Source organism: Ursus americanus, chromosome 22 (assembly GCF_024610735.1).
Source record: "Ursus americanus isolate L20-20 chromosome 22, mUrsAme1.1.p, whole genome shotgun sequence".
NCBI lineage: Eukaryota > Metazoa > Chordata > Mammalia > Carnivora > Ursidae > Ursus > Ursus americanus.
In genome coordinates, this window is record NC_142148.1 from 11,063,735 (window position 1) to 11,135,309 (window position 71,575).

At 52.1% G+C, this 71,575-nt stretch overlaps 1 long non-coding RNA gene across 2 annotated transcripts; it reads left to right on the forward strand.

Annotated features, from left to right (window-relative positions):
* The first annotated feature begins 28,458 nt into the window (after positions 1–28,458).
* On the forward strand, positions 28,459–49,014 carry LOC148108017 (uncharacterized). Of its 2 annotated transcripts, XR_015720888.1 has the most exons (4): positions 28,459–28,567; positions 30,578–30,729; positions 40,516–40,640; positions 44,918–49,014. It is a non-coding gene; the product is annotated as an uncharacterized LOC148108017 (long non-coding RNA). The 2 variants fall into 2 exon arrangements; XR_015720889.1 differs by lacking the exon at positions 40,516–40,640.
* The last annotated feature ends 22,561 nt before the right edge of the window (positions 49,015–71,575 follow it).

The window sequence follows — 71,575 nt, forward strand, 5'->3', positions numbered from 1 at the left end:
TTTTAGTATCTTCACAGAGTGGTGCAACCATTACCACAATCCATTCCCCTCCCCAAATACCCTGGGTCCATTTACAGTCACTTCCCCCTTCCCCTCACTCCTGCCCCGGGTGACTTCTGATCCACTTTCTGTTTCTATAGAGTTGCCTCTTCTAACATTTTCTCTACGTGGGAGCATACATTATCCGGCTCTCCTGCCTGCTTTCTCATAGCAGAATGCTTCCAAGGCTCAGCCACACTTCGACTCCTTTTGGTTACCGAACACTATTCCGTCGTACGGCGACGCACGTTTTATCCTTCATCGGATGACAGACATTTGGGTTGTTGTCGCCGACGGGCTATTGTGACTAGTGCTGCTGAGGACATCCCCATGTACGTGTTTGTGCGGATGGAGGTGCTTAATTCTGGGTACACACCTGCAAGTGGAATTCTGGATCACGTGGTAACTGTGCTTAACCTTCCGGGAACCAGTCAGACTGTTTTTCCAAAGCAACCGCTCCGTTGTAGCCTCTCACCAGCGGCCTGTGCACCTTCCAGTCGGTCCACAGGCTCGCCAACACTTCCTACTGTCCATCTCTTTGATTATAGCCATTCCAGAAGGTGTAGGGGATAGGCCAGTGCTGTTTCTCAATTAGCCAGAAACGTTTAAAAACTGGGAGAGCTGAGGGGCGCCTGGGTGGCGCAGTCAGTTAAGCAACCGACTCCTGGTTTCAGCTCAGGTTGTGGTCTCAGGGTCGTGAGATCGAGCCCCACATGCGGCTCCGCACTCCGTGGCGAGTCTGCTTCTCTCCCTTCGCTGTGCCCCTCCTCCCACTTGCACTCTCTCTCTCTTCTCTCAAATAAATAAATAAATAAATCTTCAAAAAAAATTGGTAGAGCTGATATAAAGATCTGGATTTCTGGCTTCTCTTGAGGGCAACGGCTCCTGGTGTGAGTGAGGCCCGTTCGCAGAAGGAGCTGGGTCACAGCCACCCCTAGGTCACCGTAGTCCTCACCCAGCTGCCCGCCTTGTTGAGAGGGCCGTGGGCGTCTCTGCCAGTGAGGTCTGTAACACTTTGTGAGCCCCGCTGAGGTTTGCAAAGATGATGAACTGTCAACATTTGGCCTTTCTGGAATCATCTTCCCTCAAGCCAACCAGGAGGTTAACCGTGAGTGCGGGTCATGGTATTCCACCCGGACGGGCTGTATGGATTGGATTCATTGTCCAATGGCTCGGGAAGGATTCATTGTCCCTGTTTCCAGATGCGGAGACAGGCTGCCAGAGGAGAGGGGACATGACTGGCCTGGGTCACATGCTGGTGGGGACCAAGGCTGGGATCTGGGGCCAGAGGTCTGACCCATAGCCCTTTGTCTCCTGCGACATCACAAGCTCCCTTGAAGTCCACTGGCCCTTCTCCTCACACCCAACACCCTACCTTTACCTTTGCAGGGGAGTGAAGGCCTCTTTCTTGAAAGAATTACATTAAAAAGCCTAGAAAGGCCACAGTGTTCCCAGCTCAGAGTCTCACCAGTTCTATCTCACAGGTACAAATGGTCTCGGTTTCACGTGTCATGCCCTTGACTGACTGACTATCCTCATGGGACCATGGGCTCCGGGCGGCAGGGCCCTTCCCTGTGCACTGAGTTCCACATGCCCGGTACAGAGTGCCAGCTGACACACAGTATCAGCTACGGAAATACCTGTTTGGTATGAACGAGTGAACCGATGATAACTTTTAAAAAGGAATTCCCCATTTTTTGCTTCCTATTTTTCTACAAAGGTGTTTTGCTGAATATTTAACTAAACATGGTTGAATTTCTATACCAGACAGCTTGGGTTCAAATCATGACTCCTTCGCTTATTAGCTAGCTCGCCTCTCTGGCTCTCATTTTCTTCATCCAGAAAATGGGGAGCAGCACCGTACCTATCTCAACATTAGTACACGTAGGTGCTCAGGGTGCCATTAGATTTGGTAACCCCCATCACCATCGTCATCATCAGTATTTCTGTTTTCATCTGTGAACCAGGCTAGGGGCTTACAGGACCAAGGTCAAGGGAGGTGCGATCTCAGGGTGACTCAGGTTCCAGGCTGCATCACGGAGGGTTCACAGGAAGGGTCATGGTGAAATGACCAAGAACCAAGTGTTCCATGGGCGTGAGGGGAAGTGAATGAATGGCGGTTAGCGTGAACTGGGAAACGCACACTCACCTGAGTTGCTCAATCCATCTGGTGACCGAAAGGCCCCCTGCCACCCTGGGGAAGTCGGGTGTGGGACCTGGGACCAGAAGGTGCTCAGGGCACAGTGTGGAGGTGCTGGGGAATCTGGCTAGGTGAGGAAGGAGGCCCAGGTCTGAACACTAGAGGCTCGGGAGAGTGTGGGAAGACCCCCAAAGCCTCCAGGGGTAGGTCCCTAAGCTGCGGTGACACCGTGGGGTCTTTGGACGAAGGAATGAATGCTGCCTCCATTGTTCATGACTTCATGCCAGGGTGTTCCTCAGCCTCCTGCCTTCCCAGAACTCCTCTCCTTCCACCTTCAAGGGGAAAGTCACTTTCCTCTCAAGATGGGGACCCCGGAGTCTCCCCAACCTCAGGAGCAGAGGAGGCTCATGATTCTTGCAGCTTCATTACCTGCTTTAGTTGAATCCTTTCTTTCCACCTTAGTCTCCCCTCTGGAGGCTGCCAGTCTCGTCCTGCACCTGCCACCCACACTGGGTCAGCAGAGGTCCTCTGTCCCTTTCCCCAAGGAATAACAACAACAGCAGTAATAGTAATAGCTCATGTTTGTTGAGTATCATTATGCACCTGTTACTGTAATGGAAATAATTCATTTAATCTTCATAACACCCTGTGAAACAGGTGGTCCCATGACCATGCCCAGTTCACAGATGGGAAACTGAGGCCCAGAGAGGCAGAGTTTGAGTGTTACGGAGGAGCTGGCAGGTGGTCTCCTGGGAGTCCTCCTGCCTGAGCCCTGCGTACATTGCCAGGCCACAGAATATGTCTGACAGCCAGATGGGGGTCTGTGTGTCCGACCTCCTGGCAGTGAAAGCGACTCTCTCCGCATTACTTGGGAGGCAGGTGGGAAATGTCAAGAGCAATTTGGAAGCAACAGCTTATCTACAGGATTTGGCACATTGGTGCAATGCTTTCGGCTGTAAGGAATAAAAACCCAACGTAAAGAGGCTTGAAGAATAAGGAAACTTATCATCTCATAGACTGTTGGAAGTGATGGGGAATCAGGGACTGGTTAATTCATCAGCTTAGTGACATCAGCAAAGACCCAGGTCCCGGAACTTGGGCTTTGCCCTCCAACTGGTTTTCTCCATTCACTCAAGATGGATGCCATTGCTCCAAACTTCATGACCTCTTCTCCACCCCTAATGCTAGAGAGAGAAGAGCCAGTTTCTCTTTTTCCCTTTATAAGAACCTTCTTATTTTATTTATTTATTTATTTATTTATTTATTTATTTATTTATTTATTTAGAGACAGAGAAAATACGCGCAAGCAAGGGGCGGACAGAAGGAGAGGGACAAGCATACTCCGTGATGAGTGCCAGCCCCACACTGGGCTTGATCTCACAACCCCAAGATCATGACCTGAGCCAAAATGAAGAGTCAGATGCTTAACAGATTGAGCCACCCGGGCACCCCTAAGATTTTTTTTTAATGTTGGTATCACTGGAAACTCCACAAATATTATTTTTATAAATGCTCTTTTTTATTGTAGTGAGAGCATTTAACATGAGATCTTTTTCGCAGATTTTTAAGTGTGCAACACAATATTGTTAACTATAGACACCATGTACAATAGATCTCCAGAACTTAATTCATGACCAAAACTTTATACCTATTGAATAGCAACTCCCGTTTCCCCCTCCCCCCAGCCCCTGTGAACCACCATTCTACTCTCTGCTTCTGTGAGTTTCACTATTTGAGATACTTCATAAAGTGGAATTGTGCAATAATTGTCCTTCTGTGACTGGCTTATTTCACTTAACATAATGATCCAGCAATCCCACTTCTGGGTATTTATCCAAAAGAATTGAAATCAGGATCTTGAAGAGATATCTGCCCTCCCCTGTTCACTGCAGCCAAGATGTAGAAACAACCTAAGTGTCCGTCGGCAGATGAATGGATAAAGAAAATGTGGTCTTTACATAAAATGGAGTATCTTTCAACCCAAAAAGGAAGGAAATCCCACATGACAGTTAAAGAAATAAGCCCCTATCTCTTCTGAAGAGCAAGGAACCCTTTCCTAGGAGCCCCCAGTGGATTTCCCAGCAGGTATCACTAGCCAGAATTTCATTCCACGTGCAGCCTAAGCCGATCACCGGCAAGGGCAAAGGGGCCAATGTGATGGGCTTAAAACAACTGGGACCTCTCCCCTCCTCCCCCAAACACGGCAGAAGCCCACCTTCCCTGAGTCTATGAGATGGTAGGTGGGGAGGGCCTGAGCAAAATGCATCCATTAGGAAAGAGGCTTTGGGAGGAATGATGGAGACAAGGAGTAGCTCATTAGAGCATCAGCACATCTACCTCGTGCTATCTGGACCCTCGACACAGCCTTTGTTTCTGCGCTTTTTTCGACCTGATTCTCCCTCTCCCTCATAAATCCTGTAAGCTCCCCTGTTCCTCCAATAAATTCCCCTCCCAGTTAAGTTGACCGGATCTTATCCTCCCTGATCATTCTCAGCGCGTTATCACCACCTTATGATTGCCGGTATACATGGAGTGCTTGCCACGTGCCAGGCCTGGTGCAAAGCTTTCCTTACACCAGACGATCTCAACCAGCAGTGAGTGTACCCCCCAGGGGACGTGTGTCAATGTCTGAAGACATCTGTGCTTGTCACAGCTCCGGGCACAGGGCATTACTTGCATCTAGTGGGTAAAGAAACGAGGGTTCTGCTCAACTATCCTGCAGGGCACAGGGTGGCCCCGCAGCAAAGAATGATCCGCCCCCAAATGCCAGTAGTGCGGAGACTGAGAACCCTTCTCCTAACCAATTCTGGAGGAAGGACTTCTGATTAGGGTACTTTACAGAGAAATTCTGCTCCAGAATGCCCTTTATGTCCAGGTTGAAAAACCTTGCCTGACATTATCAAGCAAAGAATGGTCAAAAGAAGCATCCTCTGTGTGCCAAGTCCATGCTGAGCAGCCATGGGTCTGACGGCCAGGCCTTAGCCCTCAGGAGCTGGAGCCCATTTTACTTCCTTAGGTTATTCTATTTGCACCCCCCTCCCCCGCCTTGTTTCAGAAGTTGCTCAAGGCGGTTAGAACCAGTGATCATTACTCGTATCATCCTAGAGTGAGGAAAGAAACAAGCATATCAGCTCCATGGAGAGATAGTCAGAACAGTTCCTCGAGAGGAAATTTCACACAGGGCCGTGCACAGAGGGATAGGCCATAAGACAGCAAGAGATAGATTCTGGAGAAAGCTCATGTATTTGTCAGGAATTCTTGCAAATCGAGCAATGGAAACCCAACCCAAAGAGGGTTTTAAAAGAAAGAATGAGAGAGAAAAATATCTTGGCTTATATAACTAAGAGGTTCAGGGCGATGTCTGCTTCAGATATAGCTGGATCCAGGAGCACCAATGATATTTTTGGTACTTGAGCTGTCTCCGTCTCTCAGCTCTGCTTTGCCTTCTGTTGGCTGTATTTTCAGACACTCTTTGCTATCATGGTGCCACAGGAGCCACTGCCGCTTCAGGCTGATACCACATTAGCTCAGCCACCTCAAGGCAACAACGTCTTCTCTTCATTCTAGAGAATTCAGTTCTGTTGGCTTTGATTGGATCATGTGTCCATCCCTGAACGAATCACTGTGGCCAGGAGCCTGGGAAGTTCTGACTGGCCAGGACTGGGTCATGAGTCTACCCCTGGGGATGGGGTCAGCTCACCTGCTGCATGCAGACAAAGAGGGTAGTGATACCCCAGGGAAAATCGGAGCCTATTCTCCAGCAGAAGGCAAATGGGTGCTGGGTGGGCCCAGCACACTGCAAATGCAGCATCTAACAGTTCGCTCACCGAGTCTAACAAGGATCCGCTCTGAGCCTGGCATCAAGCCCAGAAATGAATCTGGCACCTTTCTGCCCTCTGGGAGGAGGGCAAGATATAAATAAGTGTAATTCAAAGCGCTGTGTGATATGTCCTGGGAGAAAGAAACAAACAAAAGGCTATAGACATTGGAGGCACGGCCTTTAAACTCATCCCTGAGGTGGGATGGGAAAGGGCACCAGCTGGCAGGAATGGCTTGAGTAAGGCTGAGGAGGTGGGGAAGGACAGGGCGGGTTAGAGGAATCAAGGGTGGTCTGTTTCATTGGCCAGAAGGGGGATGAGGCTGCAGAGGTCGGGGGAGATGGTGCAGGGCCAGGCTAACCCAGCCCAGGTGTTTGGACTTTATCCAGGTGGCAGCAAGGAGCCATCAGTGGTTCTAGAGCAGAACAGAGGCAGGAGCTAGAGTTGTACCTTCTGAGAATGAACTCGACGGATGTAGAAGAGGAAGGGCTGGAACAGGGACAGGCTGGGAAGACAATTGAGCAGCTGCTGCAGTTTTCCTGGGGCAGGTGCCCGACATCTGGACCAGGACAAAGGCAGTGGGGACGTGCAGGCAGTGGTTTTCCTTTCCCACCGCCAAAACACCCCAACTCAGCACCCCCTGCACTGAGCACAGCCTCTGCTCCCCATGGCTGCGCCTTTCCCCACATTCCCATTACAGAAAATGGTCCCACTAGCCTCCCGGTTATGTGACCAGAAACCCCGGAGTAGTCCCAGACTCCTCTCCCCTCCTCACACCCCCCACCCCCCGCCCCGGACAGTGCCCCCAGCAGGCAACACTGACTCCAACTTTCAAAATACACCCTGGATGCCATTTCTCACCATTTCCCTGCCACCACTCTGGGCCCAGTCGCTCCTCCCTGGTCCCCATCCCCACCCTCACTGCCCCCCCCAACCAGTGTATTCTCCCCAGAGCAGCCAGAGGGATCCTCTAAAAGGACAATGCTCCTTTTGTGACATGAATTGAAAAGGCAGTTCCCGCACTGTCCTGCTCAGAGCCCTCCAGTGGGTCTTCATCACATTTAAAAGGAACTCCAAGACTCCCTGGCCTGGAGGCCCTGCGCGATCTGGACCCTTGACCCTGTGGACCTAACACTTCCCCTCCCCTGCTCACTGAGCTCCAGCCACATCGTCCTCCTCACCCTCTGCACACAGGACAAGCCATTCCCTTCTCAGAGGCCTTTTCGTTGTCTCTCAGGGCAGGGCACACAGTAGGTGCCCAATAAACGTGGGGAGAATAGAGGACTGGGGAGACAGAGGCCTGAACACTGGCAGTTGCATGAGGACAGAGTGGGGGTCTGTGGGCAGAAGCCAAGGTTACCCAGTTATGCCGAACAAGCCCATGGAGCCCCTCTGGTCCCCGAGGAAGGGAGCACATCTATTCCCTGCCCCTGACCCACCGCCCGCATTTACAGAGCTGCCCCGGCGCCTGCTGCATGTCCCCAGCCAGGGCAGGGAGTCAGAACCGAAGGAGGAAGGAAGTGAAAGGACAGAGGAAGCTTGTTCTTTGCCTAGGCCCTGATCCCCTTCTCCAGCTCCTGGCTCTCCCCAGGAAGTCAGGGACACAGAGGGCAGAGGGGAGCCCAGAGCCAATGACCAGGTGGCAGGAAGTAGGACGCTACAGCTTGGGGGACCACCACACCACCCAATCAGTTTCCAAGCCTCTACTTTCATTCTTTCTTGAAAGATGGCGGAAGATCAGAAAGCTGCCTCCTCGACAAACATGCTGGACTTCCAAATATCTACCCCAGTGAATCCTTGTGCCATCGGCAGCACATTGCGGCTAGGGATATTGGTTGGCTTTGCCCCCTGCCCAGAGAGTTCTAGCTGCTGTTGTTGACAGAGGGGTGGGAATCCTGAGCAATGGGGGTGACCAGGCCTCAATACTGGGGGATGTCCCGAGAGAGCAGAGACCACTGAAGCCTCTGGATAAGCCATGGCCAGTTGGGGAAACTGAGTCATGGATCCCTCTCAGGGGCATGAAACCACCAGCCAGAGCCAACCTGTGTTCAAAACATGGAGACTAAAACCAGGAGACATCCGGCCCAGGGAGGGCTAAGCAGATCCAGAAGGGAAGAACAAGGTACAGAAAATGGAATGGGCACCCCAATGGGTGGGCGCAATGGGGACAGGGCTTTCATGCTTCCAAATTCCCCACTTCTGGACCATTCCCCAGGGAACAATAATTATACTCAGGTTCCACTTATGTGTCAGGTTCTGGTCCAGCATTTTACATGTATTACCTCGTTTCATTCATTCAGTAAAAATGCACTGAGCACCAGCCACGTGCAGGACACCGGTCTAGACCTCAGTACTGAGCAAACCCAAACTTCCTGCTTTCATGGAAGTGACACTCTAGTGCCACAGACAATAAATATAACATGGGGTGTGTTCGCGGGTGGCGAGTGTGTTGGAGAAAGAGAAAGCAGGTACGGATAGGTTATCAGTGGCACACTTTAGAGGTCAGTATGAGCGCTGGCCCCATTTTGCCGATGAGGAGAGTGGAGCACAGACTTGCTAAAGTCACACAGCTTTTAAGTGGCAGAGGCAGGATTTGGAGCCAAGCCCTTTGGCTCCAGCGTCCTGGTTCCTGAGAAGAAGAGGATACCAGGTCCTCTGTCTTTACTGCAGACACCCCCACAGCTTTGGGACAGGAAGGGACTTGGGGAGGGGCAGGAAGGCAAGGCGAGGAGAATGACAGCTGGCTCTGGTATTGGACTGGCTCCCAAACTTCCAGGTTTGGAAGGCATTTCTACTTCCTGGGTCTCAGTTTCCACCTCTGCAAAATGGGGAGCTGGGAAATTCCTGCTGGAGTGGGGGCACTCTGAGGTCATGGCCTTGGAACTGCTTTGTGAAATGCACCATGGTAACCCCCCAACAGCATTCACGCTTGCCCCCCAATCCACGCTCCAACCACAGCCAGAAGCATCTCCATAAACCTCCGCCAGACCTTGTCCCTCCCCATGCAAACCCTCCAACTCCATCTTACTCCGAAGGACCTGGCGGCCCTGAGGCGCCCTCCCCTCGCTCGCTCAGCTGCAGTGGCTCTGGTCCCGGCAGCTCCTGCTCACCCCCTGGCCTGCTCCTGTCTCCTGGCTTTTGCGCAGGCCAGCTCCTCCATCCGAAAACCCTTTCCTCGCTGGGCCCTCACCCACAGCCAGAGCTCTGGGGTTCCATTGGTGTCAAGACCTTCCAGAAACAGACCCAGATAGGCCTGCTCAACACACTGGGAGCACACGACCCAAGCTCTCCGGAGACGGGGATAACACAGAGGCAGATACACAAAGAGCCAGCTACAGCCGGGGACACATACCCCAGCAGACACAATAGACACCAAAACCCACAAGCCTGCTCAGACACATCCCCACAGTGTGCAAGACATGTGTGGGCCCATTCGGAGACAGTGTGAGAAATACACACCCCTCTGGGCGCGCGTGTGTGCACACTCACACACACACGCTCCAGCATCTCACACACACACATGCACACACACGCCTCCCTCGGGCGCCCGGAACAGCCCCATGCCAAGTGTCCCGGGACAGGGACCGCCTGCAGCCAGCCATGGCGGGAAGGTGTCCTGGAGAACAATGGCCCCCTCCCCCCACCCGCCGCACAGACAAAGGAGCCATTGTCAGCATGGTGCACACCGCCGGGCAGCCTCTAGGTAGGACTGTCCTGACAGCTGTCCCTGCATGTGGGGGCAGAAGGCAGGAGGCTCCCCAGGCCCACCTGCTCCCACCTACCCATCCAGGGACCCTGCCTCTTCTGCCTGGTCCTGCCGACCTCCAGGGGCTTAGCCCGCTGGCCCACCTTCCTTCCCCTTGAGGTGGATGAACTCTCTTCAAGGGGCAGGATTACAAGGCGCAAGGCTTGGTGGTCAAAAGTGTGGAACATAGACGCAAATCCACATGTTGTGTGACATTGGGCAGGTGACTTTGCCTCTCCGAGCCTCAGTTTTCTCCACTGTAAAATGAGATAATGCTACCTGCAACTTCACAGGGTGGGTGGGATGATAAACGGCAGAGCACACAAAATGCCGAGGCAGCAGGTGCAGCCCGAGATCTGGGAGGCCTGGACTCCGGGGCCAGCCCTGTCGCTTCCTTACCACGAGGCCTCGAGCACAGGGCATCCCCTTTCTGCGCTGTGGTCTTCTCATCGTGGAAGGGGGGATGACCACTGTCCCTCCCTCCAAGGACACCAGTTCTGTGAAACCCTCACACAGGTGGCCCACGACAGGTCTGGACACAGTAGGCACTCAAACAGTGCTGGCCGTGAACATTATCTTACATTGGCCTAACTTGTTTATTCATTTATCCCTTCTTTTCGTTCACGTGACCAATGTTTTCTGTGTACCTCCTAGGTGCTGTGACTGGTGCTAAGTCACCCGGAAGTTGCTCTGTTCCTCTAGGCTGCTGTGGGTCCCCACAGATGTTTGTTTACCGACTGAATGGGAGAAGGCAATCCAGTCACCATCAGCACCTCCAGGGATCCCAAGTGTCCTGGGTCAGGTCAGGTGGGCTGGGTCAGCCTCACAGGGGCTTGTGACATTGGACCAGAGCTCTTTGTCTGTAAAAACGGGAACAGGACCACTGAGCCCTGCTCCACACACAAGGCTGTGCGGAGGTCAAATCCAGGCGGAAAAAGAGAAAATGCCACTCCATGAGCTACGATGATGCCAGGGCCACCTGCCAGGTCCCTGTTCCTTCTCACCCTTAGGTCTCTGCTCCCATGGAGGCTCCCACAGGCAGCTGTCCCACCTGCTAATCCCTATTGTTACTCTCAGATCAGCTCCATCAGGACACTCTCAGCACTGACTTAAGATTGTGCATTTATTGGCACGCCCAGTTTATTATCTCCCCCTAAACCAGGGTTTTTCTTGATCTCAGACGTTGGGGCCAGATCATTCCTTGTCGGAAAGTGCTGTCTTGTGCTCTTCAGGAATCGTCTAGCACCCCCTGGTCTCGACCAAAGAGATGCCCTCCCCCGATGCCCCCCAGCAGTGCCGATGTCCCTGGGGAAGGAAACAGCGCCCAGCTGAGAAGGGCTGGCTGCGATAAAGAGCTCCAGGAGGGCAGGGATTTTGAGCCCTCTGGTTTCCTGCTGTATGCTCTAGCGCAGACAGTAAGCATTCAACGCACACTTGTCAAGTGAATCTTGAACAGATGAATTCCATGGACGTGTGCTGCTCCCCTTTCCTGGAATGCTTTTCCACTCCTCTGCCTGGTGAACTCCTATTTGTGCGTTGAGATCCTAGTAGGCAGCATATATGAGGAAAGTGGGCTGAGCAGGGACTGGGATGAAGAGGAGAGGACCTACTATGTGCCACTCTGAAAGGGGCACCTTTGACCCGCTCCTGCTGGCTCTTCCCATTTTTCAAGAGAAGCCAGACAAAGTGGATTTTATGTGAAATCTCCTCGTCTTTCAAATGTTGGCAACTGATGCACATTTTAAAAAATATTTCAAAGGCCAAACCAAACATATCCCTGGACTGGATTTGGCCTGTGGGCAGCCTGTCAGCAAGGTCTGCTCTAGGCGGCATAGTGGGTATGGTCACCTTCGAGTATGATAAAGCATTAGCAGACTGTTCTCCTGAGAGTCTCACTCGCATCCCCTTTGCTGTAGCAGTTGTGGGAGGGGCCCTCAGGCTGCCGAGGCAACTCTCATGGGCAGAGAGGTGAAGCCTCCAGCTCTAGGTGAGACCCACAGGCAAAGGCCCAGCCCTAGACCAGAATTTGTGGCTCCCAAATTCCTATATGCCAGGCCTAGGGAAGACCACACGCGTGTCAGGCCTGTTCCTCCCCAGACTACTTAGCCTCTCTCAGAAGTAAAAGCAGGGAAACCAAGACAGGGCTGGGCTTCATGGGGACCTTGGCTGATAATCTGTTGGGCAGGCTCGGAGGGAGCCAGGAGACAGACTTCTCTGGAAAGTCCCTCTTCTCCAGGAACTGGCTGGGTGCCGGGGAGAGAGGACACCCAAGTCCCCTGGTCTCTGAGGCTCCAGCAGCTCCTTGAGTATCTGCCCTTCCTGGGACAGAACTTTCCAGAAACAGAAAATTGAAAAAGCCCCTCTCTGGGAACCCTGGGCCCCCTTGATGGGAACTGTGAGACTGCAGGGCAGGGACATGAACCTGGTCCCAAGGATCAATGTTGCCTGGAGACCCTCGACCCTGGAGCCAACTCCCTGCTGCCCACAGCCCTTTCAAGGGTCTGAAGGGCACCATCAGCCATTTTCCTCCCAGACCCTAACCGGCCAGGCCCAGGTCGTGTCAGACACCGCAACCATCATTCAGGAGGCCAAGAGCCCCACAGACAAGACTTCAAAGCCTCACCCTACTGTGTGAGCTGAGGCAGGTCACTTGGGCTCTCTGGCCTTGGTTCTGTGTCCGTAAAAGGTATCCTTCTATGGCAGGAAGTCAATGAGCACGTGGCACAGGGTTGGTGCCAGGAAGGGAGAAAAGGAAGTAATGTTTAATGAGCAAGTACTCTGTACCATCTGCGTACATCTCTCTTCATCCTCCCCGTATACCCTGCCCTTGTTCAGTCAACAAACATTTGGGGAACATCTACTATGTGCCAGGCTCCAAAGAGTACATGGAGAATAACATAGAACTGAACTTTGCCCCCTTGGAGCTCAGAGTCTGGAGGGTGGGGAGCAACAAGCTTCCAAAATTACAATGTTAAATAGTGGGGGGGAAATCAGGGCAGGGTAAAAAGGATAAAGAGTAATGGGGAGCATTTTCAAAGAGGTCAGAGCAGGCCTCCTGGGGGCATTTAAACAGACACCTGAAGAGGGTAAAGGAGGGATATCTGGGAGAAGGGAGATGCAGAAAGACAGAACAGCAAGGGCAAAGGCCCTGAGGCAGGGGTGTAGTTAGCAAGTTTGGTAGCTCAGTGTAGCCGGAGGGGAGGGGAGGGAACGAGAGAGAATAGAAGGAGAGGAGGTTGGAAGGGGGATGGGAGAGCATATCATGTGGGGCCTGATTAGGCCACAGGGAAGATTGGGTTTTCTGCCAAGTGAGGTGAGAGCCACCTGAGGATCCTGAGTAGAGGAGGGCCATGAGCTGCCTTGCTACTATGATCCCCATCCTAGAGATGAGGAAACTGAGGCTCAGAGAGGTGAAGTCACTTGCCCAAGATCACACAGCCAGGGAATGACAAAGGTAGAATTTCAACCCTTATCTGTGTGGCACCCAGAGTCTTTCCATTTCCTTGACTGGCTCTGGTTCTGGCACTAGTCAGGGGGCCGGATCAGGTGAGGAGGGAAAGGCCCTTTTAGGGCCGCTCTTTGCAGCCTCCTACCTCTGCCTGATCCACCCTTCTCCCCCCCCCCCCCCACTTGTGCCTTCTCCCTCGCCCTCAGCCATCCCATAGCTGTCCAGGGCCTGGGTGAGCTCCTGACATTTAAGACCATCCCCTCCTATGTGCACATTGGATTTTCAGGGTTGGACAAAAGGGCCATTCAAAGGATCCCAGCATGAATGGAGTGGTGGCAGGCAAGGGCCTGGAGCCTGTGGAGCAGCTGTGGCTCTGCCTCTAATTTGCAGAGTGGCCAGGGCAAGTCCCTGGCCCCCAAAGTCACCCTTGCTTGAAGGACAATCACTTTCTTTTTCTTGTAAAAGGAAGAGAAATTGTCAGCTCTTGGGTTTCACTCTGAGCTTGCCGATGTCTTTCCAGTAACTGAAGAACGAGGGGCTGGGCCACACTGCCTGGAGGCTGCCTGCGGAGGCCTTGGGGGCTGTGGTCGATGCCACCTGGCCCCCCCCCTTCACCCTGCTCTCTGCACCCCTCCCGCCTCCTCCAATAATTGCGGTATTTGGTTTCCCTTCAACACCAAATGCGAAACTGTGCGAATCTCTGAACTGTGGTTGGAGGAAGGTATTCTTAGGCGCCTGCCTGTGAGGGTGATGAACTTCTGGTGCTAAAAGCAGAATTGCTTTTCAGTAAATGTTATTACTCAAAAGGAAGTTGTCACCACCACCGCCACCTCAAGCCTCTTCCAACGGCCACACTGTCTGTTGGCGTGAGGGGTCTCTCAGGGGCTCCCAGGGACCCCACCCAGCCCCCAGGGGAAGTTCTGGCTGTCTCCCGCTGACTCCAGCGGCTGCAGCTAAAGTTCAAATACCCACAGCCTGCCTAGGCATCCGATCTCAGGGTGCCCACTGTTTTCTGACTCAGCATTTCAGTTTCCAGGCTCGCATGGTCTCTGTGGGGCTAAGCCCAAATGGAGGGTGGGGTCAGGGGCCCAAGCAAGGGCCATCAGTTGACTGGGTTTTGGTTTTGGGTTTTGGGTTTTTTGGTTGTTTTTTTTGTTTTTTTTTTTTTTTGAGATCTATTGTCCATGTTGGCAACGCACCTCTCTTAATACCTGTTTCCTCTTCTCTAAAGTGGGAGGGGGGTGATGATACCCCAATGTACAGAGTCACACGTAGTAATTGACCATAGTAGATGCTTAATAAATGGTTAGGTTGTTATTAATAGTGTAAATGACTCTGGGTTCAAATTACACAGACCAGGACTTCAGATCTCAGCTCCACCCTCGACGACGTGCATGATCTTGGACAAGTCCATTCGCCCCTCTGAGTCTCAGTTTCCTCTTGTATAAAGTATCCCTACTGAGCAAGACTGGAAATCACCAGGCAGCATCAGCCCCATGCCTTCTCTTGATTGCCTTGGAGAGGCTAGCCCCTGGGCCGATGCTCTCCCTGAGCAACCAGCTACCTTCTTCCTTTGTTGAGAAAAGCCGTGACAGTAAGCACTCAAGTCCAGACGGCAGATGAGAACCAACCAGGCCAACCTCGATGCAGCCTGTCCAGTACCTACTCCGCGGGATGGTGGGTCACCATCCCACCCTAGAGCTATCGGAAGCTGCCTTCAGCTCTGTTCCTCTACCTGTCACAGCCCTGAAAGGTAGCAATCACATCTGCTGAGCAGCATCTCTGGGTGAGCATTGCGCTCCGCGTGCGTCCCGTCCCCGAGCCTCTGCAGCAACCCTGCAAGGGAGGGCCTCTCAGTGCTCAGCCTCTTGCAGGTGCAGAACCCGAAGCTCAGGTAGGTGAGAGGTCTGGTAAGCTGAGATTTGAACCCAGGCTGGCCCACTGTGAAGCCACACGCTTAACCACCGCACCACGTCCAATGTCTGAGATTCTGATGGTGCCTCCGTGTTACCACAGACACACTTATATTCAGAAGTGCATGGGTGTAGGGGCACCTGGGTGGCTCAGTCTGTTAAGCAGACTCTTGATTTTTAGCTCAGGTCAGGATCTCAGGGTCATGATCTCAGGATCGTGATCTCAGAGTCTTGAGATCGAGCCCCGCATAGGGTTCCGCACTCGGCGGGGAGTCTGCTCGAGATTCTTTCCCTCTTCCTCTCCCTCTGCCCCTCCGCACCTAAAATAAATAACTAAACCTTAAAAAAAAAAAAAAAGAAAAGAAAGCATATGGGTATAAAACATGGTATTTGTGTTCTTTATTAAATTTCTTATTTTGAGATTATTGTAGATTCACAGGCAGTTGTAAGAAATAAGCAGAGGGATCCCATGTACCCTCTCCTGGTTTCCGCCAATGATAACATTCTTCCCAAATTATACAACCATAGCACTAGGATGTGGACATTGATACAGCCAAGATGCAGAACATTTCCATCACACAAGGATCCCTCATGCTGCACTTTCATAGCCAAACCCAGGTCCCACCCCCCCACCTCGGCCTCAACGGCTGGCAACCACTTATCTATTCTCCATCTCTAGAATGGTGTGAGTTCAAGCATGACATGTGAATGGCATCATGGGGTAGGGATCCCTTTGGGATCGACTGTGCTCAGCATAATTCCCTAGAAATTGATCCACATTGTTGTGTGATCAACCTTTTGTTCCTTTTTGTTGCTGGGTAGCATTCTACCGTACGGACGCACCACTGTTTCCGTCGTTATTCACTATGAAGGGTACCTGGGTGGCTTCCAGTTTTTGCTTATTAGAGATCAAACTGCCATAAACACTTGTGTACATATGTTTTCATTTCTATGTCCAGGAGTGCAATTGCTGAGTCATACGGGAGATTTTAAGAAATTGCTTGTTTTTTAGAACGCGGGAGCATTTTACACTCCCACCAGGAACGCGGGAGTGACCCAGTTTCTCCAACCCTCGCCAACACTTCCATTCTCATTTTTTGGTGTTGTCATCGGAATAGGTGTGTCGCAGTATCTCACTGTGGTCTTCAGCGGCATTTCCCTGACGGCTACTGACGCTGAACTCAGCCTTTGCACACACTCGTGCGCACCTGTGTACCCTGTGCAACGAAATGTCTGGCCTGCCTTTTGCTCATGTTCTAACTGGACTTTTTTACTTGCTGAGTTTTGAGAGTTCTAGATACCTTCTAGATACCAGTCCTCAGTCAGGTGGTTCGAAAATATTTTCCTCAGTCTGCAGTCTGTCTTTTCATCCTTAACAGGGTCTTTCACAGAGCAAAGGTTTTGATTTTGATGAGGTATCATTTACCAATTTTTCCTTTTATGAATCGTGTGTTTGGCATTCAAATCTAATAATTCCTTGCCTAGACTTACATCCCGAGATTGATTTTCTCCTACTTTAAAAAAAAATAAGTGTTTTATAGTTTTATGGGTTTTTTTTATAGTTCTGTGTTTTACATTTAAATCCATGATCCACTTTGAGTTAATTTTTGTATAAGGCATGAGGGGCCTTTGTTTCCTTGCTGACGGATGTTCAGTTGCTCCAGTGCTGTTTAAGGAAAAGGTTATCCTTTTTCCAGTGAATTGTTTTTGCACATATTTGTGCGGGTCTCTTTCTGTGCCCTCTATTCTATCCCACTGACTGCATGTCTATCCCTCTGCCAATACCACACTGTCTTGATTGCCATAGCTGTGCAGTAACTCTTAACATTGGGTAGAATGGGTCCTCCCACTTTGTAGAAAAGTGTAAATCCTATTTTTAATTTATTGATAAGTGGTGTGGCAAAGCTCTGTTCTGCAACTTATTCATTAAAAAAGAGAATACTGAAACAGAGATGGCCAAAGGTCCACCCAGGATTCATGTTCTACCTCTAAAGTGCAGAGGTGTAGGAAAGTAGCTGCCCAGCCAGGGAACTACATTTCCCAGTTGGCTTTGCACCTGCGTGGAACCACGTGACTAGTTCTGGCCAATGGAATGTGAGGGGAAATGTTATGCATGTGTGTCACTCTGGGCTGATGGGTGCCTTCTCCATCTTGTCTCCTCTCTCTGACTGGATGTTGAGCCCCAGGGTAACCTTAGGAACTACTAGATCAGCCCCCATCAGTCAGGATACCTGAGTAACTAGGTGAAACAGAGCTCCTCCTTCCTGTGGCCATCCTGAGGACCAAAAATCTCTGCATTTATGAATGAAATGTCATCACACTCCTAAATTTTAAAGTTAAAGTAAACAACACAACTTATAAAATGTCCATCCATGTACAACTTAAAACCATTTCATACACCCCTGATGCATACACAGTTTGGGAAACATATATATATTATTAAAGATTTATATACTTATTCTTAGAGAATGTGCACACAAGCATGGTGGGGGTAAAGAGGGGGCAGAGGGAGAGAGAGAATCTCAAGCAGACTGTCCGCTGAGTGCAAAGCCCCGTGCTGGGCTCAATCTCATGACCCTGAGATCATGACCTGAGCCAAAATCAAGAGTCGGACACTCAACCGACTGAGCCAACCAGGCGCCCCAAGGGAAATAAATATTCTAAACCCTGTGCTAGATGTTAGTTCATAGTCCTTGTACAACTGGAAAAACAGAGGCCCAGTCAGGGAAGGGATGTACCCAAGGTCACATAGCAAATCCAGGACTGAGCCCAAATAATTCCACTAGTTAAGTATAACTGATTTCCATGAAACTTTGATTCCTTCTTTTAAAGGACAGACAAGTCTGAGCGTGTGTCAACCCAGACTCCAAGTGGACGGTTATAAAAACAAATCATAATTAATAATTCCTTGTGAGGCAGGTCAGAGAGCTTCCGGGGCAGGGTGGCGCCTCCAAGCGCTGTTTTTGGGCAGAAGTAATTTTAAGGCTTCCCGCTTTTCAGAGGGGTTCGGGGAACAATTTAAAATAAGCCTAATAAACATGGCTTATGCAGCTATGATCCCTGGAGTGAAGCTCTCACATCCAGAAGCTGCTCAGCCTTTATGATGTGTGGTTTGTCTGTGTGCTGAGGTTATAGGAAAAAAAAAGACCACGAGGGATTTATGGAGAGAAACAACATCAGCAACAAGAATTCCTTGTGGAACTGAGTGGGTCAGTTCTTTGCAGCTGTTGAACTAACTGGGTCAAAAGGCATCAGAGAGAGTAACTGTGGAGGAGGCAGGATGGGGCTCTGGTGACACTCGCAGACCCCAATACAAGCCCGTTCTGCTCTTGAACGGCTGTGAGTCCTCAGCCGTGGACTTTGCCACTCTGTGCCTTGGTTTCCCCATCTATGAAATGGGGATTATAAAGTACCTACCATCTAGGGGCTATTTGAAACTAAAGTGAGGTAATGTAAGTAAAGCTCTTCACGCAGGGCCTGGCACACAGTAGGCCCTCAACATAGGCTTGTCCTTGTAATATCATTACTGGAGAAATTACGTTTTGGGGATAAAGAACTGAGACATTCATACCCTGCGTTCTGGCGTCCGCAGCCCCGGCTTCATATTTGTAAACATACTGGTTCCTAGGACCCACCCCAGCAATCGTGCTGCAGAGGCCTGGGGGTGGGGGTGGGCACCGGTGAGGGCTCACCAGGTGACACTGACTGGCCGGTGTGAGAACCCCCGCCTCAGGCACAGTACCTTCTTGCATCTTGCGGTGGGGCTTAGTGCATTTACATCATAAAGTGACAAAACATTGGTCTGCTTTTTTCCATTTTTCACTCAGTGTGGTTTGTTTTTAAGCTCTAACCATGGGGGTGTGAGATGTCTTAGTTCACTGCTTCCAGTTGCTAATTTTTGCCTCCTCCACAGTTCCCTCAGCCCTCCCCCAGTGCAGACCCTCGCTTGCCCCCTCCCCCACCTTCCACGTAGGCCCTCATGACAAACCCTCTCCTTGAACGCCCCGACCCGAGGGAGTTTCCCTGAGACTTCATACTATCGGTAAGGTTTAACCCGGCTCCAACAACTGACTCTGAATCTCAGGGGTGTGCCCCAGCCTCCGAAGGTTGTCAAATGCTCTCCAAGTGATTTTGAGGAGATGTCATAAGGATTGAGACCGACTGGCTTAACCAAAATCTCCGTGGCGGAGATAGCAAGAAGCTTCAAGGGAAAGAAGAAATGCCAGGGAGCTGAAAACGTCACTTGAATCCCTCTGACTGTACACTTCTGATAACAGCCTGGCCCTTAGAGACACAGATGTGATGACCAGAGCTAGTTTCAGAGAGGCCAAGAGAGTAGAACTCAGGACTTTGTGACACCAACCTGCATGTGCTCAGCCCCCAAAATGTACCCCCGCCTTCAAGTTGCTCCCTCCTCAGTGGGGCAGGCAGGGGTATAAGACAGTAATTACAATCCACTATGATAAAGGCAAATATTAAAATGCATGGGAGCAATGGAGTGAAGTGGCTGGCTGATTTGGGGGGAGGGGCAGGGTGAAAGATGGGTTTTGAAGGATCAATAGGAGTCTGCTAGAAAAAGATCAGGGACTAGTAAACACCTGTAGCAGAGGCTGTTGGTGCCCACCCACATTCCCTAGATATTCACTCCTACTTGCTGCAAATTGCTATGACTCTGCTTGAGAGCTCTGGTCTGGCTGTGGCCATGTCCCAGAAAGTTGATGCCCTTGGACCTGGCCTTTAGTTGATGATTAATGAGGAGCCGGAAGACACATAGCCACTTTCCTCACCTCTTATTCGGAATAACTCTGTGGGTGTTTGTTCTACACTGGCTCCTAGAGCCCCCCAGTGGGTTTGGGGTCCAGTTGCCCACAGGCATGACTGGTTGGAAAACACATGTTTTATCTGTGTCTTCCCTGTCTCCCTAACCTACCTTGCTATTATGGGTGCTTCCTGGGATTACTTCCCAAATACACTCCTTGCTCTTGAATCCTGTCTCAAGGTCTATTTGGGGGAGAACTCAGACCAAGACATCCTCCTTGGTGGAAAAGACAGCTTATGCAAAGGCAGACAGAGGCAGGAAACCACATGATATGGGCAGAAAATTACTAATAGCTCAGGGCATGGGGTGAAATTAGGAGAAGAGGCTGAAGAAGCCAGAGACATAGGCAGGAAGCAGCCGCGTGGGCTCAGCCACCACACCCAGGTCCCAGACTTCTTCCATATTCTCTGCTCGGGCTGCGAGAACTGGGCTCCAGGGCAGGCAGGGCCACACGCTAATGGCGGAGGTTCCTCAAGGATGTCCTGGTGAGGTTGGCAGGCTTGAGGGTACCAAATTCTCCAATCATTGCTGCAGTGAGCCACTAGCTTTTGAGTTTATTTGACTAAGATCCAATTCTTCCCTGGACAAAGGCAACAGGGAAACTGACAAAAGGCCACTGTCTTTGATTGGCAGAGACAGGCAGGCTGGGTAATAGCTGCCCATCCAGTTTGGTTTCCAACCGGGAGTGCTAACTAGTCTTAGTTTCCTCCTCTGTGCAAGGGAGATTGTGACAGCAGCACCCTCACAGGACTGCTGCAACACCAAGCGAGGGCCCCTTCTCTCGTCCCCTGCCCTATGGGGACAACCTGGGGGACAAGAAGAAACACTGTCCCAGGTGGTCCGCAGAGAACCCAGAGCCAACTTCATATTATAGCTACCCACCACCTCCAAAACCGCAGTCTTTCCAGAAGACTCTGGGGTTTGCCCAGGTAGGAATCATCTCTGTGTCTTGGCCACAGTGCCCCCACCACACACCCCCATCATGCCCAGCTCCACTGTGGACCCCGAGAGCCCCAGGGCCCAACTTGACAGGTTAAGCCTCAAAATTAGGTTGCAGCAACTCACTTGCCAGCTGACTTGCCAGCAACTTCCTGCCCTGGGCTGTAGAGGAACTAGGCAGGGGAGGGAGAACAAAGACTTTTGTTTATCCAGCCTCAGAGGAAGGCAAGAAAGAGCGACTCCTGCCCAATCCTGTGGAAGCCCCCAGAGCTGCCTTCTCAGGATTAGAGCCAGGGGAGGCAAGTCAGAACAGCCAAGTGGGAGACCCAGAGCCCAGGGGTGAGAAGTAATGCTGGAAGAAATGTCCACCCATCCACGCATACACCCATCCATTCATCCATCCATCTGTCTGTTATCTATCTATCCGTCTATTCATCCATCCAACACCCATCATCCATTAGCCATCTATCCATCCATTCATCCAACCATCACCAATCCATCCACCCACCACCCATCCATCCATCTATCCATCTATCCATCACCCATCCATCCATCCATTAGCCATCTATCCATCCATTCATCCAACCATCACCAATCCATCCACCCACCACCCATCCATCCATCTATCCATCTATCTATCCATCACCCATCCATCCATCCATTAGCCATCTATACATCCATTCATCCAACCATCACCAATCCATCTACCCACCACCCATCCATCCATCTATCCATCTATCCATCTATCCATCACCCATCCATCCATCTATCCATCTATCCATCTATCCATCACCCATCCATCCATCTATCCATCACCCATCCATCCATCTATCCATCTATCCATCTATCCATCACCCATCCATCCATCTATCCATCCATCCATTCCACAAGCACATATTGAGCATTATGAGAGGTCAGGCCCTGGGTTGGGCACTGGGGAAAGAGCTGCAAATAAAGTCCCTGCTGTCAAGGGGCTGATATTCCAGGCAGGGAGATGGACAATAAACATTATACACATACTATAATGACAGAGAAGGTGAGAAGCACTAGGCAGAGAATAAATCGAGATAGGAAGAGTTAATGCAGAGCTACTGTCAATGGAGTTGTCAAGAAAAGCAAGAAAGAAGTGATGGACCATATCTGGTGGGGAAACAGCAAGTGCAGAGGCCCTAGGCAGGGATTGGGATTAGCATGTTGGAGCAACAGCCTAGAGGCCAGTCAAGCCTTTACGAAGGGAGGGATGTGGGTGGAGGGGAATAGAGGGATAAATCTGGATGGGCACTGGGAGCAGGGAGACCTAGCTCCAGCTCCAGCTCTGTGTAGTCAGGGAATGGTCCTTTCCCTCTCCAGACTTCGGAGTTCCCATCTATATAATGAAGGCCTAGGTAGGATCAACTTTTCTCATCTGTCATTTAAAAAAGATATCCTTCTTCTTGCCTTGCAAACTAGAGAAGCAGGATCTAGACTCTTCACCAAGGGTAAAGAACCCAGGCTCTAGAGTCAGGTATTGAATCTCTTTGAGACTCAGTGCTCCCAGTCATAAAATGGGAATAATAGCTTCTCATAGGCTCTTACCAGGAGCTGATGGGATGGTCCAGGGAAAGTGTCTATTCTGCGCACTTTCCCTAGATGCTGTTATAATTTGGTAAGACAGTGGTGGTGAATTTTGCTAACCCTCCAACTCAGAGACAAAGAGTGTGAGGCCCTCAGATGGCCCTCTGCAGTGCTGTTGGCCTTGGCTTGCAGGGCGAGGCTGCACAAGCCTAGGGGCTGGGTCTCCACTGCTAAGTTCAAATCAAAGGGAGATTGCTGGAGAGGAGTGTGGATAAAGCCCTACATGTAGCTCAGAGGCCTCCATCCTGGACAAGCAGCTTAGCACCAGCACAAAGCCCTACTTGGGGCAGGCAGCAGAGGTTCCCACCTGGCTCTACCATGTCTATGCTGTGGCCTTAGGCTGTCCTCCCTCTCTAGGCCTCAGTTTCCAAGTCAGAAGCATCGCTATCCCATTTGATCTGTTTCAACCTCAGGGCCTTTGCACTTGCTGAGTTGGCCACCTCTTTCCTCAGCTCAAATGTCACCTCAGAGAGGGTTTCGCCGACCACCCAATCCAACATAACCCATGTCCGCATTCATTCTTTGTCTCTATACCTGGTTTACCTATCTTCAGAATACTCCTTAAAACTCTCTGAAATTATCTGCTCATTTCTTTGTTTACTTCTTTTTTGCCTGACTCTTCCCACTATAGTGTCAGCTCCACAAGGATAGAGACTGCCCACTTTATCCACTGTATCTCCAGCAACTAGCACATAGCAGGTGCCCAGGAAATATTTGGTGAATGAATAGTGGGGATTTGATGATTCCTTTGTTTTTCTTTAAAAGTTTTCCCACTTAGGGATGCCTAGGTGGCTCAGTCGGTTAGGCGTCTGCCTTTGGCTTGGGTCGTGATCTCAGGGTCCTGGGATTGAGTCCTGCCTTGGGCTCCCTGCTCAGCAGGGAACCTGCTTCTCCCTCGCCCTCTGTCTGCTATTCCCCCTGCTTGTGCTCTCTCTCTCTCTCTGTGTGTCAAGCGAATAAATAAAATCTTTAAAAAAAATTTTTTCCCACTTAAAAATTAATTTCAATTACATGATTAACACATTAATTACACTCTCTAAAATTTTCTTTACTATTATAACTTACGGTTAAAATTCCCTTTGACCTCCATCCGGGATACTCCCCAGGGTGGCCATTTAACAGGTTTGGTTTGCATCCTTGCAGACTTATTTCTGTGCGTTTACACACCTAGAAATGCCTAACACTGTTATTGACATTGGGGGTGTCTGTGTGTAGGTATGCATGTGTGTGCATGCATATGTGTGTGTGCGTGTGTGTGGATAAATGGTGGATCAGACTGGCCTCAGAGTAGGAGTCAAAATAAACAACTCTGAGTAATTGGGATGGTTCAGTTTTATGTGTCAACCTAGTTAGGCTATGGTTGCTCGGTCATAGTTTAGGCTAGTGTTCAGTCAAAACACTAGTCTAAATGTTGCTGGTAAGGTGCTCTGTAGAGGTAATTAACGTTTATACTCAACTGACTTTAGATAAAGGAAATTACCAACAGTAATGTGGGTGAGCCTCATTCAAACATTTGACAGCCTCGAGAGCAAAAACTGAGGTTTCCTGGAGAAGGAATTCTGCCTCTAGAATCTAACCTAGAAATCCTGCCTGAGTTTGCAGCCTGCTGGCCCGCGCTACAAATTTCAGACCTGCCAGATTCCACAACCGCATGAGCCAGTTCCGTAATTCCTTCTTTGATTTTGTTTCCCTGGAGAACCCTGGCTGATAGAGTCATTTACACAGAGAAATAATCTACGAAAAGGAGTTTTGGGGGAAAAGGACAATCAATACAATAGACCAAAAGGGCAAAGATTTGAACATTTCACAAAAAGACTTAACAAATGACCAATAAAGAGGCAAAGGTGTTAACATCACTAATCATCAAAGAAATGCCAATTAAAGCCACAGTGGGACACCACTGTACACTCACTAGGATGGTTAAAATGAAAAGATGGAAAAATACCAAGAGCTGATGACGACTTGGAGCATCCAGAAGGAACACTTATGCATGACCGGGAGGAATGCAAAATGGTACAGGCACTTCAGAAAACAGGCAGTTTCCAATAAAGTGAGACATGCATTTACCCTGCAACCCAGCAACAGGTCTATACTCAATAGTAATGCAGACAGATGTTCACCAAAAGACATGCACAAGAATGTTCATAGCAGCCCTGTTCATAAAAAGCCCCTAACTAGAAAATAACCACATACCCCTCAGTAGGAGAGTGAATGGATGAACTGAGTCACATCCAGACAACGGAATATTGCCTAGCAATGAGACTGAATGATCTGCAACTGTATGCAACAACATAAATGGATCTCAAAGACATTAATATGAAGAGCTAGGGGCCAGACACAAACCCATACTGCTTTGATTCCACTTACGTTAAGTCCTAGAAGTAGACCCACCACCCTTGCTTACCCTCGGGGAAGTCATGACTGGAAGAAGACATCTCTGGTCCTACTGGACTGTCCCTGCTTCCAAGTCTGGGTGGGCATGCCTGATTAGGGGAACCTGGGTCATGAGACCATTCCCTAGATACAAGGGGGGCTGGGAAGAATGAGCATCTAGCAGGTTTAGCATCAGCGGTAGAGGTGGGTGGGCTCTGCCTCAAAAGATAGGGAGTCTTCAGACCAATGCAAGGTGTTTCACCCTTCCCCAGTCAATGGATATTTAGGTTGTTTCCAACAACCATCTTGGCACATACTCCTTGTGCCTGATGTTTCTCTAAGGGAGATGCCAAATGATGAAATTGCTGAGTTCTAGAATATATGACTTTATGGATTTACTGGATGTTGTAAAATTGTCTTCTTGAGAGACACTTTGTACTCCTCCCACCAGCAGTATATGAATGTGGCCATTTCCCCCACAGTCCCCTGAACACTTTACATGATCAAATCTTTTATTTTTGTTAGCCTGAGGAACTGAAAATGTTATCTAATAATTTTTTAAATTTGCATTTGCCTGATTACCATCAAGGCTGAATGTCTTGCATGTTTATTTGCCATGTATATTTCATTTTCTGTAAATTGCCTGTTCCCCTCCACCACCTCATTATTCTAGTGGATTGGGGTTTTTTCCTTATTGTTCTGCAGAGACTCTTTATATATTATGGAAATAAATCATTTGTCTACATTTATGTTGCAAATATTTTTACCCAGGTTGTCATTTGTCTTTTAACTTTGGAATGACCACATGCTGCTCCCCAAGGCTGACAACTTTTCTGAGTCTGGGAAATAGACGTTAAGGGGAAGGAGGTGGGGATAAAGAGGAAAGGGGATCTTTCTGCCCTTACCCCATTTTGTTCCCACTAGCCCTGAGTACATTTTGTAATATCTCCACCAGTCATCCTTTCATTTCCTTGTTCTTGTCACCAATAGGAAATAGTATTAGAGCCCTAGCCATAGGACTTCCTAACTGTCACTTTATGATTTTTTTCCCTAGCAAGGAGTTTATAGAACTTGGTGTAGAGAAGAGTCATTCCCAGGGCCCTTAGCATTCTCAGTGTCCCTGGTGGGGAGGCAGCCAGGCTGAGCATCACTCACAGGTGTCATTCATTTATTGACCTTATGAATAAAGGAATCAGATTCATCTCAGGAATTTGCAAACTGCTTCAGAAGCTGCCAATAGTGGACAAATGGGTAAATGGTGTCTAGGGCCTGTGGTGAGCAAATGGCCTGGAGGTGAATCTTGGCGATGATTGAAATTGTCCTTGAAAATCCTTTATGTTGCTCATAAAAGGGCAAGCGAACATGGTTTGGTGAATAGAAATACATATATAATGCACAAAGTCAGGGGTCGACAAACTATAGTCCTTGGGCCAAATCTTGCCCTCCACCTGTTTTTGTATATAAAGTTTTATTGGCATACCGCCACACCATTAGTTTCATATTATCTGTGGCTGCTTTCCAGCTACCACAGCCGAACTGAGCCGTTGCAACAGAGACCACATGGCCCACAAAGCCTAAAACATGTATTATCTGGACCTTTACAGAAAAAATTTACCAACCCCTGAACTAAGTAACAAAAAAGCCATAATCAAGTTAAAATTTTATAGTATTTTTAGATACATAGAGAGATTTAAAAAACGATTAAAATAATAATTGGCCAACCATGTATGGCTGAGTCTTCCTGAGTTAAATATTACTGCCTAGCTCAGTAATCTTAGCAAGTTACTTTATGCCTATCAACCTCAATTTTCTCATCTGTAAAATGGGGGCGATGACAGTACTGCCCTCACAAAGTTGTATGAGTATTAAGTGAGTAAAGAAGATTCTTACAACAGTGCCTGTCATGTAGTGAGTGCTATATAATTATTTGCTATTATTATCCTCATTGCTGCACACAGACAAGTCTAGATCGGTATTGTGACAGTGGTAACTCCCAGCTGTGTGACCAAGATCACATGGCTTCCTTTCCCTGGGCCTCAGTCTCCCCATTCATGAATGGGATCCTAATGGTTCCCATCACCTGGAATTGCTATAAGGGCTGTGCTTAACATAGCATCTGGCACACAGTAGGCATTCAATATATGTTTGCTATTATTGCCACTGTCCCCATTATTCTGACTTCCTTTCTGACCCCAAAGCCTCTGCACTGTCTGGAACTCAGCCCTCCTCCCACTGTCAAAGGCAGGTCATGACTCTGGACCCGCTGTGTACCAATACTGACTGTTCCACCCAGCGGTTGTTTATTTAACTGTCCTCTTAAGTAACTCCCCGGCCATCAAAGGGCTGTTTACAAGCCCCACAATTAGCCTTCCTGGAATAACAAATAAACAGAAACCTAATTAGGCGTGTTTCTCCTGGCTCAAGAGACAGTGATCTGAAGGCTTGGGCATAGCGGCCATCAGTTAAATAAACATTTGTGGGATGTATAGATGAATGATGTGGGACGGATGGATGGATGTGTGGATGAATGTATGGGTGGGTGGGTGAGTGGATGGATGGATGGATGGATGGATGGGTGGGTGGCAGTTAGTGGGATGTTGGAGAGAGAGGGTGATGAGAACTGAAGTTCTAGGCTCTTTCTGACCTCTGGGTCCTGCACTGTTCTTCACTGAGATGCTATGTCACCACCCAGTAGAAGGGACTCTGGCCTTGTGGTGTCAGAATAATCCTGGGTTTGAATTCAGCCTCTGCCACATCCTGGCTCTGTGAACCTGAGCAAATCCCACTACTCTCTGGGCCATAGTCTCCTCCTCTGCAAAGTGGATGTTGGTAATTGTTGCTCCATGGGGATGCTCCACAGGTTAATGGCTTAAGTACCAGGCCGTGGTCCCTGCTTCATATGTGTCAATCCCCTTTCAGAGGCTGTTGGTGGATGGCCCAGAACCTGCGTTCTGAGGATTCACCTGGATGGAGGAACTGAAGACCAGCCTGCGCTGGTGGCAGGAAGGGGCACTGACCCAGAGCCCAGGGCTGGCATCGCCTCCCTCCCCTGTTCCCCGGATTCCAGCCTCGGGGACCCCACTCTGTTCTCCAGATCTGGTGGCGAGTTTGCCATCCAGACTGCCTAGATCCAAATCCTTCTTCTGCTTACCACCTGGAAACCTTGGGCTAGTTACTAACCACTCCATGCCTTGGGGAAATGAAAGTCTCTACCTTGTAAGATGACTGTGATGGTTGAATGAGTTAATACAACAAAGTGTGTAGAACAGTGCCTGACCTACAGTACACATGGCAACTCTACTATTATTGGTGCATAATAGCTATTATTAGTAGGGTAACAGTATTATTAGTATATTAGTATTAGCTCTCCCACTACCCCCTTTACCCTTCAGGCCAGAGCAATCTCTAACGTTTCCCGGCAGGAGACAGCCCTCAGGCTGGGCTGGAAAGGAACAGAAGGGCTCCCAGCAGAAGGCCACTGCTGGCCAAGGCACAGCTTGGGCAAAGGTGCAGAGTGGGAAAGCTCCCTGGGAGCAAAGGGCTGGAGCGTCTCTGGCCAGAGGGAGGTGTGACTTCCAGAGGCAGAGGCTGGGCGGGGTGAGGTGAGTCAGTGTTTGGCCCAGCCAGGCCCTAGCAGCGCTGTTTCCCATCAAGGGGCCGGGCGGGGCGGCTGCGGCTCCCTCTGGCCAAGGGTGAGGGTCTGAGTCAGCCCAAGTCAGGTAAGTGGAGGAGGACGTGGGGCTTTCCCATCGGCACCCTGGAAGCCCGTGTGAGCAGGTCAGGGCCACCTCCCGTGGCAAGTAAGCAGAGGCCTCGGCACAGGATAGAACCTGGCTGCTGCCTGCCTCCACAGCTGACCCCAGGCCCCAAGTCCAGAAAGAGGCCTGGGAGCCTCTCCTCTGCCTGAGACTGGGGGTGGGGCCCAGAAACCTAGCTGTGGTCTTTTCCTCAGGGAGGAAGAGAGCTCTGGAGTCCAGCAAGATCTGGGCAACCAGGGAAAGCCTCCCTGAACAGGGGGTATTTGAACCAAGGCCTGAAGGAGGTGAGGAAGTGAGCAGCAGGTGACATTTGGGGAATAGTGTCCTCAGCAAAGGGAAGAGCAGGTACAAAGGCCTGGAGGTGGAGGCCTGGAGTTTTAGAGCAACAGCAAGGAGACTATCATGGTTGGAGCCAAGACGAGGGAGACTAGGGGTTGATGAGGGGTGGGGGAGTTACAGGGAATGGGCAGACAAGGCAGGGCCTTCTGGGCCATGGGGAGAACTTTGGTTTTTACTCTGAATGAGGCAGGGGCCCTGGCAATGTTCTGAGCCGGGGAAGGACAGGATCTGACTTAGGTTCTAATGAGATCCATCTGGCTGTGTATGGAGAATGGAGTGGGGGTGGGGGGTACAGGACAGAAGCCAGGAGACTAGGGAGGAGTGACTGCAGTAGTCCAGCCGAGCAGTAAAGGGGGCTGGACCAGGGGAAGGGCAGTGCAGGTGGAGAGAACAGGTGGGATTTTAGGGATTCCTTTGGGCATCAGTTAACAAGCCATTCTGGGGAACCTACTGTTTGTGAGCCCCATGTGTGAACTATGGATTCAGAGATCCTGAAGGTTGAGCCCTTGCTTAAGGTTCAGGAAACAGGAGGCAAAGAAATACAATTATGGTAATCAGCGCTTGACCGACTCGGCACCAGGCCCTGTCCACAGACTTTCTATGTAGTTACTCAATCTCGTGAAATAAAAACAGTCATGAATGCCCATTTTAAAGACAAGGAAGCTGAGACCCTCTTGGAGAAGTTACACAATGTGCCCAAAGTTAGGAGACTCTGCCCTGCCGGGAAGCAGCTGGTTTGGGTATCGCACTGGGTCCGAAGGGCTGCAGGGCTGGGCCCACCTGACTGCTCTGGTCACCCGCTGGGCCTATGGAATCAGGACGGCTTCCTGCAAAGGTGAGGTTTGGCCTGAGTTCCCAGGGATGGGCAGGATTCTGTCAGTGAGCAGAGAGGGCATTCCAGGCCTGGGCATGGCACAAACCCAGGCCAGGAGGTGAGACCGATCCTCTTAGCCCGGGACTCCCACACCTCACTGAAAAGGCATCTTTAAAGACATGAGTACTTTTTATTAAGTAAACTTGATTTTTTTCTTTTTTTTGGCTTGGTTGGCTTTTTAAAAACAATTTACTGAGGTAAAATCCACGTAACATCAAATCAACCATTTCAAAGTGAGCAATTCAGAGGCATTTGGTACGTTCACGATGTGGTGCAACCACCACCTCTGACTAGCTGCAAAACATTTCATCACCCCAAAAGGGGACCCCACACCCGTCATGCAGCTGCCCCGCTCTCCGGCCCCCCCCACCCCAGGCTGCTTTCTGTCTCCACGGATTCATCTGCTCTGGCTGCTTCAACCTTCTTATAGCGTGTGTCAGTAAAATGATTTTTATTTGTATTTATTTATTTTTTTATGGACTTTATTTATTTGAGAGAGAGAGCAAGAGCAGGTGAGGGGCAGAGGGAGAAGCAGACTCTCTGCTGAGCAGGGAGCCCGATGCGGGGCCGATCCTGGGACTCCAGGATCATGACCTGAGCAAAGGCAGACGCTTAACCAACTGAGCCACCAGGTGCCCCAGTAAAATGATTTTTAAATGATCTGTATTACAACCAGAAAGGGAAAACAAGTATTCACTTCTACAGACGGAAAGTAACCTTAAAAGCAAAGATCACAAAACAGCATGATTAAATTCTAGCTGGATCCTGTGGCCTGCCGAGGGCTCTGAGTCGAGGTCTGCTCTGCTTTGCAAAGGCAGGGGAGCGAGCTCTGAGGAGATGTGAAGGCCCACCAGCACCCACATGAGGCTCTCTCCGCAGCTACTCAGAAGAATCAAAGAGAACTGCAAAGGTAAGGACATCCTCCTCGGGGCCACCTGTTACCTAACTCTTCTTGAATTGGGGCTTCTGACATTTCCAGGGTAGACATGGGGTGTGTGGGGTCCCGAGGGTGAGTCTCCCCAGTGCCCCTGCAGGTGGATCAGAGGGGAGGGCCAATGATGGGCACCCTATTAGAAAGCCAATGCTCCAGCCCAGACATAATCCGAAGATCCATGCTAATTAATGTCTTCCTCTTTCCAAAGCCTTTCCCATCCATTAGGCATCACAGGTGACACCTGGGTCGATTTTTGGACTCTCGATGTATTTACTCATGGCTATGCCCATGACATCATATGCCTTTGTCGTATAGTCTGCACCAACAAGTCCTCCTCTTAGGTTTTCTTTTCCAGAACTCTCTTGCCCATTTTAGCAAATTTACTCCTTCCTGGGACTTTAGAACATACCCTTTGAACAGACAGGCCTACAGATGACAGACCCTGACCCACAAAGGGCTTTGTGCTTCCTGGCCCATTTCCAACACTCCCAGGGGCACAGGGCAACGTCAGGGTGGGTGCGAGGCAGGCAAGCTGGGAGGAGTTGCCAGGGTCTCTTCACCACCCCGGACACACCCATGTTGGTGGGTCCCGAAGGAGACGAGACGGGTCCGCTTTTTAAATGCCCTCAAAAACAGTGTCTGTCAAATTCAGCGTTTCCCCTGCACACCACTTACAGACTCCTTTTCTTTAAGTCAATTTGCTTTTACAATTTTTATTTAAACCTAGTTTTAAAGGAAACATTTTTGCCTCTCAACCGGTCTTAAGGGTGAGGTATTTGCTGCCGGGGCTCCGCCCATCTCCCCGCCCACAGACCGAATTCCAGCAGCCAGCACCTGCCCTTCACCTGCGGGCTCTGCCCACCTGCGACAGGCTGGAGGTGCTGGGAATGAGCACTCCAGGGAGGCTGGCATGGACTGGCAGGAGAGTATGTCTACATTCCCCAGCTCTGTCACCACCCTTTCCCCTGCCCCCAGGTGGGATAGCTCAGAGGTGCAGTCTCCACCAGAGGTCCATAGCGGAGTGAGCCCTGGGTGCCCATGGCGGTTGCTTGCTCGATTACACTCGGCATTGGCCACCCTCCTCCCTCACGCCCCTACTTCCCCACCAGTGTTTCCAGGGGTCACTTCCCAAATAAACTATTTGCCTTCAATGTATTCTCTTGGGGATCTGCTTCTAGGGGAACCCAACCCAAGGCACTTGGAAATCAAAGACATTTAGCAGATTATACAAAGAAGTGAGACAAAGGCAGCCACCATTGCTACTGAGGCTTGGCGATGGTTCTGCTCTCTGTTTCTTAAAAAGAAAGAACAGGTGGAAGAAAGGTGGGAAAGACACACAGGCCACATGTGGACCCTTTCCTTCCCGTGGCAGAACCAGGGGGACAGAAAGGGAGCTAAAATGACTCTCATGCTAAGATGATGGGATTCCATGCAGGGTCCCTGCACCCCACATTGCTATCTCCAGGCCCTTCCATGGTCCACAGCTCGGGAGGTCCTGGGAACAATAGGCCAGCTCCGAGGATGGTGGACCAGCCCCCCAGGCTGGGAAGCTGGCAGAACAGAAGCCTGGGGGACCCAGTGGGCAGCACCCAGCACTGGGCTGTGCACAGGGGCCAGATGGGGGCCAGAGGAAGGACCTGTGGTCCCACTCTGAAAGAGCCAGAGCGCTATTAGCCTGACACATGAGCTGATGGGCTCAACTCTGCCTGGAGTGCATGGCGCCAGCCCAGAACGCAGCAGGGAGAGGCTTTGGGCTACTTCACCAGTGCAGACCTGGCTGATTTCAACCAATCCAATCAGCAAACTCACCTTCAGCATCTCACACTAGGGTCTACTTGACGAGGCACTATTTATCACGGATCTATGCACCAGGGTCTGTGCAACCCAATGAGAAGCTACCAGATACATTCCTTGCCAGGAAGACGCTCACAAATAATAGAAAATTTCAATGCAACGTGGTAAGGCAAGGGCCAAAGGAAGGGTTATTCAGGTTGGCTTTTGAAGGATAAAGAGGAACCCACTGGACAGAAATCCTCACCGAAGGGCAGCGAAGATTCGTCTTGCTCGTCACTGTATCCCAGCACCTAAGCAAGACACCGCCTGGACGCGGTGGGTGCTCAGTCGGTATTTGCCGGTGGAATGAATTAGAGCCGCTCACACTTTGCTTATTCAAGTAACTGCCCTCATGATTTTTTTTAAAAAGATTCATTTATCTATTTTAGGGAGAGAGAGAGAGAGCGAGCACAAGTGGGAGGGGCAGAGGGAGAGGGAAAGAGGATCACAAGCAGACTCCATGCTGATCGTGGAGCCAGACACAGGGCTTGATCTCACAACCCTGAGATCATGACCTGAGCTGAAACCAAGAGTCGAAGCTCGACCAACTGCGCCACCCAGGTGCCCCTGCCGTCATGATTTTTGTGCAGTCTGCCTTCCAATTCTGCCATTACTTAATACTTTTCTTCACACTGACTTACTTTTATTTTAAAGGGAAACACTTTCTATTATCCTTAGATCTGAAAACAAAAAGAACACTTGCCACAAATCTAAGATAACCAAAAAAATAATCACAATGAAAACAAGACAATGTTATTCCCTGTTAAGAGAACAAAAAGACAAGCCCACAGACTGAGAGGAAATATTTGCAAATCACATCTGTGACAGACTTGCATCTAGACTGTATAAAGAACTCTCCAAATCCATGAATAAGAAAACCATCCAATTTTTTAAATGGACAAAAAGTTTGAACAGACATGACACCAAAGAAAATAAACAGACGACAAATAAGCACATGAAAGATGCTCAACGTCAGGGCTCCTGGGTGGCTCAGTCGGTTAAGCGTCCACCTTCAGCTCAGGTCATGATCCCGGGGTCCTGGAATTTAGTCCCACGTCGGGCTCCCTGCTCAGCAGGGAGCCTGCTTCTCCCTCGCCCTCTGCCCTCCCCGCTGCTTGTGCTCTCTTGCTCGCTCGCTCTCTCTGTCAGATAAAATCTTAGAAAAAAAAAAAGATGCTCAACCTCATTCATGATTAGGGAAATTCAAGTTACTACTACAATGACATACCAGTATACGCTTACTAAAATGGCTAAAATTAAAATAAAAAAAAACTGACAATACCAAGTGCTGGTGAAGATAGGAAGCAACTGAACTTTTCCTACACTGCTGGTGGGAATGTGGTCCGTCGCTCTGTCCAGGCGCCCTCTGCAACAGTGACATGGGGACTGACGTGCCCCTGGCCAGTGAGGAGAACGCTTGAGTGTCGGAGGCAGCGTGTCAGCAGAGCATGGCAGACGTGAAAGCAGGGACGAGTGAAGGCTCAGCTCCAAAATCACAGGGGCCCACATTTAGCGGGGCCAGGGAGGGAGTAGCTGGATTCACTTTTGTCTCTTTTGTCTCTGTGTCCCTTGGCACCCAGCACAGAGCTGGCACACGGTTAGCCCTCACTGCCGAGTCACCCCTGTGGGCCTCCGCACCAGTTGTTCCCTCTGCGGGGGATACCCCCTTCCCCCACCTTGACCACTGACTAACTCCTACACTCACCTCAGGGGTGTCTCCTCCGTCTCCTCCCTGTCTCCTGAGGGACCCCCGCTCTGCGATCACCATGCATGCTATATTTTTTCCGCCTGGAATCACTTCCCTTCTCCCTCCCCCCCACCACCCCCTTCCGTCCTCTGGGTCAGTCAGAACCTTTTGTGTGCAAGTGACAGAAAACCAACCCAACTGTTTTCAGGGGAAAATGGAAATGTAGTGGCTCATAAAACTAAAAAGCCCAAGGGTGTCCAATTTCAGGTATGGCTGGCTCCGGGGGTTCAAACCCTAGCCGGCTCTGTGTGGATTTCTCTCCGGCAGCCTCTTCCCTGTAATGTGCTCTGATGCCCCTGGCTTTCACTCCCCTCACTCTCAATCCAATGGGAAAACTACATCTCCTTCACAAAGGGTTCCCAGCAACCCAAGTCCCAGGATCCAGTTTCACAGGGCAAGCTCAGGTACAACTCCACCCCTGGGCTAATTGCTGGAGCCAGACCTGGTCATGGGCCCTCTCCTGGAAACAGGGTCCTGGGGCACCCCACTCAAACCCCAGGGACTGGGATGGGGAGAAAGGAGGTTCTCCAGCAGGACACTGGGATGCTATTACCTGAAAATGACCTCTTCATAAACTTCCCACCTTCTCCCGGCAAACCCTAGCTCATCCCAGCATACTGTGTGACCTCAGGCCAACCCCGTCCCCTCTCTGGGCCTCATGTTCCTCCTCCAGAAAATGGGCAGGAGGCCGTATAAATTCCAACATTCCAGAATTCTGGGACAGCTTCCAGAACTGGCGGCTGTTCCCAAAATCCCAGGAAACTTCCGGTACTTCTGGGGACGGAAGTGGAGTGTCAGCCTGAACAATCCCGGCCCCCTGGCCTGGGAACATGCTTAGAGGATGACAATTGGACTCCCTTCGGCCGAAATTCCACTCCTGTGGTGGCCTTGCCAAGGAAAACAAGCCCAAGAACCAGGCAGAAAGGTGAGCATATTTGATGAGTTTTAAGATGACAAATTATTTACACAGGTGTGGGAACCATCCCTTGCACCCTGGTTTCTTTCCTCTCTCTTCCTCCCCTTTTCAAATTCTTTCCCCCAAGGGTGCTGACAGACGTGCCAAGGGGGGGTGGCTGGTCGTGGGGATCTGCCCAGAGAGAGCCCAGCAACCCAAGGAAACAGGGGAGGGGGCAGAGTGGCAGCAGAGAGGCCTTGCTCTCCCTCGCCCTTCTTCTTGCTGTCAAGCCCTGTGACCTGGGGAGACACGAAGCTGAGGTCCTGGGAGTGTCAAACTACCCGAGTCCTTCTACAGAATGATGCCAGGTCCATCCTTAGTTAACGGGGGGGTGGGAGGGTGGGGAGTGGGGAGGGGGCACCTGGCTGGCTCAGTCGGTAGAGCATGTGACTCTTGATCTCTGGGTTATGAGTTCGAGCCCCACGTTGGATGTAGGGATGACTTAAAAATAAAATCTTTAAAAAAGTTTTTTTAATAAAAAAAAAACTAAAACAAAAAACAAAGAACAAAACAAGGGGGAGTGGGGGAATGAAGCTCACAGGGTCACACAGCCAATTAGGGCTGACCTTGGAGTTAGCAAGGAGAAAGCGTTCACTTCTTAAGCACCTACTGTGTGCCTGACAGTAAGCTGAGCCCTGGGAATACATGGTAAATGAAGCAGACAAAAGTCCCTGCCCTGGTAGAGCTGAAAAGCAAACAAAAAATTGTAAATAATGAGTTGTCTTCATAGATGCTTTAAGAAAATAGAACAGGGTTTAAAAAAATTAAAATTTAAAAAAAAAATCCAAAAATAAATAATCATTCAGTATTAAAAAACAAAATAAAACAGGGTGAGGGGTTGGGGTTGGGGGGAGGACACCTGTTTATGAACAGGTGGAGGAGGTGACATTGGAGCTGAGGAAGATGAGCAGGAGCCAGCTGTGGGGAGACTGAAGGAAGGATGTTCCAGGCAGGTGGCATTGCACATGCATAGGCCCTGCGGTTGGAAGTGGCTTGAGTGTTCAAGGAACAGTGAGGCCAGTATGGCCACAGCAAGGGGAGGAAGAGGAGATGGATCAGAGGTAGGCTCCATACTTTTTGCTTCAGACAAAACCACAGAGTGGGTAGGATCACTCCCTCTTTACTGAGGAGGACACGAGCCCAGAGAAAGGCAGCGTCTTGCCCAGGGTCACACAACAGAGCCAGGTCCCAGCTTCTTCCATCTGGCCCCGTGCCTGTGCTCCTGTGCTTCTGAGAGGTGAGAGGGCAGGAATAAGGAGTGTGCAGGACCTACAGGCTTCTCAGCTGCAGCTCAGCCCTCAGGAGGAGGGGTACCTGGGGGCAGGCCCTCTGCTTAACTGTGGGAAGAAAGCGGAGACTGATTTGGGCTGCTGAATAATGAGGGTACAACAGGCTCCCAGGCCTCAATGAGCTCTGCCTCAGTTTACCCACCTGTAAAAAAAAGTGGGTTTAATAACATGTCTGCCTCCAGTGCCAACTTCAGAGAGGTGCTCTGAGGGTTAATTACTGCCTGGCAATTCCGGAGCCTTGATGAAAGGTGAGGGGAAGTGGGCGCTATTAACCTGGGCAGGTAATTACTGCCAGCCTGGGGGAGGACGAGAGGGGTCGCACCTGGTTCTGATTCAACCCCAGGCTCCCTTCCGGATGTGTAGGGGCCCGACATGCCACAGACATCTGCCTTTGACCCCCTCCTGCACCAGCGGGGCCGGGCAGGGGGTGGGGGTTGGGGTTGTGAGAGACCACGAGCCACACAGGCTGGGGTTCAATCACATCTCTGCCAATCCCCGATCCCCTGGAGGGGAGACGGGGGCAATGCTACCCCCTCTCAGGGCCTCAGCTTCTTCATCTGTACAATGGAGGTAAGAACCTGGCCTATCCCACGGGGACTGTGTTAGCTCTCACACGTGCACAGATGCTGTGCAATCCGCCCATTTCATGTCCCCTGGCTGCCTCATTTGGAGAGAAAAAGTGACTTGTCAGGCCACAGCCACCCATGCTGTCAGCCATCCTGGCCCCCATGACCTGGTGGGAAATGGTGAGGAACTTTTCTAGAAATAAATAAATGATTTTTTTTAAACACCCTTGGAGATACTGATTAGGCCTCATGTTGCCCTCCCCACACTTGGGCCCCCGAATCAGGGTCTAAGTGCCCCTGGCCCCGGAAGCCCACCCTTCTCTCTTCCCTCTTTTTTTTTTTTTCTTTAAAGATTTTATTTATTTATTCAACAGAGAGAGAGATAGCCAGCGAGAGAGGGAACACAAGCAGGGTGAGTGGGAGAGGAAGAAGCAGGCTCATAGCGGAGGAGCCTGATGCGGGGCTCGATCCCACAACGCCGGGATCACGCCCTGAGCCGAAGGCAGACGCTTAACCGCTGTGCCACCCAGGCGCCCCTTCTCTCTTCCCTCTTTGGTGGCTCCTGGGTCTTGATCTATCTCCCCACCACATACACATACACACATGCACACATGCAAACACGCACACATGCATGCACGTCCTAGCTCTCGGTCCAGCTGTAAAGATAGAGCCTATTCCTCCGTGACCCCTGGAGGTTTCTTCTCTTACAGGGGTCAGCCCTGGGCTGGGGAAAAGGAGTGAGGACAGATATTGAAGCTGGAGCCCCCTCTCCCGCGTTTTAATCCCTCCAAGAGGCAGCATCATGCCCATGTCACAGGTGGGAACCCTGAGGCCCTGAGATGCAGACGCCAAAGCCCTGAGCTAGCAAGAGGCAGGGAGGCTCACATTCAGGACTGACCCAAGTTCATGGCTTCCCTGTGGCCACCTGACCCAAAGCACTCTGGGCTTCACCCCCACATAAGGGAAGGAATCAGAGCCCCAGCTGTGGCCTCAGCACAGGGGCCTGCCCCTCCATGGTGATCCTGGGCCTGGGGCCCCCAGATGGGAAGAGGCCAGGTCCTTGCTAGAAGCTGGCACGGCGGCTGCCCCTGCAGGGACAAGTCAGGCCCCCAAAAGCATCATATCTATGAAGAGCCTTGGGTTCAGAGAGCTAGTCCAGGGCAAAGGGCCTGCGCCCACCCTACCAGGCTCCCCTTGTACCCTTCCCCCCCACTCTCCGTTCTCCAGCCACACTGGCCTAGCCGATCCCCAAACACGTCCTGATTCCTGTCGCCTAGCCTTTGCATCTGGAATACTGTCCCTCTAGACCTTTGCACACAGGCTTCTTCTCTTTGTTCAGGTCTCTGGTCAAACGTCACCTCCTCAGAGGGGCCTTCCCAGCCTCTGTCCTTCACACTCTCTGGTTTATTTCCTTCAGAGCCCTGACCATTCTGAAAGACTCCCCTGATTCCCTCAACTACAATACAGACTCTGGGAGAACAGAGGGGTTTTTCTCTGTTTTGTTCACTGCTGGATCTCCAGGACCCGGTCGAGTGCCTGGAGCACACGGGTGTTCAATAAATATTTGTTGAGGTTATGAAGAAGTTTTTAAAAGATAAGAATGGGGTGCTTGGGTGGCTCAGTCCAGTAAGTGTCTGTCTTCAGCTCGGGTCATGATCCAAGGGTCCTGGGATGGAGCCCTGCGTCGGGCTCCCTGCTCAGTGGGGAGCCTGCTTCTCCCTCTTCTCCCTGCTCCTGCACTCTCTCGTTATCTCTCTCTCCAATAAATAAATACAATCATTTTTTTAAAAAGTAAAAAATAAAAATAAAAGATAAGAATAATTCGTATCATGAGAGGAGTGGTGGAAGTTCCAGGGGAGATGTCACCTGAGGGCTAATGCCTCCAGGGTCTTCGAGTGTCACCAGGAGCGTCATCACAAAGGTCCTGATATTGATCAGGCGCTAACCGTACAAGCACCGTACACAGACCTCACCCAGCCCTCGTAGTGACCCCACAAGGCCAGTCCTAGGACCACCCCCATTCTCCAGAATGTAGCTTCGAAAGGTGAAAGGACTCCTTCTGGGCCACCACGACCACCACAACTCCCTAGCCCTCCCCACCCCACGATTCCTGGCATAGCCCAGAGACGTAGTGTGTCCTGTCTGACGCCCCCCAGCTGGGCAGGGGCCTGGAGAGATAACCCCGGCTCCCTGGCAGCCGCTCACCCTGCCCGCAGGGAGGGAGGGCAGCCTTGGCGGTTGTCCTGTCCCAGGGACGCCAGGCAGCCAGGAGTTTCTCTCTGCGGACTTACTGTACATGATTCAGCGCCAGCCCCAGTTGTGAAATCTGGGAATCTTGTGGGCAAGGCCAGGCCCGGGGGACGGCTGTCTGGGAAAAAGAGGCCGGGAAGGGGTTAAGGGGGGCGGCGGGCCCTTCCCCGGGGAGGCACGGGGCCAGGCCGGCAGAGAGCATGCCATTAGCACTGGGCTGGCCACCTCCTGCGGCCAGTCCCTGACATCACAGCTGCGTCAGCACAGCCTGCCCCAGCCCCCCCACTTCCTTCCCTCCCTCAGCCCACATCCCCAGCTTCCCCCCTCCTCTCAGCCTCACTGTCCTCTCTGGAAAAAATGGACAGCACCCAACCTTCCCTCCTGGGAGGGAGGGCCGGACAGGGAGAGGGAGGTGTCAAACATTACTTTGCATAGGGAGGCACTTAATGAATGATAGGTGGGATGGGTTTGAGCCCAACCCTAATCCTATGAGCTGGACAGAGCAGGCAGGAAGGTGTCATAGCCATCGCAGGGAAGAGGTGGAGGGCTCGCAAGGGATAGGGGGCTTGCCCACGTTCACCCCACAGGGTCACAGTCACTTTCTCAGCTTTTCATTGAAAGCACGTGCACCCCTCCTCACCCTGCTGGGTTGTAGTGAATGTCCGGGGGCTGAAACTTTCTTGCTCATTTCGTTTATTTTGTTAAGTTTGATGAAATCAAATGGGCATTTGTTTAACTAGAGAGGGACAACAGAAAGATTTCAGAGGGACTATTCACAGAGCCGTGGTGACTTAGGGTGTTGAATTAAATGAATTCTACATTTGAAATCTTTTAAAAAGTCATCGAGTGCATTCCCTGCACCGTTGACACATATGAGACTCAATCTCCAAGAAAACACCACGAGGGCAGCGTTGTTATTACTCCACCTCACAGAGGGGGAAACTGAGGCACACTGAGGTAAGCGACAGGCCTGAGGCCACACAGCTGGTAAAGAGCAGTAATAATAACCGTAATAGTTCCGGCCAGCACTGATGGGGCGCTAACTCCGTGTGCTGTTTATGTCACCTCCCTGGCTTCTCTTATCACCCTAGGAGGTAAATACTCTATTCTCCCCTTTTGCAGAAGAGCAAACCGAGGGGTCGACTTGCCCGGATAGCACAGCTACTAAGCAGTAGAGTGGGGATTTGAACCCAAGCCTTCCGGCCTCTGTCCCCACCCAGGCACAGAGCTGGACATACAGTGAGTGTGTAAGTAACTCGTGAACAACCAGGCTGGAGATTCCCTGGGGCTGCCAAGGGCATCCCTCCCCCAAGATAACCCTGGCATCAGCTCAGGGCCATCCTGTGTGAGCCTGCGTGGCTGGTTAAAGATGTGAGGTCACATCTTCTCCAGGGTGCCATGACTCCCGTCACAACAGCCCCCGAACGCACAGGCACCGTCGTTTGAACCACCTGTGAGAAGGCTCATTACCCTCCCCATTTTACAGGGCAGAAACACCAAGGCCCAGAGACTTGCTCAAAGTCACGCGGCAGATGTGTGGGCTACAGCCCTGTTCTCACCTCCTGCACCTGCCCTTAGCTGGCAGAGGGCCTGGAGTGTGTTTGAGGAGGAGGGAGGTGAGACCTGGCCCTCCCTTGCCCCTCCTTGGGAATAGAACTTCCTCTCTCCCTCCCATTTTCCTAATGAGACTGAGCTGTACATGACCTAGGAACAAGAAGGGCATTCCTGGTAGCGTGAACATCATGGGAAAGGAGAGCTCGCTCCTGGAGCAGTGGAGGCAGAATATCTAGTTGGGCTGGGGTGGAAAGATTGAGGGACTGGGGCTAGGGAGCAATGAGGCCAGGGTCAAGTGATAGGGGCCTTGAATGTCAAGTTAAGGAGCTTGGGCTTTGTGCAGGGGCAATGGGGAGCCATGAAGGCTCTAGAGCAGGGAAGGAATATGATCACTAAACGGAGGGCTGACTACTATAGTCACTTCCCTCTACTTTTCCTGCATCTGCCCTGGCCTCTACCGTCCATTCTCCACTGGCAGCCAGGAGGAGCCTGTGAAAACACAAGTCAGGCATGTCCCTCCTCTGCTCAGAACCCTCCATGGCTCCCACCTCATGCGGAGAATAATCCAAAGTCCTTACAACGACCCACAAGGCCCAAGTGTTCTGCCCCCCCATCCCTTCCCTGCCCTCACCTGCTCCCACTCTCCCTCCCTCCCTGTGCTCCAAACATACCTGCCTCCTCCCTGCTGTACCGCACCTCAGGGCCTTTGTACTGGCATTTCCCACTGCCTGGAAAACTCTTCCCCTGATGGCACCCTCCCTCACCTCCTACGGATTGTTGCCCAGATGTCACCTGCTTAGTGAGGCTGTCCCTGACCCACTTATTTAAATCCCCAGCATGCCCCATCTCCTTTCCTGGCTTTTTTTTTTTTTATAGCACTGATTATTTCAACTATAATATACAACTTATTTATCTTGTTTATTGTTTGCTAACCCCAAAGAAGTGAGAACTCCATGGGGACAGAGACCTTTGACTGTCTCATGTCTTGCTATGTCCCAGTGCCTGACATTAGGAAGTGCTCAATAAACATTGCTTGAATGAATGAGTTCTTTTTTCCCTCAGAATAGATTGGTGAGGGTTTAGCTGGATCAGAACTTACGACGTTTACTTCAGGATCCAGATGGAAAAGTGACTTGCCCAAGGTCAACCAACTCACAAGTGGCAGGTCAATATGGCCCCAAAGTCTATGATTTTTTTCCCCTCCATTCTAGGCTGCCTCTCCGGCATTTAGGCCCCCCATCAGCCACTACTGGGCCTCTCCTTGGCTCTCACTTAATCTGGAGGCTCAGAGAGGTAAAGTAACTTGCCCAAAGTCACACAGCAGCTAAAGGTGTGAATTCAGGTCTTTCCACCTCTGTGTTGGGTACTTTCTGCTAAAGCAGCTCTGTCTCTCTCTCCTCCTCCTTTCCTTTTTTCGGCCATGCATTTGCAGCTGAAATATGAGGCCTGCTGTGTGCAGCCTTGACATACACCACATCCCCAGGCTTGGCCCCGCCACCACCCTGGCTGGGTCGAAAGCACAGCGCCTGGTCCCACATGCCTCAGGGATGAGCTACAGAGAGTGTGACCAGGCCCAGCTGACACATCTCAGAGCAGATGTGGGTCTGCCTCCCACAGGTCCAGCTGGCCCCAGCCAAGTCTCAGCCCATCCCCCACCCCCAGGGCGTGGTGCTGGGCCTTGTGGGGCAAAGGGGAGAAGAGAACAGTGGCCCCGAGGCATCACGTGAGGCACAGATTAGGGGGCTCAGGGCTGGAACAAGGGCCAAGGCCCTGGTGGTGTGGAGGAACAAGAGACTGGCTCTGGGGTTAAAGACATAATGCTACTGGGGGCCAGGCAGGGATTTTAAATAAATAAAGCAGGCCAGGGTCCGACAATAAATAATTACTATTCCTTGACCTTAGTGTTGGAGAGACAAGAGGGAGTGGTGGGGACTGGGGCACATGCCCTGCCTATGCTGAGTTTGGCCCCCCAGTAATGAGTACCCCATGCAATCAGATCTTCAGATCCTCTGATTTTCCAAGGGGACCTAGAAACATGTTCTTACAAAACATCTACAGAGTTTTTAATGTTGGCTCCATTCATTAAAAAATTCTGTGTGGGCCAGACGAAGCCCACCCGAGGGCCAGGTTCAGTTCCCTGGGCCCGGCCTCAGGGAGCGGCCAGAGAAGCACCCGATCACAGCCCAATCCTGAGTCAGGGTCTGAGGGTCGGACTGCGGCCAGGACCTGGCGCCAGCTGCTCGGGGGGACTTCGGAGAAGGTTCCTGTCATCTGGTCCCCTCCTCCACGCCACGGGGATGAGCCTCCCTCTCCCGCCCTCCCACTCCAGCTGGCTGTGGGGGGAAGGGGAGCTGGGCGGGACTGAGGTCTCCTTTCCCACATGGGACACAGCTGTGGATGTGCTTGCCAGGCAGATCCTAATTTCTCTCTCCCGTCCCCCATGTCCCTGCAACACCAGGAAGGAGGTGACTCCTTCTGTGCTCTGGATCAGCCCCCAAAGCCCTGCCTTCAGCAGCCTGCTCGTGGCCCTGCTCCACCCCTTGTGCTCCAAGCTACATGCTTCCACAGGCATCCCTGAATCTTTACCACATCCCACAATCTTCACCACATCCCTCAGTGACCAATTTCCAGACAAGGAAACTGAGGCTCAGGGAGGGAAAAATGTCTGGCCCAGGGCCCTCCAACAAGCATGCAGAGGAGTTGCACTCAAACCCAGGCCTCGCACACTTGACCATAAGAGCCTCACCCCATCTCTTCCTGCTAGAACTCAGCCCGTGCCCGTGGCTCGGCCCTTGTGCTTCCTCCTGGTTTATCTGACCAGGATCCGGTCCCCAGGCCAGGTGCTGGATATTCAGAAATGAACAAAAAGGGTTTGTCTCAGGATCCCCCAGTGTTTGTTGAATGAATATTTCATTCATTCCCTGGGAATCTCATTTTCCCGAAAGTCATGGGCCCCTGTCCACGTCCAATCTGTTTGTCTCAGGCTTGGCATCTCACTTCTCTGACCACAGGTCCGCATGCTTCCCAGACGCCTGTTCCTGGAAGGCCCCCAGGAGACTTCCTAATCAATGCACCCAACATGAACTCAGCAGCATCCCCCAACTGCTCTCCTGCTTCTGTCAACCTTCTCATAGGAGGCCCCCCCATCTGCCCAATGGCCAAAGCCAGAAGCCCAGGCATCATCCAAAATGCCTCCCCCACCACACTCTCAACCCAAATAGTCCCCAAGACCAGGGAGTCTCAGCCTCAATGTCCTTCAAATCTGTCTGCCTCTCACCTCCTCCCGGGAGACGACACCTGCCTCCTCTCTGGTCACTCTATGTTGTCACTCTCTCATTCCCCAACTCAGCTTTCTACAGTGGTACATTTACTGTTTCCTGTAGCTATCAGATGTAGCTCCCATCACCTTCAGAAGGAAGCTCCCCCCCAAAAAAGGAGGCCCAAACACTGTGGTCAGCCTTCAAACCCCAACTTGTCTAGCAAACTCTCCCCTGTGTGCTACCATTCCAACCAGCCTGAACTGTCTCCAACATGCTGAATACTCTCTCAGGCTTTGCACGGGTTGTCCTTCTGCCTGGAGTGTTCTTCCCTCCCCTAACCCCCATCTCTTGTCTGCCTATTCCACAAATGCCCTTCAGGATTTGGCTTAGGTGTCATGGGCTTCATAAACTTTCCCTGATCTCCTTAGTCTGGTTTAGGTTTCCCCTGGGGTCTGACAATCCCCTCCTCCCCATGTGTGAACCAGACTCCAGCTGCAGGAACCAGAAACTCCTCTAGGTATGGAGTCCAGGGACGCCTACGTGGCTCAGTTGGTTAAGCGTTCAACTCTTGGTTTCAGCTCAGGTCACAATCTCGGGTGAGGAGATCGAATACTGCATCAGGCTCTGTGCTCAGCAGGGAGTCAGCTTAAGAGTCTCTCTCCCTCTGCCCCTCCCCCTACTCACACTTGTTCTCTCTTGATCTAAAATAGGTAAATAAATCTTTAAAAAAAAAAAAAAAAAAGGATGGAACCCAGGGAGTTGGGTGCTCACAAAGCCACCAGAAGGGCTGGAGGGGCTCCAGAATGATACAGCAGAGCTGGCCCTGCAGGGAGCCGCCACCTCAGCCCATCAGGATGGCGGGGAATCAGGAGGCAACCATGGGAACTGCTGGTTTTGAGAATACACCACTGAACAGCGATCCGGAGACCAGGAAGCCACCAACAACACTTCTAGACTCCCCCAAACTGGTAACCAGCAGGGTATGTTGCTGCAAGAAAATGCCGCCCATGACCACGTTTGCCAGCAGAGAGAGAGCCAAGGTGAAACCAAGATGGCCTGAATTTCACCAGATTCCTGAATCTCATGGGAGAGCATCTGGCGAGTAGGACCCAAGGAGCACACAGAATCAAGCTGCAAAGCAGGCTGCAAAATGAGGCCCACAGCCTTCCAGCCTCTGCAGCCTCCAGCCAGAAGGCCATGCCCATGCAAATGGATGCTGAGAGCCAATGGACCCTCAACATGATGTCTCAGGACTCCCCTCTGCAGCCCGGGCACTGTGTGGAGCGTATACCCTGTTCACGTGTCCATCTTTCCTACCAGACTGCCAGCACTTGAAGGGACAGGATGGTGCCTCAGATACCGCGGGCTCACCAGCACTTTGTGAACAGTTACTATGCGCTGAACACTGAGCTGTGTGCTTTATATACTTATGCACATTTTACAGCCCAATAGGGAGGGGATTATTGCTGTCCCTGTTTTATACATGAAGAGGAGGCCCAGAGATGTGAAGTCAGTAACTCTTCGAGATGAAATTACAAACGGAATCTGTCTGACTTCAAGCTCCAAGCACTTGCCACTATGAAAGGCAGACTCGCAGGACTTTTCCCAGGAAAGTCCCAGAAGTGCTGTGCAATGAGCAAATGAATGCACAAGTGGCCCCTCCGCTGGGACACCTGCTGTCCCCATCACAGCTATCGTCATCCCTCTGGGTCCGGGTTCCTCCCCCAGGTCAGGGTTCATGGAATAGAAAGAAACAAATTGCACTGCACTGAGACTCCTCACCTAGGGTCTAGAGGTGGCTATAAGGCTTGATGACCACTGTCCTCTTCAAATTTCTGACAACATTTTGGGTCTATGTACAATTTTCTGGATATAGAGTTTATTGCTTTCATTAAACTTTCAAACTCCAAAACCTTGATAAACTGCGGCATCAGGGAGAGATACAGGATCTTTCTGCCATTCTGACCTCAGTTCAGACCTTATGACATTGCACGCATTCACTCATGCATGCATCCACTCTCCCATCCATCCATTCATCCCTTCTTCCATCCACTCACTCATCCATGCACACATCCATCCACCCACCCACTCACTCATCTACCCATGCATCCATACAATCCATCCCTCCATCCACTCCCTCATCCACCCACTCACCCATCCATCCATCCACTCCCTCATCCACCCACCTATCATCTATCCATCCAACCACTCACTAATCCTCCATCCACCCATCCATCAATCCACCCATCCATTCACTCATGGAATCACCAATCCATCTATTCATTTACCCCTTTATGTGTTTACTCACCTAGCCATCTATTAACTTATCCATCATGTCATTTATTAATTAATTTACTCATTTAATTATACGTTTATCTATTCATTCACCATCAATAACACAGTATTCAACCATGAAATCATCCACACCAGCCATGTCATAACGCATCATCCATCATCCATTTATTTATTCAACCATCCATCCATCCATCATCCATCTATCCATTTATCCACTGATTTCTTCATTCATCCATCTCTCCCTCCATCCCTCCATCCATCTATCCATCCATTACTTCAATTGTTTATCATTTCATTCATTGATTCATCTACCTTCCATTTATCTGTCTCTTTGTCCATTTTGTCCACCCATAAACATTTCCCTCATCTATCCACCCATCGACCCAGCCATCAAACCATCCATTTGACCATCTACCCATCCATCAAATCATCACCCACCCTTCCACCCATTAAGTCCCCCATCCACTCATTCTGTTTCCTATACCAGAACCAAGAGATGAATCACAGCTGGTCCCTCCCAAGAGAAGCTCACAGTCTAGCCATGGGAACAGATAGTTACAACTCAAGGTAGTAAATCTTAAGAGGTCAAAGGGAGCTCTAGGCAGGTGCCCCCACAGGAACTGACTAAGGTCCATTTGGGATTCAGAAGTCTCCTTGGGGGAGGTAGCATCCAAACCAGGATTCATAGAGACAGGAAAACAGTGGACAGAAAAGACAGAAACACAGAGAACAAATTCTCTTAGAGATCTCAAAGGGTGACTCAGAACACCTATCTACCTAGATGTTCACTAAGCTTAAGACATTAAAGACTCTGATAAGTCCTACAGCTAACATTAACATTGTTAAACTCAGTAATTCCCAGACTCACTGGACCATGGAATCCTGTCCCCACATCACTCCTATTAATGTCTCAGAGAATCTGTGTCCTTCAGAACCCCATTTGAGAAATACTAGCCTGGTCAAAACTCCTTGTTTTCACAAACAAGAAAACAAAATTCCACAAAACAGTCTCTGCCCTCAAAAATTGTCCCATCTGGAGGTAAGATGCAACACACAGTATATGTGCCCAGGCCTCTTTTTTTAATTCCCAGAGCTGAGCACAGTTCCTGGCACACAGTAGGTGTTCAGTAAGCATTCGTCAAAAGAATGTTGTTGAAGGAGTCATTCCAAAATGACCTCTGGTTCTCAAGCTTTCCCTGTTCCCCGGTGACCCCTGTGTGACCTCAGCCAACTCCACAGCCCCCAGCCTCAGCTTTTCAGTCTCGGAATGGGCAATGAGATCATCTTGGGCAGGACCGACGAAGGAAACGCATGCACACCCTTGGCGTCTGCTGCAGGCTCTGCCCCACGATGTAGCTCTGTCCAGCCCGCCACTTTCTCACCCCGGCTAGCTCAGTTTCCAGCCAACGGTGGAGATGAGACCTAGAGGCCCCTGGGCCTCGCTGAGCCTTTGTGGCGGAGGCTGGTACCTGGAAACCGCCTGAGTAATCCCACAGCGTCCCTGCCCAGCCTGATGGGGCATGAACTGGAAATTCCCTGTAATATTCACTAATTAAATGATTCCTCCCTCCTCCTCCTCCTCCCTCTTTTACCGCGGCCTCCTGCTCTCCCTTACTCAGCTCCCAGAGCACCTCCAGAAACCTCTGCGAAGGAGTCCGACTGGTTTGGGGAGGACTGGCTGGCCACTTCCCCTTCCCGCCACCTACCTGCCCGCCCACTGCTGCTGCCGGAGCCCAGGACGTGTGGCCTGCTGGGAGGTGTGGGCTGTGCAGTTCTAGAACAACGAGTCGGATGCCCACGCCAGATAAAGGGGCCAGTAAGTGCCTCCTCAGCCCAAGCCCAACCCTTGTGCAATCCACATCTTTGTTCCACAGAGACAGCCACAGGGATGAGCGGATGTGCTTATCTGATGGGGCCATGAAGCTTCCAGATCATTCCAGGGACTGATTTGTTAGTCCTTGGGCTCCTTGCTGCCATGCAACTGTGACTGCCCTTTCCCCACTTGGACACATCCCCATCTTCCTGCCAGCTAGGCAGTCAACATTTATTAGCATTTCCTCTGTGCCCAGCCCTGTGCTGGGAGCTAGGGACGTAGAGAAAAGCAAGTCTCTTGCCCTATGGATCTCACAGTCTGATGGGGAGCGGGGCAGATAACAAAACAAAACAAAACAAAAAAATTGCAACAACACAGGTGAACCTCATAATCATTATGCTGAGGGAAAGAAGCACAACAAAGGTTAAATATGCTATATGATTCCACTTAGGAAAATTCTAGAGAACACAGACTGATCTGTGGCAACTGAAAGCCTACTGCGGTTGCCTGGCAATGGGAGTAGGGAGGTGGGAGGCAGGAGGAATGAATGACAAAAGGACACAAGGAAGCCTGTGGAGGCCACGGATCTGTTCACTACCTTGGCTGTGCTGGTGGCTTCATGAGCACATATGTGTGTCAAAACACATCAAAGTGCACACTAAGATATGTGCCAGTTATTGTATGTCTGTCTCTGTTATACCTCAATAAAGCTGTTAAGAAAAAAGAAAGATAATTATGAGGTGGTGTGATCAGTGTGCAGCAATGGGGAAACTCAGGAAGGGTATGGGAGAAGGACTGGGAAGGCAATCAGGGAAGGCTTCCTGGAGAAGGAGATTATTGAGCAAAATTCTGAAGATGAAAATGAGTTACATAAGGAAAGAAGAAAAGAGAGTGGTGTTAAGTTCCAGATGGCCTGAGTTCAAATCCTGACTCTTCTGCTTTCAGGCTGTGCAGCTCTGGGCGAGAAACTGTACCTCTCTGACACTCAGCTTCCTCAGCTGTAAAATGGACCCCACTATAGTATTTATCCATAGGGCTGATGGGGGATTTAAATTATGAAAAGCACTTGGCCTGGTATCCAATGGTCACAGCATCAACACGGTGAGAAGGGGCAGTGATCTGAACAACAGTGAGGGAGTCAGAGTGGCTTTATCAGAGAGGGAGGGAAAGGCTTCAGGGGCCAGGGCTGTAGGATGTCTGGGCCATGGTGAGGGCTGGAGCTGTCTCCAGAGGCCTGGGATGTCAAGAAAGAACTGAAAGCAGGGAGGTTTCATTATCAAAGCTGTTCTTCTATCAAGGTCACATTAATTGATTAATTAATTAAATTTACAGTGGGGAAACTGAGGCTCCAACAGAGGATTAGGCCAAGATCCTGTGAAATCACAGAGCTTGAAGGGAAGTGGTCTCTCATTCATCTAAACCTCTCTGTAACCCTGTAAGCAGATGAAGGACTGCTATCTGGGTCTGCTTGCATGCCTCCAGTGATGGGAAACTCACTATCTCAACTGTTGGGCAGTTCTATCTGTAGGGCCCAATTAAGAGGCCTCTCAAATTGGCCCCAGCTCTTCCCTCTGGCCCTGCCCAGACACCAACTGCTCCCCTGGCCAGAGTCACACTGAGAGGAATCCAGTGGACAGGGGAGGAAGTGGAGAAAGGTACGAGCAATGACAGAGACGTCCTGGGGGCTGCCACCAGCTCCCCGCCACGAAGCTCTGGGACATACCCTCTCCTTCTCTGTGCTTCAATTTCCCTATGTGGAGCCTGGAGATTTTCCTGCTCCACAGACTCCTTCCAGCTCTCAGAAGTAGATCTGGCTCTGCCAAGGCGCCTGGTGGGGGCCGGGGCAGGCACAGGGGTTCACCAGTCCTGCCCATCCACTCCCTTCTGGGGGCCAGGGTCGACCTCAGGGCAGGCGGGCCAGGCTCTGTCTGGGGATAAAGGCAGGCGCCCCAGGGTGCAGCCAGCTTAATAACAGGCTGCAGGAGCCAGGGGGTTTGAACCCAGGAGAAAAGGTTCAAACACAAATTGAGCAGCCCACGTTCCTGTCTGTGGGTCTAAAAGCTGACAGTTCCCACACCCGGCGGGCCTGGCCCCTACTCTCTTCAACCCATTCACCCCGGGGGTGCCCCATCTGTATGTCTGCCATGTGCCAAACTTCTCATACTCAGAATAAGATCCACACTCCTGACCCTGGTCCATGAGTTCTGGCTCTGTCCATACTTGACCCTGCCTCCTACCCCCTCTCTTCAGTCACTCCTCTACCTAGGGCTCCCCTAATGCTCTGCAAACTTGCCAGGCTGATGCTGCCTCAGGGCCTTTGCACTTGCTGTTCCTCCCGCTCAGAACTCTCTTCCTCCAGATCTTGCCATGGCTGCTCATCCTTTAGGTCTCAGTTCTAAGGTTATCTTCTCGGAGGGGCCCTTCCTGCCCCCATCCTGTTGCTCTCTCTGTCCTCATCCTGCCTTATTCCCTCCACAAAAGGCTTCATTGGGATTTCTTGTCCCCCTGGTTTGGCATCTGTCTCTCCATAGATTTGGAGCCCTAGATGGCAGAGCCTAGGACTGGCCCAGCACTGGGTCTGACGTCACCCAGCACCCAGGTGAGCTTGGCGCCCACCTATCGGTGTCAGTTAAATGAACAAGTGAAATGGGTGTTGGAGATTTCGACCCACTCCAGGAGCCGTCAGTGCTTCATCTACATGGACCCTCTCACCTTCACATGGACAGGCCAGAGGGACGCCTAGACTGATTCACTGTGCCCCTGTACACACCCACACTTGGGAGCACATGCACACACATGCACACACACATGCACACACACTGCCACCACCACCACCCAGCACCCTTTACCCCGTCCTCCACATCAGCCCTTGGCACCCAAACTTCTCAACTTTCCCTCCTTTCACCAGGCGCCAGCTGGCCCTATGCCAACTCCTCTCCCCCGACCTGCCTGCCCGCCCCGGGCACCAGACTCATAAAGGATGAGGAAGGGCCTGGGGTGGGCTGGCTGGGTGCCAAGTGAACGCAGCCCCTGGGGCCCTCGCCTCCCCCTGTGCTGCCAGACACCTGTGTAATGAGTGTCATTACTGGGGACCCACCAGGCAGGCCCTGGCTCGCCCCAGCCACCCAGGCTGCGATCATTGCTGAGGAAGGGGTGCAGGGAGTGTGGGGGGCAAAGGGGTGGTGAGGATGTCTCTGCCCTCCCTGGCCCCAAAGCTCAGCCCTGCATTTCTGGATCAGTACAGAGCTTCCCAGTTTCCACACAGCCTCCCAAGCCTCAGATCCCTATCATAGGCCAAGCTGGGCTCAGAAGGAGACAAGGAAGGAGAAACCCTTCAGTACCTACGATACACCTGCTTGGTGCTAAGAGCTGGTATTGTCACTTCCCACATCAGACACCATCTTGTCCACTCACCTGCCATCTGACTGCTTATTGTCTCTCTCCCCCATTTGAGCCCAAGCATGCAGAACACTTCTTGAGTACCTACTGTGCCCCAGACTCTGCTAAACACATCACAGGTGTCAGCTCATATGCCCTCACAGCAGCCCTATGAGTGGGTACTATAATTACTCCATTTTACAGATAAGGCTCAGAAAGGCAAAGTAACTCACAAGGTCACACAGTTGGTACGTGGTGGGCCAGGAGCTACCCTAGGCCATCTGGCTCCAGAGTCGTGTTCTTAATTGCTTGCTACTTCACACCACCTCTTCCCTTGGAGAAAGGGTTTTCGGCACTGTTGTGTCCCCAGCACTGAGTCTAGGGCCTGGCACATGGTACGTGCTCAAAAAATAGTGAGTGAATGAATGAGTGAATGAAAGAATGATCTCACTGAGTTCTGACAGTATCTTTCCAGGTGGTATTTATAGAGGAGGAAAACAAGGCGCAGAGACGTACAGTGACTTGGCCCGGGTCACAGTGAAGATGTCACAGAACTGACATTTGGAGCTCGGGAGTCTTATAAAAGCCAGGGTGGGAGCTCACTCCCCTCTGCCCTCCTGCCCCCTCACAGCCCCGACCCCTCTCTAGGCTGCCCCCACCTCTGGAGGGTGAACAGGTGACTGTCTTGGTGTCTGTAGGGTCCAGCCCAGGCCTGGCACACAGTAGGCCTTCGGAATGAAGTTTCAGCTCCTCCCGCTTGGCTCCGAGGCCTTGCAGGATCGGGATCCTCACCACATCCCCCATCACCTCTCCCCTCTACGTGCTGTTCCCTCTACCCAGACCACTCTCCCAGCACCTCGCCTCCCCCCCCCGCCCCCGGCTTAGAGGGCACTCCTCTGCCAGGAAGCTTACAGCACTTCAGGCTGCAGGGCCCCATTCTGCTGACCCATGGGCCCTCTACTCCTCAGCCCGTGGTCTTACTTCCCTCTCCTTCAGGGCGGTTGCCCTGCACTGGCTGTCCAAACACCCTAGGTTTCATCCCCACCCTGCCGCTGACCTTCTGGGTGAACTTGGCCTGGGCCATAATTAGTTCATCTGTCAAATGGGTAGAAAATCTGAATGTCAGAGTAAGTGAAGGCTTGCTGTCCATCAAATTGGGTCACATCGATGCCCTCCCTACTCAGACCCTGCCAGTGGCACTCGGCCCACAAATCCTTACATGATCTTAGCCCTGCTGACCTCTCCAGCATCATCTCCTGTCACTCGCCACCCCCTCAGTTCCGTCCACCCACCTGGCCTCCTACATTTCCTGGAACATTCCAAGCCCTAACCCACCCCAGGGCCTTTGCCCTTGCTGCTCCCCCTGTTGAAAATCCCTTCCACGGGGATCCATTCCTTCTCCTCCTTTATCTATCTTTCCATATACCCCCTCAGAGAAGCCCCCTCTGATTCACACAGCTCCGAAACACCCCTACTTCTCTCCATCATGGCCTTCTCCTTGCCTGAAACTGTCTTATCTGTTCAAGGGTTTGCTTACTGATCTTCTGCGTCCTCTACCAGAACACAGGCAGAGACCTTGTTCGCTGCTTTGTTCCCTGGAGTCTGGTATACAGTAGGTGCTCAAGCAATGGTTGTAACATAAAGAGGAGATCATCAAAGTGCTGCCCTTTCCCTGTCTACCCCCACCCGCAGCCCAAAGTTCAGGGACTGGGAACCAGGTGGCTCCCTCTGAGCCCAGAGCCTGTCTGGTTCCTACCCCATAAAAACCACCACTCTCACTTTGCCCTTGGGCAGCAAAGAGCACAGGAGGCGAGCATGGGGCCCAGATACTGACCCCAACATGGCTGCAGAGACCTGGGCCCGGAGAAGATGTAGACCATGACCATCAGTGTTCATAGCACTTTCTGCGGGCCCAGGAGCTGTTTGAACACCACACACAGCGCTCACGGCCATGCTACAAGGCCAGGATCACCACAGTGACCCTTTGCCAGTGAAGAAACGGAGGCAGAGCGGGGTGCAGCAGCATGCTCGCAGCCAAGCAGCCAGAGAAAGGCACAGCCAGGATTCGAACCCAGCTTCGCATGTGCGCTCACCCACCCTCGTCAGCCCACAGATATTGTGGGAGCGCTATGTGCCAGGCACTGGTTCTGAGCACTGGTCCTTGACGCCAGCTAGTACTGAGACCACAGGCAGGGTACTCAGCCCCTCTGGGCCTCAGGTTCCCCAGCTGTGGAACAAACCGCGTGGCCCCTCCCTGTCGAGTTGTTGGGGGGTTGAAAGGAGATCACCTGAGGTCAAAAAGAGCTGCTGGGATTCAGTGTGGCCCTGCATGGTTGCATGCCCTTGCTCCCCTCTAAGCCTCAATTTCCCCATCTGGCATTCACCATTTCATAGGGTTGTCGTAAGACTAGGATGAGACATTTGCCCAGCGCCTCGAACGCCATAAGTGCTTAATAAGTGCTTACAGTTATTTACTCCAGTTCTCTGGGCCTTGCTTTCCCTATCTGTAACCCCAGAGGGCAGCCCTGATCACCCACGACCTCTTCTAGGTCACTGGGGCAGAAGTCCGGGGGTCCTGGGGTGGCCCTGCCCCGGAGAGGATGTCCTGGGGGTGGCGGAGGGCGGCAGGGTGGCTGGGATCAGGAAGCTGCAGGAGGCCGGGTTGACTCACCGGCCAGCCGGGCTTGGGGGCTGGGCCGCGGCCCCCCACGCGCCCCTCTGGGCCCTGCTCCGCGCCCAAAAGTGCTGTGTCATGCTCTGTCATGTGGCTCCGGGTCATTAATACCCGAGTTCTGGGAAGCTTGGGCCGAGTTCCCGGAAGGGGTCAGTCAGTTCAGTAAACAGATTGGCTGGTTGGTCGTCACAGCTGAGCCGGGCGGGCCTGCAGCTCTGGAGGCAGGAGGTGGGGACTGGTAGCCACAGGGGACAAGGAACTGTCCCCATCCCTGTACAGGGCGGGCACCTCCCAGGCCAGCCTGGCCCAGGCTCTGTAGATGAAAGGGGAAACTGAGGCTCAGAGAGAGCAAGGCCCTTGCCAGAGGCCACACAGTGAGTCCAGGGTTCAAACCCAGATTTCTGGACTCGTCATCCAGTGTTCTCGGCATCTGTCTGACTGAAGGGCAGCAGGCCCTGGAGCCTCCTAACCCCAAATCCTAACCTAGACCTGAGGCCAGTTTATTGGATGAAGGCAGAAACACAGGGAAGGCCATTTGGAAAGGAAGCAGGCTTGGAAGGATGACAGGCTGTCCCTGGGGGAGGCCCTAGAGTAAGAACGCCTGCCATCTCTTGAGCACCTACTATGTGTCCTCAGGCACGTCAGTGCCACTGAGGGCACTGCTCTAAGTGTCTGACATTGAGTCACTCCTTTAATATCCAGCCACCTTCACACAAATAATCCCAGCCATCGTTTTTAAAGCACCTACTAAGTGCCACGCACTAAGCTGAGTGATTGATACGCACCACCGACCTTCGCATGGACCCCATCAGGTACCCCCATTTATCAGGCAAGGACACAAAGTCCTGGGAAGGCAAGTAGCTACGTCATCTGGTGGCAAGAGTGGGCTCCAGAGTCAACTGGTCCTGGGGATGCAGACCCTGGCTCCACCCATTCCACTTGTGTGATATCACAAAAGTGACTCCACCACTCAGAGCCTCGGTTTACCCCTTTGATAAATAGAGATGACTCTGGCACTCAGGTCACAGGGAGCTAGACCTGGTAGGAGCACATGAGGGCCATTACAGAGCAGAGGTTAGAACACGGACTTGGGGCTCGGGCAGGTCTGTGTTCCAATCTTACTGTGTGACCTCAGGTAAGTAGCATAACCTCTCTGGGCCTCCATGTCTTCTGTGAAACGGGCATCATAACACCTCTCTCATGCTGCTGATGGGAGGAAGAGCTGGGCATTCCGCAGGTACTCGACACAGGTGACTTGTTCTCATGTTTCACCTAAGATGACTCCGCTGGGGTGAGGGGAAGAGGCCCCAGACCTCGGACAGAAGGCCAAGGCACCCATGCTCTCTGCCACCCTTCTGGACCACAAGTAATTTAAACAGAGGAGGTCAGCTCCTCGTTCTTCTTCACACTCTCCGCTCTTGGGCCTGGCTGTGCTCCTGACAGGCCTCAGCTTCGCCCTTTGGTTCTTGTACTGCCTCTTGCCATTGCTAGCTCCAGCCCCGGCTCCCTTGGTCCAGACCCTCATCCGATTCCCACCTTCACCCCTGCACACACAGGGCCCTCCTCCTGGCATGCCCTCACTTACCCTAACCCATCAGCCTGGTCCATATTTCACTCATCCTTTGCCAGTTGGGTTCAAAACCACCTCCTCCAGGGAGCCTGCCCTGATCCTCCCCTCTGAAAGCACACTCTCTCGGATTCTCTCTAAACCTCACTTACCCCTTTCTATCATTACACAGCAGCTATTTTTGCACACGTCACCTCAAATTTTGGCTGCTGTGAGGTGGAAAATTTGCAAGGGAGATTTGGAAAAGAAATGTTTTTGCCTCTAAAATACTTGAAGAAACCTGCTAAATCGAAATTAACAAATCTTTCATTAATCCACTCAAACTTCGCAATTCAGTATTAAATTCCTAATTTAGTATTTACGAAAATTTTCGTGCCATTTGAAAACAATCTGCAAACGAGAATGTTCCTTGTTGGGCAAACACTCCCTGGTGTACATGGGGATTGCCAAGAAACCAAAGTCAGTGGTAAAATAAATGAGCTGCTTGTTGCCAAACAAATTCGGAAGTGAAATTATTAATATTATTAAAGTCCTTTTGTGATTTTTCCAGTCCCACTTTTGGTCTGGCCTCCTCGTTTATTTCCCGGTAACAGCCCCCACCCCCACCCCACATTATCTCCTTCTCTTCCCTCCTGGTTCCATCTCTTCTTATCTCCCTCCTCCTAGAAACCAGTATTCCATATTCCCACCTTCCACACCCTTGCGCACACTCCCCCACCTCCTGGAATGCCCTCTCCTCTTTTTGAGCCGGCATCTTACCCTTCTTCAGAGTGGAGTCCAAGCCCCTCCTCCCTCCCTGATGGCTCCCAGCCCTACCCGACCCAGGGGAAGCCGCCTTCTGGCAGAAGCAACCCCTCTGATTCTCCTTTGGGGCACCCCCCAGCTGCAAGATGAGAGGGCTGGAGGGGCCAGGGGTGTCAACTGCACGGCCCTCAGGACAAATCTGGCCTATATATTTGTAGATTTCCCCAACATTGAAAACTCCAGAAACGTCAATCCAGATTTACAGTTTCTCATGGAAAACTGGAAATCCTGGCCTTCCCGCACGGCGCCTTTGGGCTGCAACTGAGCAGTGCCCACCCTTGAGACAGGCCAGCCCCTCTTGCCAGCCACATCACCATCTGCGCTGCTTGCCTGGCCCTGGGGTTTGCAATCCTTGGACTGGAGCAGGGGTCCCAAGGCTTCTTTCAGTCTCAGAATCTCTTCTTGAAACACCCTAGGTAGACTCTCTCTCCCTCTTGCTGTCCAGGTGCAAGCCAACAAATCCTGCTCACCTCACCTTGAAAATAGGCAGAATCCAAGGGCTTCTCCCGTCTCTCCTCCCTCCACTCCCTTGCCCTTCCTGGAATGCCTACAGCCTGCTCTCCTCATTCTAAGCTAGAAGGATCCTGTTAGACCAGTAGTTTCCACCTGGGGGCAATTTTGCACCCCAGGGCACATTTGACAATACCTGGAGGTATTTTTAGTTGTCACAAGTGGGTGCGGGGAGAAGCGCTACTGGCCTCCAGTGGGGAGAGGCCAGGGATGCTGCTTTGGCCTCCCGCAGAGTACAGGACAGACCCCCACAAGAGAGAACGAGCTGGCCGAATGCCCAGAGTGCCCAGGGTGGGAAAGCCTGTGTCGGAACCTAAGTCAGACCCTGCCCCTCCTGTGTCACAACCCTCCAGGGGCTCCCACTTCACTTGCAATAAAATCTAAACTCCTCCCCCGGGGCCCCAACAGCCCTGAATGATCTGGGACCCGCTGGCCTCCCCCCTGTTCTCTTGGCCAGATTGCTCTCCTTATCATTCCCCAACAATGCAAAATTTTTCCCACCTCAGGGCATTTGCATTTGCTATTCCCACCATCTGGAACGCTCTGCTCCAGATGTCTGCAGGGCCAGTCCCCTCACTTTTCTCCAGCCTCCTGTTCCTTCTGTGATGGGCCATGTGACACTATAGCCCCTGTACTCCTCATCCCCCTTCACCGCTGATTTTACCATCTGATACGCTCTTTTACTCATTTGTTTCTTGGTTGTCTCCCCTGTTAAAATGTAAGTGCCACAAAGGCTGGGAGTTTGCTAGTTTTGCTCACTGATGTGCTTGACACATAATAGATGCTCAATAAACATCTACCGAGGGATCTGGGTCTAACAGGCCTCCCAAGCATTAGAATGTTAGAATTGCAGGGGCTTAGTTGACTGGAAGCCAGGATTCCTTTGTCCTGGAGGGAAGAATTCTCTGTTTCCAGGACTCCATGACCTTGAGCATCCTCTGAGGTTCTATTCCAGGCTGGAGGACTGCTGAGGGTCACCCAGGTCCTGGCTTAGGGAGAGAAAGGCCAGAGGGCAAGACAGAAGGGGAGGCAGGGGCTGGGCCAGAAGGTTGGAAGGCTGAGACCACTGGTAGGAGTGATGGATGATGGGCTCCAGCTTGGGACACATCCCAGGGCTTCCCAGCATTGGAGATCCCGGTACCCCTCACAGAACATGAGCTGCACCTGGTGGTGTAGGGGAGGGAATTTCTGGAGAACTCACACGGAAGCTCAGAAAACAAAGGTAAACAATTTGGCCCAGGAAAAAGCCACATAACGTGAATTAATTGAGAATCAGGGCCAAAATTTCAAAATAAAGATCCACCTTAAAGAAATTTGACGGGGACCCTATTTTGCAATGTTTAAAAAAAAAAAGTGAAAATATATTGTTTTTTCTCTTCTCTTCACAATTAATTATGCAAATTCTTCGATGGACAAAGTCAATCGAGTGATATTTAAATATATTTAAACAAAATTGCATGACGGCAGAGTGCAATGTCCTTTTCATTGCATTTGACCAAACCTAAATAATACGGAGAGAGGTGTTTCTGCAAAATTATTCAGTCTGCACTGTGGCTACCACTGAGCCCTGGTCACTGCCCCTAGAACTGGCCCGCCCACTGAGGCCAGTGGAAAAGCAGAGGAAGCTGTGGCCCCACCCACCCCAGAATGGACTCCTGCGCCCTACCCCCAACATTTCCAACTTCTGATTCATAAAAGTGGCATGGATGCGCCTGATTGGTGCACACGGGTCATATGGCCTTACTCAAGCTTGGAGGAGCAGCCCTCAACCCCTCCTTCCCCCTGGCCAGGGTCCTGCCTTCCCCCTGAGCCCCCATTCCTTAGCCCCTTGCTGGCTCCTAATGTCGTCCTCCTGAGCTCATTGTCAGTGGGAGAAATGACTGGAAGGGTGATCCCCTACCCCCCGGTGACCAGGGGCACCCAGGGGGCTGCGGGAGAGCAGGGACACACTCACCATCCAGAACGATGAGGTGAGGAAGAGGGGAGAGTGTTCCAGGCAGAGGGAGCTGCTTGGCAAAGGTGTGGAGGGAGAATGAACTCCAGCCACAGCTGGAGTGTGGGCAGGGCTGACTCTTCTAGAACCTTCTAAACCAGACGTGTCCACAGAGTTGGGTTGTTTGTTGTTTTTAATTTGATTCATTGGCCAACATTTAAAAATCAGGACTTTTCACATGCGACCTCAGATTTCTGGCTTCACTTGATAAATTGAAAGATCTGGGCCGAGTGCCGGCCAAGAGGCAGCTGTCCCCTGAGAAGGGCTTATTCTCTCCAGTTCATGGCAGTCGCCACCCAGCCCACCTCCCTCATCATGTCATCTCCCAACCCTGAGATGTCGGAGCTTCTGACTCCCTGTTCTAAAGCTAGCCAAGGAGGACTTGGGCCCAGAGAGCTTAAACAACACTTCCAGGGTCACACAGCATGCAGATCAGGGCTACTGCCCCGGGACTCGAGACAGGCAGCCCTGCACAGCACATGGAGCCCCTCCCCCTAGCAGCCCCCGGGACCCCACCTCAGTCCTCCAGGAGCTGCTGACCCTGGCCCTGAGCCCCAGAGGCCCAGGAGGCCATGCCGTGGGTGCTGGGCAGCAAGCTGGGGAAGGCCCCGTCCTGTTTAGGTTTTGCGGTCTCGTGAGTAACTGAGTGGAAAAAAACAAGCTTGAAAAGATAACAGTTACAACGAAATTAAATCAAATCAGGCTCGTGACTCATTTATGGAGCCGTAAAAACAGAAAACAAAAACAAGCTGGCTCTGGAGAAGGGAGGCCAGGATGAGGAGGGGAGAAGTCGGGGAGGGAAAAACGAAAGCAGCAGCAGCGGTGGCAGCTGCCTCCCGGGACTATGGATCACCCCAACCACGAGGCACAGCGCCAGGCCCAGAGTGGCCAGGGCCCAAGGCGCTCCGGGGCCGGGACACCTGAGGCCCAGGGGAGGGGCTGAAGACCCGAGATGTGGGCCAGATGGCTGGTCTTGTCCTCCCAAACCCCTCCGCCCTCGGTGAGCTGGAAACCATTAGCACGCCATTCTACAGACAAGGAAACTGTCACTCAGAGGGACCAAGGGACAAGCCTCAGATCACACGGCCAGGATGTGGGAGGATGAGATTCAAACCTGGTCTCAAAGCCCCTACGAGAGTCAGTCTTGCCATCTGGAAAACAGGCAGCCTGTTCTGAAAGCTGCCCTGAACGCTTCGGGAGCCCCGAAGGCAAGCCACCCAGCACGGCTGCCCCTCTCTAGTCTCACTGTCCCATTTGTGCAATAGCAGGGTCACGTCAGGCAACGTCGAAGGAAGGCCCAGGAGCTCGGTGGGTCTGACCCAGGGGAGCTTCAAAGCATTGCTCTGCCCATTTCCCAGAAGCCTCTGCCCCCCAGGGATGTAAGAGGAGCCAGAGGCAGAGCCTGGGGGAGCCCGCCCCACAGCCCTATGACTCCCCAGAGGTCGCCCTGACCCAGGGACGAGACTGCCGGCAGCAGGGAGCTGGGCCGGGTGCACAGAGCAGGAGTGCAGGGCTGGTGAGAGCAGGATTTAAGGCAGCTGGGAGTGAAGGGGCACTGGGAAGCCACTGACGAGAATAACACCATTCACCACACTGGGGCTGGAATGCTTAGCATGGGCCAGGCGTGGTGCTGAGCGCTTGACATTTGTTCATTCATTCATTCAGGCACTCTGCAAGTCTTTAGTGAGCACCTTCTTGGGCCAGGTGCCATGCTGGGGGATAGGAACATAACAACGATCATGAGGGACGAAACTGGAGCTGCTATCCTTGGGGAGGTAGACAGACAAATAAGCAAAACCATGATGCATCACATAGTGGTAAGAGCTAAGAGACAAACTAAGAGAGGAAGGGAGTGTCTGGGGTCGGAAGAAGCCTCACTGAGCTGTGACATTTGAGCAGAGACCTGAAAGAGGAATGAGAGCAAGCCACCTTTGGGAAAGGTATAGCAGGCACTGAGAACAGGAAGTGCAAAGGCCCCGGGGTAGGAGCATGCCAAGCACCTTTGAGGGATAGCAAATGGGTCAGTGTGGCAGGGATGGGGTGAATCCTCCCAACAGCCAGCGGGGTGGGTACTTCCATTATCTCCCCTTACAGAAGAGGAAATTGAGGCTCAGAGAGGGGAAGTGACTTGCCTAGAGTCACACAGTCAGGAAATGGCAGTTCAGGGAGCAGAGTACAAGTCAGACTATGTGTGGAGGGGGAAGTTTATGTGACAACACTGCGTGGCCCAGGAGTGACTCCCAGACAGCATGTGTCACCTGCCCGTGTCATAACCACAGATGTGGTGATTGTGTATTCCAGCAAACTTACATCCTATCTTCATCAGCCTGGCTCTCCTGCTTTCTCTGTCCAGCTGTGGGAGTCTCAGCCCTGTGCTTACCCTGCCTCCCAGGCCCTCTGAGGTCTAGAGGGCACTGGGTAGCCAAGAACCCAGGGAACTCATTCATGCTAAGTTGTGAGTGACTGCTAACAATCCCTGGTTTATCCCTATACCTGGGTTGACCTTTAACCAGGTCATAGAAGTAGTTTTGCAGCCTTGGTTTCCCCATCTGTCAAATAATGGATCCACTTAGGTGGCCTCCACGAGGAGTTAAAGATTCTTGGGTGCACAGAGGGACAGGGCTTCCTGAAGTCACACAGCCAGGGAGTAACAGAACAGGGTGACCCCAGCCTACTGACTGCTGAACAATGCTTTATCCTGGAGCTCAGCCTGCCCTACTGTCTTCACCAACCTCTCCTCTGCCACCACCCTGAACCCCCTCACTGTTCACAGTCCCAGGCCTTTGCGCATGCTATCCCCTTCTTGGGAGTACCTTTCCCCGGGGCAATCTCCTCCACTTATAAAGGACAAATAGAGCAGGATCAGGGTACAGAGAGAGAGACAGTATAAAGGAGGTGGAAGATATTGATGCTGGCAAGGGAAGGGGGCTCAGAGAAGGCTGCTCTGAGGGGTAGCATCCAAGCTGAGACCTGAAGAGGGTGAGGGGGCGAGTCATCTGAATACATGTGGGTGAGGTTTCCAAGCAAAGGGAATGGCATGTGCAAAGGCCCCGAGGAAGAAGGGTTTGAGGCTTATTAGAGGAACAGCAAGGCGGCCATTGGGTTGGGAAGGAGTAGCAAGGGGGAGGGTGGGAAGAGATAGAGTCATCAGAGAGGTATAGGGTTTGCTGGGGGAGGGCATTACACAGGGCCTTGAGGGCCATTGGGACGACTTTGGCTTCTACCCTGAGCAAGGTGGGAGCCCTGGGAGGTCTCTGCACAGGGGAGGGACAGGATCTGACTTAGGTCTAAGGGGATCCCTCTGGCTGTGTGTGGAGAACTAATTGTAGGCATGAGGCCCCCCAGGTGGGTGATGCTGGGGGCCTGGGCCAGTGCAGGGCAGTGGAGATGAGGGGCCAATAGCATGTGGTGAGCAATCAGATGTGGGGGCAAGTGAGAACAAAGGGTCAAGGATGACTTCCAGGTTTGGGGGTGCACCTGGAAGATGGAGGAGCCAGTAACTGAGACAGGGATAGTTTCGGGAGAGGATCGGGCATTGGGTGATGGCTGTGCTGAATTTTTGGCTATTAATCACCCCAAAAGCAATGGGGAAAGGTGGGTGAGACTCAGGTCCAGAGTCAGGGGAGATATCCAGGTTGGAGAGATGCATTAGAAAGTCTGAAGCATTTAGGTGAGGACAAGGACTGTGTCTTTGGCACCTGTGCCCCCCCCCCCGCACCTTCCCTCACCCCAGCACCAGGCTGGCCTTGGGGAGGCCTCAGGGAGCATCTAGGGGACCCTTGAATGAATCCACGAGCACGTGTATTGAGTGCCCACCATGCTTGGGGCCAAGCCAAGCTCTTCCTTTCACGGACTCATTTCTTTCTTGCAACGTCCTAAAGAAGTAGATATCCCCGAAGCCCCGTTTACAGAGCTGAGAGTGAAGCACTTCACCCAAGTTGTCACCAGCACTGAGGAAATAAACTATTGAATTAATTAATTTGGGAAGGCTGCCCTCAAAGAGATACAGCAGGCAATGGTCAGGGCTGTTAGGGGAAAGCCCCCTCCCTGCTTAGCAGCTCTTGATCCTCATGCTGGGCCTGGGGCTAGGGGAGGTCAGATGTTCCTGAGTCACCAACATCTCAACCCCTAAGCCAGGGGGCTGACGCACTGGGTCAAATACACAAGACAGGGAGAGAGACACAGAGTCAAGGAGAGATGGGACAAAGACAGGGACAAAGAGATCCAGGGAGACACAAAGAGAGTTGTAACTTGGGAGGGGCTGACTCATTTCTCATCCCTCCTTCCCCAGGACCTCATCACTGGCCCCACCATCCTCTCCATCACCACCAACTCTCTCCCGGGAAAGACTGAGCCATCCTGCAGACAATCCTAGGCTGGAATCCTGGCTCAGGTGCTGCCCACTGGGTGACATTAGACAGGTGATTCCCTCTCCCCATCTGTGAAGCAAGGCGGCTGCTACTCGCACAGAGCCCTTGGCAGCCAGATGAGATGGAGTGGGGGGCTGGTATCTGGTAGCAACAAGCACCCAAGAAAGCTAGGTGCCCCCCCTCCCTGGGCTGAGGAGGGGAGTGAGGACACATTTTCTGAGGTCAGAGCCTGTGTTCCCCAAGGGGTCAATATTCGTGTCTTCGTTCTTTCACCAAATATTTATTAAGCACCTACTGTGTGCCAAGTGCTGTGATGGGCACAGGGGACACAGCAGTGAAAAAGGCAAACAGAAGTCCCTCCCCTGGTGGAGTTGACATTCTAGAGGGGGAGATAGACAAGCAAGCAACAGTGAATGCACATGCACCAGGGGGAGAGAAGGGCAGTGGCAGAAAGAAATCAGGGCACAGGGGGAAGAAATGCCCCCCAGAAGGGGGCTCGTTATCACGTACTTGCTGAGTACAGGGCACTTTCACCAGATTTATCACACAGAATGTCCCCAGCAATCCAGGAGATAGGTCCTCTTCTTGTCCCCATTTCCCAGGGGAGGAAATAGACTCAGAGAGGTGAAGTGACTTGCCCAAGGTCACTTCTTGAAGGGGCAGAGCCAGAGTTTGAATGGGCCCCAAAGTCCTGGGGACAAACAGAAGTGTATAATCCAAGGTGGGATGAGTCAATAGCACTCCTGTGAGATACCAGGGAGGGGGCTTGAATGCGGGACCGTCAGGCAGACAACAAGGCTTGTGCCAGAGGCCTCAGCAGACAACAGGCTAAGGACCAGGGGATCTGGGTCCTTGGGCTCCCTGGCAGGGCCCCAGCTCCAGCACCCACCCAAAAGGCCTCAGTTAGGGTGACAGCCACACCCAGGCTCAGCCTCTGGCCCGCGCCGCCTGCTGGGAACACACAGTCCTCAGGACTGGGAGGCTCAAAATAGAAAGCTCGGAACCTGGGTCAGAGCCTGGAATGCCTGGGCAGGCAGACCGGGCCTCCTGGATCAGCCCGCGTACTGCCCGGCCCTCGGGCTGGCAGGGCGACAGAATCATTAGGATCTGCTGCTAGGGCCTCGGTCCCTTCTGCTATGCTCCTGAAACAGTTTCCGAGAGGCGGGCTCCAGGATCTCATGAACTTAAGCTCATCGCCTCTCCTGGCTCAATCTCAGACTAACTGTGTGGCCTTGGGCTGGTCACCTACCCCGAGGGACCTCAGTGTCCTTATCTGCCAAGAACTCATAGAGTTGTTTGTTCGGTCATTCAGCCAATGTTTGTTGAGCATGGATTATGTTCTGGGTACTGTGCTGGGTGCTGGAGCTACAACAGGGAACAAAGCAGACAACACTGTTCTTCTTTTTACTTTCAAGATTTATTTCTTTATTTGAGAGAGAGAGAGAGAAGGCGTGAGCAGGGGGAGGAGCAGAAGCAGAGGGAGAGAGAGGATCTCCAGCAGCCTCCTGCTGAGCACGGAGCCTGACCACGGCTCCATCTCAACGACCACGAGATCATAACCTGAGCCGAAATCAAGAGTCGGATGCTTAACCAACTGAGCCACCCAGGTGCCCAAAGCAGACAAAAGTCTCGTGTCCTTGTGGATAAAATCTGCCAGATTGTCAGATGGTGATGAGCACCCCAGGGGAACATAAAGCAGGAAAGGGGAGGTGGAATACTGGGTGGGGCATGGAAGTGGGGGGTCAGAGGAGGCTTCATATGAAGATGACCCTTGAGCAGAAACCTGAAGAAAGGGGTGGAGGGGGCCCTGTGGACACTTGGGTGAAGAGTGTTCCAGACAGAGGAACAGCCAGAGCAAAGGCCATGAGGCAGCATGAGCTTTGACTGTTTTAGAGACACAGAGGTCAGTATAGCTGGAAGGGTGAGCGAGGAGGAGGAAGAAGAAGAGGAGGTCAGCTGATGGAGGGCCTTGTGAGTCAAGGGAAGATCTCGAGGACTGATTCTCAAAGCACTGGGGGTACAACTCAGCGGGAGAATAACACGGGCTGAGCCATAGTTTTAAAGAACCCCTCAGGCTAAGTGTGAGGAGGGGATATCTGGGGGGGTCTTGATGCAAGCTTTTGTGCCACAGTGGACGGGTGGTGATGGTGGCAGTGGAAGCAGAAGGAAAGACTTGGAGGCCCCTCTGGGCCTCAGGAGGCCCAGCAGGAAGTTGGTGGTCAGGCAGCCCAGCCTGGAAGGCTAACTGGTTTGTCCAGCCTGAAGCCTACGACCCCCACCCCCATCCTGTGTGGGCCTGTGGCAGCCCCGGGGCTGGGAAACGTGCCTGGAATGTCAGCCATGAGGCCCAGGGTCGGACAGTGCCCGTGGGACCCGCCAGTGGCCAGGCGAGCACCCCAGCCACAGCCCTGCCCACACATGGAATCTCTTGGGCCCACTGACCAGGGTAAGTGGTAATTACAGGCCCTGGAGCAGAGGGGGAGGAGACTGCAAGCCAGAGCCTCCCCCACAGCCACTCCCATTTACTGAGCACCTATTTCGTGCTGAGCCCTCACCACACACCATCCCATCTCCTTGGCACCCCAACCCTGTGCCACTGGGACCTCCATGTGACCCACCTTGCAGATGAGGAAGCAGACTTGCTGACAGTCCCACAGTACAAGCCAAGGCATGCAGGAGTCGAGATTAGTACCCAGGACCCCAAACCGGGCATGCCTGCTTTGTGGCTGTACTGCCATCAAACTGCTCCAGAGACCAGGGTGAGGCAGAAGAAAGCTCTGGAATGTGAGCCCCCTGGGGCCTTCTCTGGCCCTTGGCCCCTTCATCTGTCATTCATTCATTCATTCATTCATTCATTCATTCATTCATTCACAAGTGTTTACTGGGACCTGCTCTGTACAGGCACGGTGCTGGGAGCTGGGTACACAGCAATGAGCAACACAGACAAAACTCCCCACCCGAGTGATGGTGACATTCCAGTGGAAGAAAACAATCAAGAAGTCAGATAAATAAGCAGAGTAATTTTCGAGAGTAAGCTAGAAGTCCTAGGAACAAAATGAAACAGCATGAGCTGATGGAAGGGAGGGCTAGCCAGGGAGGGCCTCTCTGAGAGGTGACTTTGGGGCCGAGGCCTGACTCACCTCATGGGGAGAGCTGAGGGGAGAGTATTCTCCAGTCCAGAGGGGAAAGCAAGTGCAAAGTCCCTGAGGCAGCACCATAATTGGCATGTTCAGCCATAGGAAGGAGGCCAGTGTGGCTGCAGCTGAGCAGAAAAGGGGAGAGAATGGGTGGGCTGGGGTAGGAAGAAGGAGTAAAGTTAGAAAGGGCTTCAGGACAGGGGAGGCGATCCCCCAGAGCTTTGTGGACTGCTGTAAGGACTCTGGTTTCTACTCTGAGTGCAGTGGAAACCATGGAAGGTTCTGAGCAGGGGAGGGACAGGATCTGTCTTGGATTCTAAGGGAATCCTTCTGGTTTAAGAGGGCAAGAATGGAGGCAGGGAGATAAAGTGAGGATTGCAAAGGTCCCAGTGGGAGATGGCAGTGCTGGCCCAGGGTGGGGCAGTGGAGGTGGACGCTTGGACACTTGGATGAGCTCACTGACAGACCGGCCATCGGGCAGCAGAGGGAAACCAGGTTTGGCGCCTGGGCAGCCAAGTGGCTGGGGGTGCCATCACTGTAGTGGGGAAGATCCCAGGTTTGTGGTGGGGGCAGGGGGGCCCTCCTGGGCATAAAACCCCACTAGGGGTAAAAGAAGGGCACCTAGTACCCCACACTCCCGTCTCAAGCGCAGTTTCAGTGAAGGGGGTTCCATGGTCAGATGGCCCCAGAATCTGTGACCCCAGAAATGAGGTGCTATCTACCTGTGAGAGCCCTGCAGACATAGCTCCCTTGAGCAGCCCAACCTCACCCCAGAGTGAGCAAACTCACTGTTCTTTGCTCTGCCCTGAGCATCCCGCCAGGCTCCCTAGAATCCTAGGGGTGGGGGATTGGGAACAGAACAAGGTTGTATGTCCTTCCCACTCACCTGCCTCCCCTGCCAGCCAAACAGGGCTGAAGAGGACTCATGGCCAATTCTTCCTCCACATCTTCATCCAGCCTGTTCCCTCTTGCCCTCTTCCCCTGTCTACCCTACCACTGGACTCCTGCTGCTCACCCCCCACCCCCAAAGCCTTCAGAGATGGCACCCAGCATCCCTCATGGGACCCACAGCTGGGAACTCGGCTCCAGTGACGCCAAACTCCCCGTCCATGTCATCATCACTTGGTTCTCCGATTCTAAGTTCCCGTTTCATAGATGGAGGAACTGAGGTTCTAAGAGAGGGGGCAGGTTCCCAAGGTCACAGACAAGGCAGTGGCAGAACCAGGATTTAAACTCGGGTCTATCTAATTCTAAAGCTCTTAATGCCCACACAGTACAGCGGCTAGCTTAGGTGGGCAAAGACAAGGCTTGGGGTGCAAGCATTTTATTTGGGAGGTGATCCCAGAAACACTAGTAGGGAATGAGGAAGTGAGACAGGAAGGGAGGTGAATAGGTCGCCTCTGTGGGCTCAGCATCCAGGAACCTCTGGGAGAAGGAATAGACCATACGTCTGCATTGTCACAACCCAGGGTGAGGAAGCCGGCAGATCTAGGCGTCCATTCCCACCTCCACCAGCAAATGCCTCTCATGTCTGCCCCGAGCTCTGCAGCCAGAGTGACTCAGGACTACAGCCACAAGTGTGCCCTCCCAGGTGGACACGGAGAGGACCCGGTACTGTGGCCACCCCAGAGGTTTCTTCCATCCCTCTCTCTTCCCATGCTGCTTCTGACCCAAAAACAGGAGCCTGAGAAACCAGAGCTGGTACAGACGGGAAAACTGAGGACCAGAGGGGCTACCCACATGCCACAGGCTGCTCGGTGGGAGAGTGGCTGAATGGACCTCCCTTCTGGGCCTCCTGACTTCTGGAACAGTACTGGCCTTGGGTCACAAATGATGACCCGCAGGACGCAGCTGTGTGACTACGGGCCGGCCCCTCCACTTCTCAGACCTCAGTGTCCTCATCTGAAGAAAGGGATCACTCAAATAAAATAACAACAAAAAACTACCTCCCAACATTTTTGTAGGGATTCAGTGGGACACTGGATCTAAAGGGCTTAGAACAGCACATGGCAAATCGTAGGTGCTTACATAAATATTTGTGTTTAAAGGAGGTCATGCCTGGCACACAGAAGCCACGCAACAAATGGGAGCCATTATCATTACAGTTGTCATTGTTGCTTAGGGCCCTCTCCATAACGGCCTGAGCCCAGGCCGTCCCCCATCAGGACAAGATGCTGGCTGAGTGACCTCCCCAGTTTCCTGGGTCCCAGCCTCTTGCTTAAGGCTGCCTGGACTTCGGAGAAACAGAGGAGGAGGAGGAAGGGGCCGGGGCCTAGGCCAGGCCTGTTAGCGGTAACTGCGGGCAGTGACCCCGCCTGAGAGGCCCCTATTCACCCGTCCACCCATCCGCCAGAGCCGCCTGCCCATTCCACGCAGGGGACGCCTCGTCTTGCACAAGACAGGAAGAGGGAGGCCCGGGGTGGTGGCGGGTGACGCCAGGACCCCATGTCCACGCGCTGCAGACAGGATGGGCAAGGGAGGCCCCAGCCAGGCTTCCTGTGTGCTGAGTGCACTGGGCAGAAAGGAGAAGTGGAGTCCGGGGTCACAGGGAGATCCAGGCAGCGCCTTCTGCTCCGGCCCCACTGTTCCGCCTGCTGTCCCAGATTCAGAGGCCCGGGAATTCAAATCCCACCTCTGCCATCTCCCAGCTGCATGACTTTGGGCAACGCAGCTCAGGGCCTCTGTGTCCAGGCGCTGCTGGAGAACAAGGGAGACTTTCCTCTAAGCCTCCCAGCCCCTTGGGGGTATGTCATCACCATGCCCATTTGACTGAAGAACCCAAAGTCATTGGCTGTTTTCAAGCAACATCTATTATACTTGAAGATTTAGGGGCACGATGGGGAAGGACAGCCCTGAGGACCCAGTGCCTGCTGGAGACATAACGATGAAGCCCATGTGATCCCCTGTCGTCCATCTTGGGCCCACAGCAGGCATTACTAATCAATTATGATTCGCCCTCCAAGGAGCCCTGAACCCTGCTCAAGATAGCTCTCCGGCCATGGTCAAATCAAGCACCTGAGACCAGAGTAAGTAAGGAGAGTATGCCTGCCTGCTCCATCCCAGCACCAAGCTGGATCAGAGGAACACTCCCAAGATACAGGCTGCCTTCTGGCAAGCTACCTTCAGATAGTTCTCTAGAATCAGGGACCCCGAAACAAATCTACTCCCACCAGCCCAGACTCTCAGGGCCCCCGCCTTGGGGACAAACCTGATCTGAAGAAGGTGATCTCCAGAATAAGCATCTCCCCAGCAGGGCTGCCCAGTGGTTTATAAACAGCCTATAGGGCTGGAGCGGCATACTGGAGGGACCACAGTGACAGAGAAACTAAGTAACTGACTAGAGGCTGGATCCAGCCTGGGACAGGGAGGTGCGGGGAGGGGGAAAGTCCAGATCACTGGCATGCTGGGGGCTCTGCCATCAGTGCCAGGGAAAATCCAGTGACCTGGAGTCCCATGGGGATGGGGTGGGCAGGGGGGAATCATATGAAAGGAAAAATGAAACCGAATGCAGAGCTCTGGGCCTCCCGGGCAGCCCCGGCCATCCAGTTCTGGTTCCTGCCCCCACCCTGGTCCAAGCCACCATCACCAGTCACCTGGAAACCCGCTATTGTTTCCAGACCACTCTCCCTGCTTCACCCTTGTCCCCTGCACAACCTACCCACGTGGCAGCCGGAGGGATCGAAAGTGTAACCGTGACCAAGTCACTCCCCTGATTCAACACCTCAGTGACCGTCCATCACACTTAGGATAAAATCCACATGACCATCCCTGGCCTCCAGCCCTGGATATCTGGCCCCTGCCCCCACCAACACTACCTCCTTCTTTTCCTGTCACTCACCTCCCCAGAAATACAAATGTCTTCCTGTTCCTAAAATGAGTCAACCCTGATTCCCACCTCCAGACATTTGTTCTTGCTGTTCCCTCCACCTGTAACACTGTTCCCCCCATTTCCCCTCGGTGGCTGCGTCTCAATTAGTCAGGTCTCAATAAATGCCACCTCCTCTCAGAACCCCTCCTCTGTCCCTGCTAGGGGGTTTCCCCTGTCCCCCCACCCTATGGCACACCTCTGCTTATGTCTCTGTAGCATGTACCTGTGTCCGGAAGGACCTCCTTATTTGTACGTTTGTCTCTCTCTCTCACCGGAATGCCAGCTCCACATGGGCAAGCATCATATCCACCCTGGTCACTGCTGTGTCCCTAGCACCTGGCACACAGAAGGTGCTCAATAGATGTTTGTTGAAAGAGACTGAGAGGAAACAGCTTCAATCGTGTAGGGGGTTCTCACTGGAAACTTCTGAGTCCATACTCGCAGCTCCTCCCCAGGAATGACAGGTCAGTCCCCCTCGGGTGCCAGGCCCAGCCGGCGCACACTGCTGGCACGAATTCTCATTTCAGGGGGAAGGATGCTCGATTCGTGATGTCTACCCCAGAGCAGGCAGTGTGGCAGGGTGTCTGCAGGCGTGCGTGTCTGGTTTGTTCACTGCTATCCCCACAACACCACCGTGTTGAGCTCAGTGGGTGCTCGATGAATATTTGTCGAATGCTAAATACATGGGTTCTTTATCTACTTGGCTACTCCTTTCAGGAAGAAAAACACCTTTAGCTCATTCAACCAACCACCATCGGTCAGCCATTTAGTGAGGCCCCACCGTGTGCTAATCCTGAGAACAGGCAAGGGAAAGGATCTGATCCTCTGGTTGGAAGGAAGAGGAGGAGGAAGCCCAGCGAAGGAGGCTCGATCACAAGGTCACCCAGCTGGGTTCAGCTGACCAGAAAGTTCTTCAAGATCCCAGTCTGTCATGCCTCCTCCAGGGCATCCCTAGCCCC